Source organism: Camellia sinensis, unplaced genomic scaffold, assembly GCF_055761805.1.
Source record: "Camellia sinensis isolate YWXY unplaced genomic scaffold, ASM5576180v1 Unanchor3, whole genome shotgun sequence".
In the NCBI taxonomy this organism is placed as follows: Eukaryota; Viridiplantae; Streptophyta; class Magnoliopsida; order Ericales; family Theaceae; genus Camellia; species Camellia sinensis.
The window spans coordinates 6,579,679-6,651,767 of record NW_028129178.1 but is presented as its reverse complement, the minus strand read 5'-3'; the positions used below and the strand labels follow the sequence as shown (position 1 = coordinate 6,651,767).

General features: G+C 35.8%; 2 long non-coding RNA genes and 1 pseudogene across 3 annotated transcripts; all 3 read left to right on the top strand.

The window, feature by feature from the left end:
* Positions 1-22,467: 22,467 nt before the first annotated feature.
* Positions 22,468-26,240, top strand: LOC114295834 (uncharacterized). 2 transcript variants are annotated; one of them, XR_014358546.1, is made up of 5 exons: positions 22,468-22,856; positions 22,997-23,120; positions 23,995-24,147; positions 24,220-25,325; positions 26,132-26,240. It is a non-coding gene; the product is annotated as an uncharacterized LOC114295834 (long non-coding RNA). The 2 variants fall into 2 exon arrangements; XR_014358545.1 differs by lacking the exon at positions 22,468-22,856 and having other exon boundaries at positions 22,884-23,120.
* Positions 26,241-26,296: 56 nt separating this feature from the next.
* Positions 26,297-29,767, top strand: LOC114309153 (RINT1-like protein MAG2; annotated as a pseudogene).
* Positions 29,768-44,023: 14,256 nt separating this feature from the next.
* LOC114285079 (uncharacterized) lies at positions 44,024-47,749 on the top strand. Its single transcript, XR_003637148.2, has 3 exons — positions 44,024-44,148; positions 44,314-44,380; positions 47,515-47,749. It is a non-coding gene; the product is annotated as an uncharacterized LOC114285079 (long non-coding RNA).
* The last annotated feature ends 24,340 nt before the right edge of the window (positions 47,750-72,089 follow it).

Here is a 72,089-nt window from a genome sequence, read left to right as displayed (position 1 = left end):
TCACATCACATATAGACTCTATCCCTATTAAAACTCAGCTCTTTTTTTAGACTTCTCAACCTTTATTCATTTTAAAATTTCTACAGCAAACTTAACATGGTTGAAAAGCCATCCATGAAACTAAACATCATCAACAATAAACAATTCAAGCGGGCCCCATTTCCCATAATAATATACAATATATGCTCAGAAGACAACCCTCTTGTACCACAAAACAATCAAGTGCACAACCAGTTATAAAGGAGCAAGGATCTCTCCTTGAATCCTCTCCTAGGGTCTCTATTTGATGGGCCATCGGACTTGCTTTTGGCTTCAATTTTAATAATTCGAATAGTTCATATTTTAAGATTTGTCATGTATATCATACATGTAAAAAATCAAGTCAATCGAATATCAAAAATCACGTGAACTAAAAGTTTTATTAAACAATAAAACTGTTTATTAAATTTCTTTTAATAAATAATTTTTAATTCTTTCGATATCCGATCAACTTAATTTTTTATAGATATAATATACATACCAAATTTTAAAATGTGAACGATTCGAATCATTAAAATTGAGCCTAAAAATGAACCCAATGACCTACCAAATAGGAAGCTAAGGAGAGGATCCAAAAAAAAAGATCCTTGCTCGTAAACAAGACCTTAACCTATGTGCCTACCCTCTTAGCACTATCAAATAGGAACAACAACTATATATAAATATAGTTTAAAGTACAAACCAGCACACAATATTGAAAACAACCCATTGTTCTTCAAAAGATTTCAAAAAAAAAAAAACGAACCTAAGTGGACGGGATTTGCTGAACTCACGTGTCCCAACTAAGCTTTTCCATAACATGCTATCCAGTCCATTTGGCCCACGTGCCACCCTCAAACATTCATAACCACCATAGTAGCCATGAAAGAGAGCTCGCACCAGAAACACAAATGGATTGAAATAAGATTCTCCTTTATTTACGAACATCAGCAGTAAGAACAACTTGCTTAGAATTCATACTCGTGGCAGAAGAATCCAATCATTTACCAACCTAAGCTTCTATAATGAGCTTGACAACCCAAAACAGTATCCATGGAATCAAAAATACAGACATCTTTTTTTTTTTTTTTTTTGGTAGAAGTCAAGAATGAAGGCTGTATATTTGGGTTAGAGATTTTGGAGACATTCAGCTGAGCTATCCCCTTATAGGGTGGCTATACTAATAGCTCTCCATTTATTTTTGATAGTTGGTTGTTAGCAAGTAGCTCTCCCGTTTGTGTATAAATGGGAAGAGCTGTGAGCTGAGATTTTAATGAGAGTGATCAAGAGTGTGAAAAAAATAGAGAGTTATCAGAATTGTATGATTTGTGAGTTGAGTTGAGAGAGTGAGACTCCTCCTTCTCTGTTTTGCATTTGTTTTTTTTATCATAGTGACACTTTCTCTCTTTCTCTCGTGGACGTAGGCATTAGGCTGAACCACACAAATTTTTGTGTCACATTTGTGTGTGTGATTGCTTGTTGATCATTTTCTGGGTGTGTTTTAATTCTAACAAGTGGTATCAGAGCCAAGGTGAGTGAGTTTCAGAAAAACAGTTTGTTTTTCTTCGAAACTGAAATTTTTGAGTTGCTCGAAATCACGCTTTGAGTACACCAAAAGGACCATCTCGACGAGAGCATTCCAGACCCAAAACAATTAATCCAAGAAGATTATCCACACTCTCTCACGCGTGTTGACGAATACTCGTCGGAGGATCGCCAAAAAGTTTAGTCTGACGAGGAAGTTGAAGTTGAAGATGACCCTTCTGTTCTTTATGTAATAAATATTTATTTGTGAAAATATAAAACACAAGTCCTATGTTGGCAGAGTGGGTAAAGCCTTAGTGTTGGAGGTCAAGGGTTTAAAACTCCTTGGCCACAAATCTTTTTTTTTTCTAGAAAATCCATTGTTGACCGAGCCGCTGACCAAGTCGCGCCGCCAACCAAGCCAAGCCGCTGATGTCAACCTAATGCCAGTTGAACTGTGGGAATTATCCAATGCTTATTAGGCATACGAAATTCACTAATCTAAACCGTTCAACCTGTTTTGGCTTGATCTGAGGCATTTTGAGTCCTTTTTTGACAATCCAATAATGGTTTCCAACTATTTGAAATATTCTAGACGCATCCATATGGTCAAATTTTGCAAATCAAATTTCAAAAATTTGTAATTTTTATTTTGGCAATTTGAAGTGCTTTTTTGGCTAATTTAACCAGTTCGGACTCAATGGCGAAGTCTGATTTTTCAAACAAAGATCATTTTTTGTAAAGACAATTATTGATGGAGAAATCAACATCAACTTTGAGATCTATGATCAAGCTAAATGCTTCTAACTATGCAATTTGGAAGCCCATAATGGAGGATGACCTGTACTGCCGAGATTTGTTTGACTTCATTGAGCTTAATAGAGTTAAACCTGCTACAGAGAAGGATGAAAACTGGAAGCAAAAGAACCGAAAGACCATTGGTCAGATCAGACAATGGATTGATCATAGTATCTTCCACCATGTCGCCCAAGAGACTGATACCTATGCTCTTTGGACAAAATTAGAAGGCATATACCAGTCGAAGACTGCTCGGAATAAAGCCCTTCTAATGAGAAGGCTTGTAAATTTGAAGCTAAAAGACGACGTCTCTGTTGCCGAACACACCAGTGAGTTCCAAAATCTGGTGAACCAACTAGCACCTGTTAAAATAGACTTGGATGATGAGATGCAAGCCCTATTGCTGCTCAGCTCCTTGCCAGATAATTATGAGACGTTGGTGGTGTCCGTCAACAACTCTGCACCTAAAGGAAGACTGACCACGAACATGGTCACTGATGCTTTATTTTGTGAAGATGCAAGAAAAAAAGTCATGGGTGGAGATCAGTGCCATGCCCTCGTCACAAAAAATAATGGTAGAAGTAGAAGCAGGGGGAAAAAAAAAAGCAGATGACGCAGCAGAGGAAGATCTCAAGACAGAGGGAAGTCCAGAGAAGGTATGAATCGGCCAAGATTCAAGTGTTACCAATGTGGCTAGAAGGGTTACATAAAGAAACATTGCTATGCCATGAAGGGAGAACAAAAACAAGGCAATATATAGCCAAAGACCGAAGATGGGAATACTGTAGTTACTGTCTCAGAGGATATTGCATTATTCTCTGTTGAAAAATAAGAATGCCTCTATATATTAGGCAACAATACCGAGTGGGTGGTAGATACAGTAGCTTCCTACTACGCTACACCCCGAAAAGAGTTCTTTGGTATGTACCAAACTGGAGATTTTGGTACAGTGAAGATGGGTAACTACAGTTTTTCGAAGATTGTGGGAATCGGTGATGTTTGCATCCAAACCAAAGTTGGGTGCACGATGGTGTTGAAAGATGTCAGGTATGTTCCCGATTTACACCTAAATCTTATTTCAATGATAGCCTTAGATCGACAACGCTATGAGTACTACTTCGACAAAGGCATGTGGAAATTGAAGAAGGGATCTCTAGTGGTAACTAGAGGACAAACAACTGGTACATTGTACAATACTCATGTGAATGTAATTTCAGATATCCTCAACGTATCAGAAAATGAAGCATCACCAAATTTGTGGCACAAAAGGTTGGGTCACATGCGAGAAAATGCTGCAGATTTTGGCAAAGAAGTCTCTTATTCCCTTTGCTAAATATGCAAAATTAAACCCTTATGACAACTGCTTATTTGGGAAGCATCGTAGAGTCGCTTTCCACTCATCATCTAGAAAACCATCAGAGTTGTTGAGCAGAGTATAGTCTGATGTATGTGGTCCCATAGAAGTGGAATCTTTGGGTGGCAGAAAATACTTCCTGACATTTATTGATGATGCATCACAAAATATATGGTTTTATGTCCTAAAGACCAAAGCTGAGGTGTTCCAGCATTTTTAGGCATTTCATGCTATGGTGGAAGGGGAGACCGGAAAGAAACTGAAGTATCTCCAAATAGATAATGAAGGCGAGTACACATCAAATAAGTTTGAAGCCTACTATGCTACTCGCGACATCCGATATGAGAAGACTGTTCCTAGAACCCCACAACACAATGGTGTAGCCGACAGAATGAACCAGACCATTGCGAAAAATGTCAGATGTATGCTCAAAATGGAAAAGCTGTCAAAGTCATTTTGGGGAGAAGCCATTCGCGTTGCTTGCTATTTGATCAACAGATCTTCATCAGTTCCACTGAATTTTGAGATTCCTTAAAAGGTATGGTCTGGAAGAGAGATTTCTTACTCTCACTTGAGAGTGTTTGGGCGCAAAGCATTTGCACATGTATCCAAGAAGCATAGGCAGAAGCTGGATGATAAAACCACTTCATACATTTTTATTGGTTATAGAGATGAAGAATTTAGATACAGATTGTGGGATTTGAAAAACAAGAAGGTCATTCGAAGCTAAGATGTGATGTTTCAAGAAGGCCAAACCTTAGAAGACTTTGGGCAACCAGTCAAACCCAAAGTTGATGAAGTTTCAGAAATTCTTCCAAATCCTACACCATCACAGCATGCCACTGATGAAGAAGAGGTACCGCAGTATACAGCCAATGATATAGAGTTACAAGATGGATTTCCAGAAGAAGAAGATCCAGAAGAAGAGGGTGTTAAGCAGGGGGAGCCACAACTCCCTCCATCGGAGACTGTTGGTCCACAGTTACGAAGATCAACAAGAGAGCCTAAGCCGTCATCAAGATACCCTACTTTTGAGTATATTTTGCTTACTAATGAGGGGGAGCTAGAAAGTTTTCAAGAAGCTCAGAATCATAAGGAGAAGTGTAGTTGGTAGCAAGCTATGTAAAAAGAGATGCAATCCTTGTAAAAAAATCTGACTTATGATTTGGTAAAACTTCTCCAGGGTTGAACAACACTGAAAAACAAATGTGTGTTCAAGTTGAAGAAAGATGGCAATGGAAAGCTAGTCAAGTATAAGGCTCAATTGGTTGTCAAAGGTTTTGGGTAGAAGAAATGTATTGATTTTGATGAAATCTTCTTGCCAGTTGTGAAAATGACATCCATTCGAGTAGTTTTGAGACAGTTTGAATTTGAAACTTGAACAAATAGATGTAAAGATGACATTTCTCCATGGTATTTTGGAGGAAGAAATTTACATGGAGCAACTAGAAGGTTTTGAAGTAAAAGGGAAAGAAAACCTAGTCTGCAGATTGAAAAAGAGTCTCTACGGCCTCAAACATGCATTGAGACGGGGTTACAAGAAGTTTGACTCATTCATGGTAGGTCATGAGTACAAGAGAACTACTGCAAACTAGTGTGTATATGTCAGGAAATTTCCCGGTGAAAACTTCATCATACTCCTGCTCTATGTTGATGACATGCTGATTGTTGGACAGGATACTGCAGCAATCAGATGACTAAAAAATGAGTTATCATAGTTCTTTGACATGAAAGACCTAAGCCCTGCCCAGCAAATTTCGGGTATGAAAATTATACGTGGTAGAAAAGCCAAGAAATTGTGGTTGTTACAGGAGAAGTATGTTGAACGGGTGCTTGAAAAGTTCAACATGAAAGATGCCAAGCCAGTCAGTACTCTGCTGGCTAATCATTTCAAGCTGAGCAAAAGTTCTTGTCCCTCATCTACAAAAGAAAAAAAAGAGACGAAGGCAATTCCCTACTCTTCTATTGTAGGGAGTTTAATGTGTGCAATGATATCTACCCGACCAGATATTGCTCATGCTATTGAAGTTGTGATCATATTTCTTTCCAATCCAAGGAAAGAGCATTGAGAAGCAGTCAAGTGGATTCTGAGGTACCTTAAGGGTATATCTAAAATGTGTATGTACTTTAGAGGAGCAAAACCAATCTTGGAAGGTTATACAGATTCAGATATGGCAGGTGATCTTGATGGTAAAAAATCTACATCACGATTTCTGTTTACTTTTGCAAAGAGAGCTATGTCTTGGCAGTCCAAGTTGCAGAAGTGTGTTGTTTTATCCACAACCGAGGTAGAGTACATTGCCACAACAGAAGTTGGGAAAGAGATGTTGTGGTTGATGCGATTTCTCCAAGAACTTGGACTAGAGCAGGAAAAGTTCACGGTACATTGTGATAGCCAGAGAGCCATAGACCTGAGCAAGAATTCCATGTACCATTCTTGTACGAAGCACATTGATGTTTGATATCATTGGATATGCAAAGCGATAGAGAAGCAGTTATTGGAACTGGTCAAAATCCACACAGATAAGAATCCAGTTGACATGCTTACAAAGGTGGTCTTGAAAGACAAACTCGAAGTATGCAAAGACATTGCTAGGATGGACTTCCAGTAAGGGCCTACTCTCCATGGGTGTAAAGGGGGAGAATTGTTGAATCCACACCATGTGAAGTCGTTTTTTATTTTTTGTGGAAGTCAAGAATAGAGGCTGCAAATTTGGGCTAGAGATTTTGGAGACATTCAACCGAGCTATCCTCTTGTAGGGTGGCTATATAGATAACTCTCCATTTATTTTTGGTAGTTGGTTGTTGGCAAACAGCTCTCCCGTTTGTGTATAAATGGGAAGAGTTGTGAGCTGAGATTGTAATGAGATAGATCAAGAGTGTGAAGAAAAGACAGAGTTGTTAGAAGTGTATGATCTATGAGTTGAGTTAAGAGAGTGAGATTCCTCCTTCTCTGTTTTGTATTTGTTTTTTATCATAGTGAAGCTTTCACTCTTTCTCCCATGGACGTAGGCATTAGGCCGAAACACGTAAATATTTATGTCTCATTTGTGTGCATGATTACTTGTTAATCATTTCCTAGGTGCGCTTTAATCCTAACACGAAGCACAACCAATCTGAAGAAAAAAAAAAAAAAAAAAAAACACTGGCAAACAACTACACCCCAGAATCACCGCCGACAAAACAAAACCTCCTCCGCCTGAACGCATTAAACATGTTTGAAACCTTGCGAACTGAAGCACATAGATTCTACCAGTGAGTACCAACCAGAACCTAACCTAGTCCATCGGCCGGTCTACCAGCTAGACGTTCCGTCAGTCATCTACGCAAGAAGACCGACATGATCTCCCATTATCATCACTGTTGATCAACAGCATGTCCACCAAGTAATCAAAACCACTGAGACCCAAAAAAATTCTAAGACCAGTAGAACTTTAACACGCTCTCTCTTAATTGGTTCCAAACTTCACAAATACATGGTTTTAGAAGATGAACCAAAAAAGAACAAACTCTTATGCTCAATCTCCCTCAAGGATGAGAAATAGGAGCTACCAAATCACCATTACTACTTAGGGGAAGCTTTTTCTCTCTAGAATCTAGAGAGAGAGGCTGTACGTTTTTCTCTTTGCTTAGTATTTTACTATAATTATGGGATAGCTTGATCAAATTAAAATAAGATTTTCTTAAACCATGGTGCTTATATAGGGATTTCAATGAAATTAGACATATAAGTGAGAGGAAAGGCTGCTTTAAAAGAGATATGGGATTGACATAGTTAACTGAGTTCATTGAAAATTGTGAAGTGAATGATTTACCGTTATTGGGAAGGAAATTTACATGGTGTAACTCAGTAGAAGGAGAGAAATGGAATAAAATTGATAGGGTATTGGTAGACCCAAGATGGATGGAGGTGTTCAATCTAAAACTTCAGGGTTTGCCTAGGCTCATCTCAGATCATAGTCCACTACTATTGATGGAGGATGAACGGGATTAGGGCCCTAAAGCCATTTAGATTTCTAAATGCTTCTACATCCAAATTTTCTCTCCTTTGTAGACAAAACATAGAAGGAGTCTGTGGTAGATGGTTAGGCTGGGTTTATACTATATAGGAAACTGAAAGCTTTAAAACTAGTACTTAGAAAATTGAATAATGGGGTATATGGAAATGTGTCAAATAAGTTGAAAGCAACAGAGGAGGAGGTGCATAACTTTGATCTTGAGGCTGAGATTAGAGAGCTTGATCAGAATGTGAAAACAAGAAGAAAACCAGTTAGAGAAGAGGTATGGAGGCTAAATAGGATGGTTAAATGGATGTGCCTACAGAAATCAAGGCTTAATTGGGCTTTGAAAGGTGGTAGGAATACCAAATTCTTCCATGTGATGACCAGGAGTAGAAAAAGTAGGAATGAATTAACATCTATTTCAATTGGTGATTCAGTAATTGAAGAACTTTGTCAAGTGAAGAAGGAGGTACATGACTACTTCAAGAAGCAGTATATAGAGGACTGGATAGTTAAGCCCAAGCTAGGAGACCTATTCAATTAGTTCAAAGTAGTCCTCATTTTGAAATGTTAGAAGCAGAGTTTTCAGAGGCAGAGATCAAGGCAGCTATGAAAGATTGTGACGACAACAAGGCACCAGGGCCTGATGGGTTCAACATACTTTGCTTCCACTAATTCTGGAAGGTGATAATGGGTGACGTGATTAATTTCATGAAGAGAATGGTAGATTAGTGATGGGATTAAACAGCTCTCTTATCACTCTTGTCCCTAAAAAGGAGAACCTAGTGGGACTAGCAGATTATAGGCCCATTAGCCTTGTTGGATCAGTGTATCAGATCCTATCAAAGGTACCGTCAAGAAGGTTAAAAGAAGTGCTACCTTGCATCATAAGTGAAACTCAATTAGCTTTTGTAAAGAGGGGAGAGTATAGCGATCCCGATTTTTCCTTCCTTTGTATACTGTATTCTGGACTTGGTTTCGTGGACTTGTTTTTGTATCATTATCACTTCTAGCCTTTCCTCTTTGTATTTGAATCTTGGGTTGTGATGGGCAGGTTTGAAACAGGTTGGTTGCACTTTGAAACCAAAAGGTGATGTCCAGATTTTGGCCTTCACGCTCGAACGGAAGTTTTAACGCTCGAGCGGGCTCTTCGTTGTTGCTTATCCGCTCGAGCGGGAGTTTTGACGCTCGAGCGTGTTTTTCCATCTCCCAGTACTTTGCTCTGCAGTCCCTCCGCTCGAGCGGAGAGTTTGGCGCTCGAGCGGGTACCATCGCCTGCAAAACTTCTGGAAGTGTGCAATCGACGCTCGAGCGGCTCTTTTCACGCTCAAGCGTGAGTCTGTGCCTGACGCTCGAGCGGGGATTTTCACGCTCGAGCGGGGAGTCGACTACATCAGTCCGAGATTTCACTTTTTGGATCACTTTTTGACCTACTTTTCTTTCTTAACTTTTAGAAAACCGCCCCTTGAGAGTCTCTCTCTCTTTCTCTCTCTCTAAACCTGCCTTCTCTCTAAAAATTGATCTACCTAGGGTGAGTATCTAACCTTGGTCCTTTATTAAAAAGATAGAGTGAGTCAAGGGCTTTCATTCAATCTGAACGTTTGGTAGTTTGGAGCACTTTGGAATTTGGGTATTCATCTTCGTCTTCTCCATTCGGGTTATTTTCTTCGAGGTAGGGATTTCCTACTCCATCCTATAAGTTTTGTTCTAAGTTTTGGTATTTTGATATGTTGGGAGTACTTTGGTAATTTTGGGAAAAACCCTAGTTGTATTAATAAATTAATTTGTATAATTAATTTAAGAAAATTGGGGAAATTGGTTAAATGCATGAAATTGAGGAATTCATTGATTAAATGGTGTAGTTGGATAATTAAAATCACTCGCCTATTGAATTGTTGATATATTTATTTCCAGTCTAGAAATAACTATTTTGGGCTATCGGTGGAGGATAGTCGTGTTTGTTGTAGACATTGTATGTGGATTAGGGAAAATTGAAACTAATCAATTTGTTTAAGTCATAAATTTAGACTATTGAATTAATACAGAAAATACATGTATTGATTGAGCATTGCATATGCATATTGTTTGGGAGGAGATAGGGGATGTACTCCACGGTTTAGGGGAAGATAGGGGATGGACCTCTAAACTGGATTTTTATTTGGGAGGAGATAGGGGATGGACTCCATTAGCATCACTATTATGTGTGCTTATTATATTGAAGTGTTTTTACATGTTATTGATACAGCACTAAAATGTGTATCAAATGAGAAGTACGAAGTGTTTTGATATGAGCCTGAGTCTCATCTGTGTTGTTGATATTGGAAGTAATGTGAATGTGATATATAGTTCACTGTTGTAAGTTTGGCCAGGTTCTGAGCCATATTGATAATAATGGGAATTGAAACATGTCATAGACATTAGTGTCATGAGACAGTATCAAGTTATAATTGATTATCTTGGTTAACCATCTATTGAATGCTATAGCTTTATCCAATACTTATATTTGGTTTAGTATTTTTCTACTGGGCTGTGGCTCACCCTTTATGGGAACATCATTTTCAGGTTCAGGTGATAAGCTACCTCCAAGGACTTAGCTTGGAAGGAATTGGAGTTGAAGACTCTGTTTAGTTTAGTTGTTATTTATTTATTTGATATTACATGTAAACATTCAAGCCTAGGGCTTTGTTTGTATTTGAGTTAGAACTCATATTCTGTGTCCAAGTGTTGGCTTGGAAAGATGTTAGCCCGTAGGGCATTTAATTTGATGTTACATGTAACGCTTTTATTTAGTAATACTCTGATGAATGAATTGTTTTCTTTAAATATTGCATGTCAATGATATATATATAATGGGTTAATTTTGAGGGCGTGACAGAGAGAGAGAGATAAATATTCTTGATGGTGTACTCATTCCTAATTATGATGGATGGAAGAAACCTAAGAAGAAGGTAGTGATAATTAAACTTGACTTTGAGAAAGTTTGTGACTCTGTGAACTGGGAATTTTTATACTCGATGCTTTTGAATTTTGGTTTTAGTACAAGATGGACTGAATGGATTATGGAATGTGTCACAACAATTAGAATATCAGTCCTTGTTAATTTCCCAACTGATGAGTTTAACCCACAAAGAGGCCTTAGACAAGGTGGCCCATTGTCTCCCTTCATATTTAACTTGATGGCTGAGTTTGAATTTGTTATTAACAAGGGCATAAAAAATAGGAATTATAAAAGGTGTGAAAATAAGTGTTGGTGGTGTGGTGTTGTCTCATTTACAATTTGTAGATGATTCTTTACTTTCGTGTAAAGTTGAAGAAGAGGAAGTTAGAAGCTTGAAAAGGATCTTAAGGTGTTTTGAGGTCATGTTCGGTTTGAGAATAAATTACCATAAAAGTCAGGTCTATGGAGTGGCTATTTCTGATGCCTCTCTAGCCACATATGCATCTATACTGAACTGTAAATCAAAAGGCTACCCTTGCAATATCTAAGGTTGCCTTTAGGGGCTAATCCTAGTAAAAAAGCAATATGGAAACCAATGTTGGACAAAGTTGGAAGCAGACTAGCTAGTTGGAAGAGAAAGCTTTTATCCTATACTGGTAGGCTCACTTTGATAAAGTCTTTCATTGCATCATTGCCTATGTATTATCTATCTTTATTTAAAATGCCTGAAGGGGTAGCTAGAGCGATTAAGAGGTTGCAGGCCTCATTTCTTTGAGATGGGTTTGAAATAAGGAGAAAAGTTCACATGGTCAAGTGGGAGGAATTGACAAAAAGTTTAGAACAAAGGGTCCGGGGTAGAGAAGAGTGAAAGTTGTTAGTGCTTGCCTACTAATCAAATAGTGGTTGAGGTTTAGCTATGTAAAAGATACATTGTGGAGAAAGGTTATCTGTAACAAGTATAAAGTGGACTTCAGAGATTGGTAACACTCTCCTAGCACTAGTAATAGTATATCTAGTGTATGGAAATGAATAATTACCATTGATGGGTCAAATAGTACCCTCTTGGAGTTTTATTTGAACAACTTTTAGATAAAGGTTGGAGATGAAAGTACAGTAAGATTCTAGGTAAACAAATGGTGTCATAATACTTGTCTAAAAGAGGAATTCCTTGGCTTATATTGTTTGATTTTGGATAAGGGGGAATCACTAAGAGCAATGTATGAGAGAAAGGAAACTATAGGGAATTTAGTGTCTTTTAAGAAGAAGGCTGTATGATTGGAAAGATAATGAGGTTATATGACTTAGGAACTTCCTTGTAGCAGATCAAACTAATAGACCAGTGTGGAAAGTGACAACATCAGGGGTGTTCTCAGTGTGCTCTGCATATAAAGGTATTTTAGCTCTAGTTGGCCCTCAGCTAAAAACAAGCAAATTAGTGTGGATTACTTACTTGCCTCCAAAAGTCCAGTTTTTTAGATGGCTACCATGGAGAAGTAGAATTAAGGCATTAGTCTTCCTCCAAAGAATAGGTGTACTCCAAAGTAATGTATCAACATTATGTGTGTTCTGTAAATCTGAGAATGAAACGGTGAATCATGTGATGGTGTCTTGTCCGTTTGCTTAGAATGTATGGTCTGAAATGCTAAATTGGTGGGATATTCAAGGGGCTTTACCTAGATCTATTGAAGGTATACTCTTATGGTGTGATGGAGAATGTTTCAGTAGTAAGGAGAGAAAGATATGGAGAGGAGTACCTCTGGTTGTGTTGTGGTCTCTTTGGAAGTTTAGAAATGATTATGTGTTCAATGCATCTATCCCAAATTTGGCTGAGTTGTGTGAAGTGATAAAGGTGAGAATTGCATTTTGGATGAAACCAAGTTACTCAAATCATCATTTCTTAGTGCAAGATTTTCTACTTAATGTAAGGCAAGTGAGATGTTGCATTGAGGTAGAAGGGTGTAAGGTTTAGACATGATGCATTAAAGAATCAAAGATTTTCACCTTCTCTGTATTTTTGTTTTTTGTTCAGCTTGGTTTTTCTTTTTCTAGTTAGATTCTCTCCAGCAGTAGGTGATGCTAGCAGATGATTGGGCTTGTTAGTTGGTACCAACTTAGTTGGGATCGACTACTGTAGTTTTGATGCATTTTGCGCCCTCGGTCTTTATTGACATACGTCTTTGTACTTGTATTGCTTGATTAGCATCAATAAAGGTTTCTTTGGCTGTTTCAAAAATAAATAAATAAATAAATAAGAAAAGGTTGAAAGGACTATTCGGGCTAATGGAGCCACTATGAGTCTCATTTTAATAAATCAAATTGTTTATTTTATAGAATTATTTGTATAGATCATTTATAATTAAAAAAAAAATTAAGCCAGTTCGGTAATCATAACATTTTTACGTTATTATGTTTCTGTGTAAACGAATATATGGCCTTTTTTTGAAAAATACAATTGTCTTTTTTTACCAAATTAGGTCTATTTTGGAGGCCCAAGATTTCACTTGCAAGAAAGACTTTTCTGTCAATGAAATAACTTGAGACACCGAGGATGGTGGTTCAGTAGTTCTTTGCTCTCTCTCCACGCAAGTTGTCCGGGTTATAGACTACCACCTTTGTTGTGGAATAGGTGTGAAGCCCATTGCTACTTCGACGAGGGTCACTTCTTTTAGATTGGATTAAATGTGGTTGTCAACTGGCCTTTCCAGGGTCAGGACTTGTGGCAGTTGTGATGCCCCTATGAAGCTTCCTTTGTTTTCCAATTTGAAAAAATAAAAATAAAAAAAATTAAATAACTTACAAGAGCAAGTCATATTAGTTGCTTTAATTAGATAAATTGCAAATACACCTTCTGAATTTTGTTTAAAATACGAATTGTTTTATGTAATTCAAGAAATTACTTCCCGTGCCTTGAAATTTCAAACTTTATAGCTAATGGCCTCTTTTATCAATAAATCATTAAATCAATTAAACAGTATTTAATAATGTTAGAAATATATTTTAATTAATAATTCATGTAATTTTATTATTGTATAAAAGAGTATTTAGGAATTTTAATTTTTTAGTTAATTTTATTAAATAAAAAATTCATACAAAGAATATTTGTAATTTTTTAAATCACAGAAATCAATGTGTATTTCATGTATATCTCAATGGGTGTATTTTTAATTTACCCTTGTTAATACATGTTACAACCTAGTAATTATGCAGATCATCAAGGGCATTGGTGGAAATTACCCTCCTAATCATTTATGTGTCCATAACAAAGTTGGTCAAAGCCTAAACACAACTTAAAACTCCACCACTCTCTCTCTCTCTCTCTCTCTCTGTGTTGTGGCCACTGCTTGGATCACCAATAAATGGCAGCTACCACATCTACCAGTTGCACCAGCTACATCAATCTCAGAACCAATCCGATCGAAGCCAGGGTCCGGATCTCACCGAGCCATGGCTCACCCGGGTGTGGAAAGCTTGACGGGGTGGCCATGTGGCTCATCAATGGCGTTGCAAGCGTATTTTTCGTGTCGTTGGAACGGTGCTCATGCATTCGAATTGCCACTCAGGATGACGGTGATGATGCCAACGACTTGCCGCTGATCTTCAACGATGGAAACCACTACCGGCATGGTGGCAGCTCCGGCAGCCGGAGAAGAACCGGGAAAGGAAAGAAAGGAGGAGGAACTTCCATGGAGATGGAAGGCTAGAATATCAAGTTGACTTTGAAAGTTTATGCCTTTCTTTGTTGGTAAGTTGTATTATGGGGTATTTTGGAGTTTTGAAGTACGTTGCTTTACGCTTTGGATGGAAAATGGTTACATTTTTTTTTGGGTAATGACAGGGAACACCAAATTTTTTACTAAATAAATGATCAAATATCTCATATGGGTATGGGGTTCGCAATTTTATGGACCCCATTATTTGGTAGAAAATTTGGGACCTCTAACATTTTTCTTTTTTTTTTGGCAGAAAAAAGAACTTCATTCCATTGCATAAATGATATTAAATTAAAGGCATGTTTGATTGGATGGATTAGAGAATGAGATTGAGATTATTAATCCGTGGACCCAATTATTCTATATTTGTTTTAATATTTTGATTTAAGATTATTAATCCAATAGATAATTAATCCAATAAATTTGTAACATTATCAGTAATGGGATAGGGGTGGGATTATTAATCCAATAGATAATTTATTCTATTAATTCAATTGGATAGTGAATATCACACTAATTTAATAGAATTTTTAATAACTGACTATTAGTCTTGTGAATCAAATATGGCCTAAAAGCATTAACAAGTCTGCTAAACACTAAATAGTATAAAAAGGCCAATAATAAAAATCTCTAGCAGACACTTAGCAGCACAAAAGATTAGAAGGACAAAGAGATGGAAAAACTACTCAAACCTGCAAAATGGTTACATTTGAATATGAATTATGTTTACCAGATTTAAACATGTTATGAATATGCAAAATATAATAAATTTTCCTAACTTTAGAAATGCATTTCTCTATATATATGGCCTTACAGTGGCAAACAATCCAAATAGTAATTAACTCAGAAGTTAACTAAAAGTGACAAATTTAGTCATGATAAATGCCTTATGAAGAGTAGATTATGAATTTGTATCATATGAAACGTTTGGCGCTGCTCGAGAGCTTGTGGTCATGTAATTATCTTACATGTGTAAGACTGGAGACTATATATTGTTGGAAATGGTAAAAAAATTCTAGGTAAAATCAGAATTTTTTTTCAAGTTTGGTCTATTTTTTAGGTGGATCCCAAGCGTCGATTTACTCGGGTCAAAGTGGTAACGCGTTCTATGCCGCGTTGTGATTCACATGGTATATTTGGTTGCTCAAAACCATTACCGAGTGAATGGGAAATTGAAGCCAAATTGTGCTCCATGAAAATGGAGTTTTGGTGAAAATTCCTTAAGGTTGTAAAATGGCTTGTCCCACATTGATTTGGTGGGAAGTTTTGAAAGGGTTTATAAGGCTTGGGTTTGGTACTTGGGGTGTGTCCCAAGGGGTACCTAAGTATTTTAGAGGGAGAGGTTATGGGCAAAATAGGCTAGACTCATTAGACCCAAAAATCACCACGCGTGCCGCCGTTCGGTCGGGCTGGGTCTGGGCTTGGGCGCGGGTGTGTGGTTGGGCTTGTTCGGCCCAATACTAATCTTTTTGGGCAAAAAACATTTGAATTTATTTTTATTTTTTGATAAAATAAAATCCATAATTCAAATTAACCGGAAATAATCTGGTTCGGTTTTTCCTGTACATCCAAACAGGGCCCTTCCGTTTTTTGAACCCAACAGCTCTAAATCTGTTTGAATTTCAAACCAAACAGTACCTAAACAGTTTTTTATCTGTTTAATTCAAATTGAACAGGTACAGTACCTGTTTAATTCAAAATGTAAAGCTACCAATCCATCTATAAATAGACTAAGCCCCCCCCCCCATTTGGAAAAATATTCCAATTTTCGTACTCCATCTTCTGCTATAAATTTATTCTTCATTTTGCATTAAGTTCTTGTTACAGAGAGTATAAACACTTAGTGTGTTCGACGAACGAATAAATTGTAGTGCTGCTTTTATTCGTTGATAGATCATTTTATCCTGGGAGATAGACGTCCAGATTCTGAAAGCACCGTGGAGAGGACGAATCTGTCTTAAGGACACAGTGTTAAACACTGGACTTGATCAGATAGTTATTCAAAAGAAATTTACCAAGTAAGTTGTTTAATTTTTATTCTGTTTTTTTTGTTGTTTATTTAATCAGATTTTAATTTTGTTTTTGTAACAAAATAAAATCTGTTTTTATTTATTTATTTATTTTTATTTCGAATTTGATTTTTGTAATCAAACAAATTCTCTCATTTTCTTTATTTCTTTATATTCTTGTTGTTGTTTTGTACACAACAGAATTTAATCTATTTAAATACAGTGAAAATTGTCCAACATATATACTAGGGATTAGTGGAGGAGCAATCCTGACAGTCCTTGTTATCAATTTTGTTTAAAAAAATAAATAATTAAAATAGTTCTTAGGTTGAATGTGGGCTGAAGATGAGTTGTCTACCTTATACAATAAGATGATTTTTTTTCCCCCCGTTTCTTATGCTGTGATGAGTTGTTTAATTAGTTTGTTCATAGCATTTTGAATAATTTGCATGATTGATCAGAGGGATACTGGCAACTAAAAAATTTGATCAATTATATCAATTTAATTGATATTATAGATTCAAAGGTTTAGTTTACTAAAGCCACCGGTGCCTAACTTGTAACTGCTCTTGGTATATATATATAACTCATCACAGGTTGGAATTGGGCCAACATGGTACGTGATTGTTTGGTCCTCATTTATAAATTACTAGGGATAACCCGTGCCTGAAGGCACTGTGAACAATTTTTGTTTGATACGTGCTACAAAATTCAATTTTAACAAATTAATTTAAAATGACAATATCACTTCAATTTAAAATTTCACATAAAACAGGAACAAAAAATATAAAGAAAATTGAAATAAATAACTAATAAATTTCAAATTTTTTATTTTCTAATGAATTTATCATGATTGTAGGCGTCCCACCTCATTCACATAATTGGGATGATGTCTTCAAAAGTTCCCACCTCATTCTCTAACATATTTTCAAAATCAGCCCTATTTAAGAAATAATTCAAATCAATCAAATAAAACATCAAATCAATAGGAATACTTCAAATCCAGCAAACTTTTTCACCGTTTTAACTAACTACATATAAATAAATGAAATAAAACTAACCCAAGTTACTTTAAAGACTAACCTTATTGTTAATACCAGAATATCATAGATGATACAACAAATTCAAGCTAATTTCACAACCAACTGTGTTGGAAAGTCAGAGGTCTTGAAAAGAAAAATGAATTTAGAAACAAACCATGAAAATTCATAACCATGATAGGAGGGAGGGGGAACTAAAGTATATAAAAATTAAGAGGCAATAATACTATAACATCCTCCTTCAATCCACTAATAAATTATTCTTGCACAATAGACACTAAATTTTCACAAAAATCCATGTCAAGCATATGTGACTTCCACCAAAATATGCAAAGATACTAAATTTAGTGAATTTTCAAGGGCACTTTACTATCCACACTCAATAACCATCCATAAGGTTCAATCTTTTACATTGATAAGACACTTTACAAAAATATTAGAAATTCAATGAAGTACATATTAGTAGGAAGCTTTACAAAAGTGGTTAACATCAATGATATACTTTACAAAATATTTGTCAACTTTACAAAATGTAAGCCGTATAATGTCTTCAAACTTGTTCTTTTACAAAAAGTACTTGGCCGTCTCTAAAGCGCTTTGACACCTTCAAACTTGTTCTCCATCACATTCTGAAATGTCTATGTATCAACTTATGTGTACTTTTTCCAATGAAGAGTATGCACAACAATCTAATATTTAAAAAGCAATAACATTAGCCTATTGAAACAATACGAAAAATAAATATTGAAACAATATGGACCAAGGATACCTTATTACAATTCCATCGGAGCAATGTTGTCTTATTTATCCTCTTGAGCTCTAGCTTTTTCAACCCAATCCTACAAAAGTTTGACTTGATCATAATTTAAACACAATTCTAATTAAAATACACTTTCAATTTATTTCCTTCTTTTATCATTTGTGATCTTTTTTAAACTTTAGTTACTTCCCTCTTCTATTTGCAAAATTTTATATATCTTTGTGAAAGATCCTTTATAATTTTTTAAGGATGCATAATTTAGTTTGAACATCATTAAAAGCACCATGTCCATCTTCACAAACTTTACAATAAAAAAGAAATTACACAGAGATTATGCATCCTCCAAAATATCACATTCCCCCCATGATTTTCTTTATACATGTTCCAAAACAAACTTGAAAACAACCATACCATTTGTGTATTTTTTATTCCTTTTCTTGAGTAGTTTTCCTTTCCTTTTCCTTTAAACTTCTCATTTTCCTTCACCTTTACCTTTGCCTTTGCCTTTGCCTTTGCCTTTGCCTTTAAGAAAATAAGCAAAAATTATTAAGAAAAAAAATATGAGGAGCAAATAAATTTGCTTAGTGGGCTTACCCCATGAACACAGAGGACATTAAAGTCCCGTTCATTATGGATCACAACACTGACATTTCTGTTTTGAAGAAATTAAACCTGTGTATGTATAGAAATGCATTTGAAAGGTCAAAGAAAAATTATAATAAGGAATGAAGATTAAATAAAAAAATGAGTATAGAGATCTAATATTACTGTTTCCTCTAACATATCATCCACCTGTAAAAAATAATACAAAAACATTTGATTATGAGAAAAAATATAAATAATAAGTGAGAAATTAAGCCTCAATTCATAAACTATAAAATAAACATACATAATCAAAAATATGAATGTTGTCTATGATATGAATTAAAATGAACTCCAAGGTTGTTGAAGAGGTTGAAACACCAAAGACTTGTAGTAAAGAAATAACTCATTTAATAGTGCTATAAATAGATTGGGTTTAAATACTAATGGGTTGTACAATGACTATTTGATTACTTAATTGTGCCATAATTTAAGTACAATGGGCTATTTCTTTCTCACTATAATTCTAATTTTTAACAATCAAATAAAAACAAAAGATCACAGAACATTATTTTGCAAAATAACCCAAATCATTTATCAGAACACTAATTATATTTGAAACACTTCAATCTCATTGATACTTTATTTGATTCATTGGAAAGAGGTAAACGATGATTCCCATTGCAATGAATTTTTCATTATTCTTTTAGTCAACCAAATATGAGAAGTGCAAGGAATCTTTGCACTTTATTACAGTGAACCAAAGACTACCTTAGAGTTTCATGTGACATTTTATTCCAGAAGATTAAAACATAGGGGAAAGGAAAGCAGGGGAAGAAAGTCAATCAAACTGCCAAATAAATAGTATGGAAGTAAAACAACCTTTTTGCTTCTCCTAATCAATCATCAATTGAAGGCACTGCAAGTCCAAATTCTAAGCTAATCTAAATATGAAAAATTCCTTTGAATCTAGTGATGTTGTACATACAGTTGGTTGTTGGATGAGTTTTGGTCCAAAGTCTGCCGCTTTTGGCACTAATTTTTTTGGCTAGGCACATCTTGTAGGAGAGAGGTTACATTGTAAGAAGAAAACGTTACATATGAAAAAGCTATATCCAATTGCAAGAATAAAATATAGGAGATGTAGAAAGAAGCAAATCTATTTAGGACTAAGTTCCAAGTTAGAGTTAAAGAACCAAAATTTATTTTTGAAGTGTTTTTTTTTTTTTTAATTTTTTGTTTTCAGGTAAGAAAGGTACTTTAGATTGTAATTAACTCTATCATCAAGGCATTGCTTGAACATAAGTTGTCTAAATTGGCAATTAACTGAACTCTACAAAGAGTTAAACCCATCCAAGCGTGGCTAAATAACCAAAAAAATCAAACTCTAAACAACCAATAAATAATTTATTCAAATCAAACTCAACCACCCCAACCTCACAATTCTAGAAGCTATGAAATTTTTCTCTATTTTTTTTCAATAATCAGACACCCAGAAAAGTCACACACAAAAAAAAAAAAAAGTAATGATAGGAAAAATCCAAAAACCAGCAAATTTGGCTATCCAAGCCTATAAACAACAATTCCATTGGGTTTAAGGTTTTTAACTGTCTGTTGTGTCTGTCATTTTGTTGGTTTGTCAAATTCTCTAATAGTTTTGAACTTGTGCGGATTTAAGCAAAAATTCAAAAGTTTGAATTAAATTTGGATGAGTATGAACAAAGATACCGAACACATATAAATAATTAGCTATTGAATGATGTTAAAATAATCTAGATTGTTAGATTATATTGAATATACATTATATATAAAAGTAACCCAACACAAAATCTTATTTTTTTCGTTTCTGACTCTGAAATTGTAAAGACATTTATAGCTGTTTTTCAATCAACTTTCCTAGCTATGTAATGACAATCAGGAACGGACCTACTGTGAGACCATCAGGGGCCATGCTCCCTGCTATGTTGGAAAGTCCTATATATATTACACTACTTTCACAGTTAAATTTCACCATAAATTTCACCAAGAAAAGGATAACCCAACGTCTAAAATAGTTTTTTTTTTTTTTTTTTTTTGTATAAAACATGTATTAAGAATCTTAATCATTAATTTATTCAGGCTGGCAAGATGATAATTAATTATTAATCAAAGCTAATTAATTAAAAAAATAATCATGTTGGGATGCCATGGTTTGGGGCATGTGAAAAAACTCCGGCAGCTTTTGCTGTTAGTGGCCTAATCAGCATGCCAATGAAATTCCTCTATTTTTTAAATGATTTAGGAAAATGTTCACCATAAATTGTTTTTTATCTGATTTATGTCTAATCAATTAATTAATTAATTTCATGCATCCTCAACATTTAATTAATCATAGGAAACAGGAATATATTAGAAAAATTGTATGCTACCAACACACATAAGCCAATCTGCTTTGAATAATTTTAGGTATCATTAAAATTTAGGAAAATTTACCCCCCCCAAAAAAAAACATAAATTGGTTGACCAGAAATTATCACCAAAAATAGGGTGCAAAATAAAATGGACTTAATTCTGTAAACAGTTCTTGCAAACAATCACAATGCAACAAAATCAAACCAAAAATAGTATGCTAATGTTTCAATCCCAAAACAGAAACTCACTTCATCAGCCATTGACACATCCAAATTTTCTAGGCAACACCGATAATCAATCCCAAATATATATGCGTATATATATAGCAAGTTATTGAAATTGAAATACTCATCATGCTTTAGAAGCACAGCCAATCAAATAATTGTAAACGTTGGCAGCTACCAGAAAAATCTGTTTAGATACAACACCCTCCACCAGATGAAACAATTTTCTTTCTAAAAAGCACGCTATCCAATTGAAAAAAAATCGCAAGTCTTACTCATAAAGCTCTTCAACTATCAGGTACTACCCAGTTTAACCAAGGGAATGTAAGAACTAAGCATTGAAACAAATTTATATAAACCCTCTAGAATTATTTTTGCAATCCAAAAACCATCAAAAAGATGAGAATCAACCGCTAAAGGAACAGAAGTTTAAACAATCAACTACACATAGATAAGGTATCACCCACTTACTCATAGAAATCTTACTCAATAATTTTCTGAAATCCTCATGGGTTTAGTTGATGAAACCCACAAATATGAAACCAAAATCGAAATATAACCCATTTCAAAATACAAAACCAAAATACAATTTTATAGAAATCAAAACCAAAATACAATTGATAAAACCCATCAATGAAACAGAAATATATAAACCCATCAACTCCTTGGATGGAATTTTATGAAATCCATCAAATTTTCAGCCCATCACATTTCAGAAATAGAAATAGAAATAGAAGAGTGAAAGGGCAAAGGAGAATAAGAAAAGGAGAATAAGTTAGAAATAGAAATAGAAGAGTGAAAGGGCAAAGGAGAATAGGAATGTCACCTGTGAAGAGATTGCAGAACCGAAATCGAGAGAGAAATTGAAGCTAAAACCAATGAGGAAAATGGAGAGTTGCTGGAAAATGGAGAGTTGCTGGAGCTAAAACCAGAGAGAGATATGTGAAAAGACACATTTGGGGGGGAAAAGCAAAAACAAAGAAATTATCTTGACCCTTAGATACTTGCCAAGGATAATCTCAACCCTTGATTCAAAATGTATCTCTCATATATTTTAAGACATTTTCAAAAAGTGTCTTGCCTTATTATATAGATGTTTTCCCCACTACAGGAAAAATGAGTTTTGGCGACGTTTATTTAACGGCGTTTTATAAAACGTCACATTTTATAACATTTAACGACGTTTCTTAAACGTCGCTGTTTTAAAAAATAAAAACGGCACCGTTTCACGCGTTTAAAAGCGCCTTCGATTGTCCTCTCTCTCTCCCTTAAATGGGCAACCCTGTGAATCCCTAATCTCTCTCACTCGCTCAGTTCGTAGCCCTAATCTCTTACTCACAGTCTCTCGTTCGCTCTCTCTATTTCTCTAAACCCTCTCAATGGATCGATTCATCTCTCACTGATTCAGCTCAGAATGATACAATCTCGCTGATTAATCTTGGCAGTTTCGATTTTGATTTTGATTTCGAAGTTCTCTCTCGATTTCGATTTCAAGATTTCTGTCTCGGTGATTCTCTCTCTCAATTTGAAAGTCTATTTTGAATCTGAGAATAATTGTTAAAGCCCTTTGTAAACCCTCATTTGGAATCCTCATGCCTTCAAATCTCGTCTCTCTCAACCTTCTCTAAACCGTTATCATTCTCACAGATTCATCTTTGAGATTCAGAGCGAATTCGATTTCGAAGCTCCATTGCCACCACCGTCTGCCCCGGCTCGATTTCTCAGATTTTGATTTCGAAGGTCCACTCCCACCACCATCTGCACCAGCGAGGTATCAATTTCTCTGTCTCTCTCAAGCTCTTCCTTCTCGTCTCTCTCGATCTGGTTATTGAAATTGAAATTCTAAACAAGAAACTACAAGTTGATTTGTGGCTGAACACATCATTTTCTTCTTTTCTTTACTCTCTGCTTCGTTGAACTAGATTTAAAGTCTTTGCTTCAAGTCCGTATGTGTGTGTGTGTGTGTGTGTGAGTGAGTGAGAGAGAGAGAGAGAGAGAGAGGATGAGGATGAGGATGAGGATGAGGAGGAGGAGAAGGAGTTGATTTGTGTCTGAAGGCATCCTTTCCTGATCTGTTATGTTGAAAAAGTTGAAAGATCTCTGAATATATACAGTTAAGGTCCTTCAATGCTTAAGTTTTCATTTTTTCATTATATAATATGTACATATATATATATATTTGGGTTGAAGTATTTATATCATGGGATCGATAAAGACCTTTGGGTTCATTGATCAGGTTTCTGGTTCTTCTTCTTTTTTTTTGAAATTTATTCAGAAAACAAATTCTGAAAACCAAACCAATTTTGTTTTGTTTCCACCTCCCCCTCTGTATGCCAAGTGTTTGTTGCTGCAGTAATTATGTATACTGATTGTCTAGACTGGAGTTTTATATGTTAGAACTGAATTTTACATTATATACTTGGTTCCAATCACAGTACACCAGTGCATGTTTAAGAGGTGCCTGCCCATGAATACTGTTGACTTTTGTCACACGATGGGCATGTTCCATTTTGAATGGAACACAGAGAATGACCAAAATAGAGTGATTCTAAGAGTGCCAAGCAACTTTTTATTCTTTTATTTTTTATGTACAATGTCACATTTGTTTCTTTTGGACTGATTATACATTTTGGTTTCCCCTCTAGAATGGAGTTGATCCTATGGATAGAAACATGGAAAAGCCAAAAACTTTGGATGATGTAACTGATAAAACCAAACCCTGGCAGTTGGCCGAAATTATAGATCCTGCTCAATGCCGGCAGGTTACCATGCCAGACAACATGGATGCAGTCAACAAGGTGTGTTCCTACTCATTTGTTGCTGCAAAATCTATCTATTGGATTATGCTCGACTGACACATCTACATCCAGGTTGCTTGACTACTCTATACAAATTCCGGTTTTGGTGTTTTGGCACTTGGGTCTAATGGGATTCAGAAGTTATGGAAGTGGACACGCAGTGAACAAAATCCAGGTGGAAAGGTAATAGCAAGTTGGGAGTAATTTCATTTGCATGTTTTCCTGTTTCTTTTCTTTTATTAGTCGATATTTGTGGAGGAGAATTCTGAACTTGGTGAGGGTCTAAAGGCCACTGCCAATGTTGTTCCACAGCAATGGCAACCAAACAGTGGTCTTGTTATGACTAATGATGTCACAGGTGTCAACCTTGAGGAAGCAGTGCCTTGCATAGCACTCTCAAAGAATGACTCTTATGTAATGTCAGCCTGTGGCGGCAACGAACAATCTGGTTTGGGTTTCTTTTTAGGCTTGATTGGTTCAAGGACAAAGTTGAAACAGTATAAATGCTGAATTTGTTTCAACACCATGTCAAATCTGTGCACATGTTTAGCAAATATCCTTCTGTGTTATCCTTTTAATCACATTGCAGTTTGGTACTGTTATGCCATATTAGAAAGAAATTTGTTTCAACACTGTGTTCACTTTAGTTTGTTTTTTTTATGCATATGTCATTGTCGATGGATTGGTTGGTTTGTAGCTTGGTCATCAAGATGAGAACAGTGAGATATATAAAAGCATAATGCTAAACTGTGTCAAGTATTTAAATAAATCTTTTTCTGTTGATCCTCATTATTTTTATTACTATTATTATTGTTGTTATTATTAATTTTACTACCATGGTGCGCTACATTTGTATCTTTGAAATTATCTATTGATAGAAGAATTAGAGATTTTGTTCTTGGCTTCTCAAAATTATCTATTGATTGTAACTATGAATCTTTTAATTTTCTATTGTCAAATTTTATAAATTTGACCTTTAATAGAATTGTTCCCTTAGAAGATGAATTTAAGATCCTACATATTGTTATAAATTAATTTCTCTCTCTCTCTCTCTCACGTGTGCGCGCATGCCGTGGTGTGGCAATGAAGGGAGACATCCTCGAAGATCCAGCAAATGAGCCAAACAAAGATATGTACATGATGACTATTGAGCCAGAAGATGCACCCAACCAACCTGAGTAAGTTTGCTTGTTTGATGTGCATTTCAATTCCTTTAATTTAGTCAAATCTTGATTTATGCATTTGCTTCTTTGTTTTTTTCCCCCCATTATATTGTGCTTTTCAATATTTTGATGTCATGCTGATAAGTGTATATAGCAATAGGGGCGATGCATTGAGCGAGTCCTGTTGATGAGCCTTAAGCTTTCTCCACCCCTTTGTGTGTTTTGTTGTGTGGTTATGCACTCATGCTCCTTTTACATGTTTGGGGATGTGCTTTTCTTATAGTACTCGTGGTTGTTAATGTTATTGCCCAACAAAGAAAGTATTTGTATCAAATTGCAGCTTAAAGAAGCTATATACATCTCTTAAAATTATACCAGGAATTATGCCTGATAAGTATTGAAAATATGTGTCAAATATGGGAAACAATGGCAGTATAATTAGAGAGAGAATCAACAAGAAGAAAAATGAATGGTTTTGCCAATATAAAATGTAAGTTGCAGTCCTCAGGCATCAGTTGAGCTTGGAAGGATTTCTGTGTCTGTGCTCATCTTAGGTGCACCTTACCCTACCATACCTATGAAGAATAATCATCAAAGTAGCTTGCACTTGCAAAATAGGCATAACAGCAGCTGAGTAAAATCCAAATTAGAAAATTTTATGGTGTAAATAGACCTTGTGTTGTGGGAGATTAGCCCAAATGCATATAACTTGCAATTACACAAACTTCCTTTTAGAAAACTTTATGATTTGTTTTCTTGATGTATTCTTGCGGACGAATCACATATACCAAGCTAAGTCGGAGTATTGTTTATTTCTCAAGATCAAACATTAGATCATCTCTGTCTGGACTATCCTATATTCTGCTGGATTTTGTTTTAGAAGGTGCCTCTCGACTGGTCTTTAACCGGCCCAGAACATATTGGTAAGTTGTAGCCTCCTTATTAATCTAGTCCATCTTTGTTTCATCTACGATAAGAAAACGAAAATGACTAAAAAAACAACAGTGTTTTCAAACTTTTCATCTAAGGTACATACATCTTCCTTTATTCTTCTTGGAGGTTTGCAGGTGATTTCAGTGTCTGGTCCACCATCAAGATATGCTGAGAAGTGGCTAGAAGATCAGCATTATTCATCTTTTTGCCAGGTTAAATGTACTTGAATATTCACTTCCATGTTAGTGAATCAAATGTGACTTTATTCTCTTTTTTTCTTTTTTGTATCATAGGTTATATGCGTCTGACATTTATAGCAGTTCTCCAGTTTTTCAATATTTGAGGTTTATTTGATTCCTTCTTTAGACAAGTAGGAAAATCTATGCAATATCAAAGGGTGCTCAAAATTAATAGTTTAATTACTTAACATGTCCAAGCACATTGTATTGCGGAGGTAGTGTAAGAAACACATACACTTCTAAAAAAGTATGTGTCTATGTTGGAGAATGACACTTGGACATGCTCTATGCCAATGACACTCCTCATGCTCTAAGCCTCCTACACATTTCAGACATGCCCCGATATGTGTTGGACATGCATTCAAACATGTTCTATTATTTGAAAAAAAAAAAAAAGAATTGAGCACACTTCATGAAGAAAAATAAAAGTGGAACAACAGATGATGTACAATAACATGTTCATGAAGTGTTGCCAACATGTCTAGCAAAAAATTAATAATTAAAAAAATTGACACGCCACATGGCAAAAAATTATAGACTGAATAATGGTTAAGGGAAGGGAAAAACTTGTGAAGATGAGAAGATGATAAGTATGAAACATCCATTCAAAACCTATTGCAAGTCCAAAATTAACGTAGTCACACATACTGTTGAAGAGGTATTCATGATTTTAAGGCTTGGTATCTAGGCAGCATGCATTTACAAGGGTTCTTACGTTCTTAGGCAGAGGAAATGCCCTTTTAGTGGAATTCTGCATATATGAAAAACAATTACGACTTTCAGAACTAGCATTTAAAAACAGTAGAATAGTTTGAAAAAGTTGAGATCAAGTACCCATGAATGTTATATGCCTTTGGATCTCATTCCATCAATACTATCAGTATAAGTAAACAGAAGACAATTCTATAGCTTATCTCATTGCATCAATACTAATTTACCGTGCTTTGCATGCCATATTCTATTTGTCAGTTTAGTTCTTTTTGTTCTTTCAATATTTAGCTTTCAATTGATGACTTAGCTCTCACAATGTTGGGGTTTATGAATAACAGGGCAGCAGCACCTGCAGCTAAGAACACAGGTATTCATAAGTAAATACTCGGTGTAATTGACTTACAATATTCACATTGTGTGATTAATGTGTCCTGTTGTGTGGTAATAATGAAAAAGTGAAGTTGATAATACTCTTATTGTGTGATTAATGTGTCCTATTGCTTTTATTGTTGCCCTTTGTAATAATCAATGAGACTTTTCATTATGATTTTAGAAATATTTTAAATCTCTAGCTTTAGATTCCTAAATTAATCTCAAGTGATATATCATAAGTCATGTGACTTCAAAGTTTCATTAAAGTATACTTATCTAATGGATATTTACCGTTTCGTTAAAGTATTTATCTAATGAATATTTACCATGTCATTGGGAGTTTAAAATTGAAGGTCCAAAATGAGTGCCCTTTAGACACTTTAGACTGATTGGAATAAAACAGAAACCTAAGGAAGCATTCTTCCACACAGAATTCAGAAGTGAGTGCCCTTTAGACTGATTGGAATAAACAATGGTCTCTTTTTTTCCTTTCTAATTTCGTAGTCTCTGCAGGATGTGCATTTGCTTGCTATTAAATCACTCAAACTAACTGAAGATGTTCTAGCTTCAGTTACAAAAACACGTCCTCAGTGGGCACGTCTACTTTCAGCTGTTGATCACAGAGTAGATCGAGCATTAGCCATTTTAAGGCCCCAGGCAATTGCAGATTACAGGGCCCTTCTTACTTCACTTGGATGGCCACCACCTTTGTCCATGTTGAATTCCTCAGATTCAGATGCAAGGAAACCAGCTGAAGTGCAAAATCCTCTTTTTACAATGCAAGGGGACCTCAAGCATCAGTACTGTGAAAATTTTGTCGCATTATGCAGCCTGCAGGAATTGCAGAGACAAAGAAAATCTCGGCAACTAGCGGGGCATAATAGGGAAGTTGCCCTGCACCAGCCACTTTGGTCTATTGAGGAGCTGGTGAACCCTTTAGCAATTGCATCCCAACGCCATTTCTCAAAGTGGGTTGATAAGCCAGAATTCATGTTTGCTCTTGTATATAAGATTACTCGGGATTATGTAGACTCCATGGATGAGTTATTGCAACCCCTAGTTGATGAAGCAATGCTATCAGGTTACAGTTGCAGAGAAGAATGGATTTCAGTAATGGTGTCCTCCCTATCAACATACTTAGCAAAGGAGATATTTCCTATATATGTTGGTCAGCTTGAAGAAGAGAGTGTCACCAGTGTTCGCTCCCAGGTTAGAATATCCTGGCTTCATCTTGTTGACTTGATGATTAGCTTTGATAAAAGAGTACAATCTCTGGTAGCACAGACTGGGAATCTTGCCTTCCTTCCAAGAAGATGGAAAGAAAATTTCTTCTCTATCTGTATTTTGTGATCGACCTGATTGGCTTGATTTGTGGGCAGAGATAGAGATTACTGACATGTTTGATCAGCTAAAACCTGAGATGGAGAATGAGAGAAACTGGTCAACCAAAATTCAGGGAGGAGTTGTCTCTGGTCCAGAAGATTATAAATCTCCTGCAATTTCCAGTGCTTTTCTTCGGCGCTTATCATCTGTGGTTGATCGTTCTCGATCAGTGCCAACCATTTATTTAAGGTCAAGGTTTTTATCCGATTGTCTGGTGTACCTCTTGTACGCAAATTTTTGGATTGTTTATTTCTCAGATGCCAAGAAGCCGAGGGCCTGACAGCCCTGACTGATGATGATGCTTTAATCAAAGTTACAAAATCCATTAATGCCGGTCACTATTTTGAGTCCGTTTTGAAGGAATGGTGTGAAGATGTCTTCTTTCTTGAGATGGGATTGAAACATAGTGATGAATTGGCCATACCAGTCAGTGAGAGAGGTTCTATTGGAGAGGCAAATGAAGCTGGGACTGGTATTTTTGACGAGGAAATTGAGAAGCTGGGAGAGTTCAGAACAGAATGGGTTGAGAAGTTATCTACTGTTGTTTTGAGAGGATTTGATGCTCGCTGTCGAGATTATATGAAGAACAAGAAGCAATGGCAAGAAAAGGGTGAAGTAGGTTGGGCAGTATCTAAACAGTTCATTGCAGCGCTTGATTATCTGCAAGGAAAAATGTCGGTTTTGGATTTAACTTTTGTGGCTTTGTATATAAGGTAGTAATTTTTTGATTGAGAATTGTGAATTCAATTTTTGAATATATTATTTTGTGGAAAAATTAATGCTATATTAAATTGAATGGGAAAGTGAATTAATACTATATTTGTTATTTGAATGGGAGTTATTATTTCATATTAGTGTTATTTAGTTTTATTATTGGTGTTCTTTTAGTTCAATCACATAAAATTAGTACAATTTCAAAACCAAAAAAAGAAAAGAAAGATAAGACGGCGTTTTTCAAATGCCACTATAACGGTTGGAATTTTTAAAATTAAAAAAACCTATGAAGGCGTTTTAAAAACGTCGCTAAAATCATACTGACGTCACAGTATTGTTAGGGCAGGGCATTTGGCGGCGTTTTTAAAAACGCCGCCTATACTAATACAGCGACGTTTTCAAAACGCCATAAAGTTATAGCGACGGCCGCGTCATCGGCGTTTGGTATTAAACGTCACAAAAAGAATTGACGACGTTTTTGGTACCTATAGCGGCGTTTTTTAAACGCCGCTAAAAGCCTAATTTCCAGCAGTGCCCATGACGTACCACAATCTTTTCAAATGAGTGAATTAATTAAAGAGCAAAAAAATGATGATCTTTACCAAAAATAATATTGTATGCCTATGGAAATATGGTTTAATGGGATCTGTGTACTAAAACAAAAGGTTTTAGAGACAAAAAAAATAAAAATAAAAAATAATTATGAATGAAATCATTTTTTAGAAACAAAATATTTTAGTTGTCAAAAGTGTCATGTTTTATTTTTAGCAACAAAATTAGATATTTAGTGATGAATTACTAATCGTTGGGGACCAAAATTTGTCTCAAATAGTAAACTCTTTTGGTACAAAATTGTTTTATCTATAAAAGTACATTTATTAGCAATATTTTCAAAATTTTATCACTAAAGATAATTTTTTTGACTTTTAGAGACGGCTATTTAGTAACGACCCTCTTGATAACAAAAATCGGTCTCCCAATATTTTGCATAACAAATTTTCACTTTTGCTGTAAAAAAAAAAACTTGATCGCTAAAACCCTTATATATTGTAGAAGTTATTTGGTTTATATACCATAGTTCTAAGTTGTTTAGGTCTTCAAGTTCCCTCAAGAACTTGTTTTCAAATATGCCTTTGCATCTTGATTTAGAAATAGAAAGTGACGGTTATATTTGAAAATTATGAGTCATAATAGTTAGTGTTTTTGTTTGACATAAAAAGATCCAACGAATATTCTGTTTTAGAATTTTATACGTAAAATATGTTTTTATTGTATTCATAGTTCTAAAAATCGGCCGATACGCTACGTATCGGCTGATATTTATCGGAAGAATAGGGCACGACGACGGATACAAGTCGGTATACCGCTGAGATTGAAAATCGCAAGAGAATCGGCCAAGTCTCAGTACGTATCGGTCTGTTACCGTTACACAAGCCGCGATGGGCCTATAATCACCGGTTCGGACCAGTACGGGAAAGAAAAAGCTGAAATGCCTGTGAAATAATTTTTAAAATTTCACCGCTGCGACACCCGATTCCCGATACGTACCGATCGACACTACCGATACCGATATTCCGCGATCGATATCGTTACGTTACCCGATACCATGACTTAGAACCATGATTGTATTGCTCTTTCTAATAATGTAATGAGTTCATGGTTTTAAATAAGAGTAATGGATACTTTAACAGTATAGTATCGACTTATATATCAGATAAAAAATCCAAAATCCGGTTATGTATTTGATAATACAATACATAACAGTTAACACTTAAAAACCCTGCTATGACAGGAACTTAAATTGTATTTCTTGGCAACTCTCCTAGAAATATAGTTGGTTTTGCTCTATATATGCGTATATCAGATTTGGTTTTGCAAGAGCAGTTAGAAGAAGATCAAGACAGAATTCATGGTGATTGACACGCCCTCACCATACAATATCATCTTGGGAAGGCCATGGCTGCATATAATGGGGGCAGTTCCCTCAATGTTGCATCAACTATTACGGTTCCCAACAGAACATGGGATTGAAGAAGTCAGAGGAGATCAACTACAGGCAAAAAGTTGTTCCATGGCAGCAATGAAGTCTACTTGCAGCATTCAAGAGCCAAAAGAAGCAGAGATTGAAGACGAGGATATAGAGGTCCTAGAAGATGTCGGCAAGGAGCCAACCGAAAAAAGTGAAGAGACACTAAAGAAAATCCTTGTCCAGGAGGGCGACGAAGAACGCTTCTTTCTTCTCGGTTCAGGCTTAGCTGAAGAAGAGGAAAGAGAACTAGAAGATTTTTTGAGAGCTAACATTGAGGTGTTCGCCTGGGCACCTTACGAGATGTCTGGCATTGACCCTGAGGTCACTTGCCACAGACTGAATGTCGACAGGTCGGCAAAACCTGTGATTCAAAGAGCCAGAAGACCGACGTTGATGCACGTCGAAGTAGTAGAAGAAGAAGTAGATAGACTTCTGGAGGCCAGGGCCATCCGAGAAGTTCACTACCCAACTTGGCTATCCAACACAGTAGTGGTGAAAAAGAAGAACGACAAATGGAGGGTTTGTGTAGACTTTACCAGCCTCAACAAAGCCTGCCCTAAAGACAGCTTTCCTCTGCCTAAGATTGACCAGCTTGTAGACGCTACTTCAGGGCATGGAAGGATGAGTTTTCTGGATGCATACAGGGGGTACCACCAGATTGCCATGTACCCTCCAGACGAGGAGAAAACTGCGTTCATCACCCCTAAAGGCCTGTACTGTTACAAGGTAATACCTTTTGGGCTGAAAAACGCAGGAGCAACTTACCAAAGTTTAGTAACAAAGATGTTCAAGCACCTGATTGGCAAAACGGTAGAAGTCTACATCGATGACATGGTCGTGAAGACCAAGAAATCTAAGGGTCATCTTGCCGACCTAAAAGAGGTCTTTGATATACTTAAAACATATCGGCTCCGACTCAACGCATCAAAGTGCGCATTTGGCGTTGGATCAGGTAAGTTTTTAGGGTATCTGGTAATGAGAAAGGGCATTGAGGCCAGCCCAGACCAAATCAAGGCCATCCTAGAGCTGCAGAGCCCGACGTCGGCAAAACAGGTTCAGATGCTTACTGGAAGGGCCGCAGCCCTAAATAGGTTCATCAGCAGAAGCTCAGATAAATGCAGACCCTTTTTCAACTTGGTGAAAAAAGCCACAGACTTTCTGTGGACAGAAGAATGCGAAACCGCTTTAACCGACCTAAAGAAGTACTTGACCACAACTCCGGTTCTTTCCAATCCAGAACTAGGGGAAGAACTGTTTTTGTACTTGGCAGTTTCAGAACACACAGTAAGTGCAATATTAATCCGAGAAGAAAAAGGGGAGCAAAAAGCTGTTTATTATGTTAGTAAAACCTTGGCCGATGCAGAAACAAGGTATCTACCATTGGAGAAATTAATGCTAGCCTTAGTAATGGCTTCAAAGAAGTTGAACCATTACTTTCAGGCGCACAAGATTGTGGTCCTAACAGAGCACCCACTGAAGTCCTTGTTGCAACAAGGAGACTTAACAGGAAGGATAGCAAGATGGGCAGTAGCCCTAGGCCAGTATGACCTGGAGTTTAGGCCAAGAACAGCAATTAAAGGCCAAGTTTTGGCCGACTTCGTGGCAGAATTCACACCCAAAACCATTGAACATCGGGCTCCGTTGAGCCAGGATGTGCATTGTCCCAGCAAGCAAAAGGAATCCTAGCCTAGGGCAAAAGAACAAAGGAAGGAAAAACTCAGACCCTGCAGCATCTACATCGGCGATTCATTCAGACTGTTCGTCGATGGAAGTTCGAACCGACAAGGAGCAGGGGCAGGAGTACTGCTGATATCTCCAGATGGAGAAATAATAGAACAATCCATCCGTTTAGGGTTCAAGGCCTCAAACAATGAAGCGGAATACGAAGCATTAATTGCAGGGCTAAAACTGGCAGCAGCAGCAGAAGCAGATGAGGTAATAGTTTTTTGTGATTCACAACTTATTGTTAACCAGTCCACAGGTGAATTTACAGCCAGGGACGAAAGGATGTCGGCATATGCAAAAAAGGTCATCAGATTGGCAGCCCTATTTCAGAACTGCCGACTACTCCAAGTTAGCCGAGATGACAACACCCACGCCGACGCATTGGCTAACCTAGCAAGTTCAATGCAAACTGGAAAAACAAGGACAATTATGATCGACTATATGTCGGGCCCGAGCGTAGAGCCAGAGAACACAGAGCAGCAAGCAATGTGTGTGGACATGGGGCCAAGCTGGATGGATGCAATTGTTGCATTCCTGAAAGAAGGAAAGTTGCCAGAAAATCGTAAGGAAGCACACAAAGTCATATTGAAATCTGCAAGATTCTGTCTGACAGAAGATGGACATCTTTACAGAAGATCCTTCACTAGACCCCTTTTAAGGTGCGTACACCCTTTGCAGGTTGAAGATTTCCTATATGAAGTTCATGAAGGAATTTGCGGAAGCCACGCTGGGGGCAGATTATTAGCCCACAGGGCCATTACCCAGGGGTATTGGTGGCCCTACATGCAAAAGGATGCTGAAACCTACGTGAAAAAGTGTGAACAATGCCAAAGGTTTGCACCTTTAATACATCAGCCAGCTGCTGACCTGAACCCAATATCCAGCCCTTGGCCGTTTGCTCAATGGGGCATGGATCCAGTTGGAAAACTTCCCCAGGCAACTGGGTAGAGAAAATACTTGCTGGTGGCAACAGATTACTTTATAAAGTGGATAGAGGCAGAACCTCTTGCCAAAATCCGAGATGTGGACGTCAAGAATTTTATATGGAGAAACATCATCACCAGATTTGGGATTCCAAGAGCAATAGTTGCCGACAACGGAACACAGTTTGACAGCAAACTCATCAAGAACTTTTGTGCGAAATTCAAGATCAAAAATTACTTTTCAACACCAAGTTTTCCCCAAAGTAATGGGCAAGCAGAAGCATCCAACAAAGTAATTTTGGATGGAATAAAGAAGAGGCTGCAGGCAGCAAAAGGAAAGTGGGTAGACGAGTTACCCAACGTGCTTTGGGCATATCGGACTACGCCGAGAAGATCAATAGGGGAATCCCCCTTTGCCATGGCTTATGGCACAGAAGCTGTCATCCCATTGGAGATCGGCATCCCAGGGATCAGGACCCAGGGAGTAGAGAATGGCACCAACGACATACTCTTAGCCCGAGAGCTGGATTTTTTGGAAGAACGAAGAGAGAAAGCTGCAATTCAACTCGCAGTATACCAGCAACAGCTTGCCAGAGCTTACAACAAGAAGGTCAATTCAAGAGATTTTCAAGTCGGCGACCTAGCCCTGAGAAAAGTCATCGGCAACAAGAAAGATCCCAGAGAGGGCAAGCTTGGCCCAAACTGGGAAGGACCCTACAGAGTTACTTCGGTATTAGGCAATGGAGCTTATCGGCTTGAAGATAACGAGGGCAAAGCATTGCCAAGACCTTGGAACACTTGTAATTTGAAATTCTTCTATCATTAGATGTGCAGAATTTTTGGCCGATGTCATCAATAAAATCGTTTCCCTTTTTCTTTAAAACACACACGATTGATAAAGTTACATATTGGTGTTTTTTGAAACATGAATAATGAGAACCCAAGAAGAACTCAGGTTCACAGTGGGGGCAAAGAAAAGACAGAGATTATTCCTTAATTCACTTGTTGAAATTTGTAGCAATTTACAAGTTGGAATTAAGCTGATTCCTTATCTTCACTTGTTGAAATTTGTAGCGATTTACAAGTTGAAGTTAAGCTGAGATTATTCCTTAATTCACTTGTTGAAATTTGTAACAATTTACAAGTTGGAATTAAGCTGATTCCTTATCTTCACTTGTTGAAATTTGTAGCAATTTACAAGTTGAAGTTAAGCCGAGATTATTCCTTAATTCACTTGTTGAAATTTGTAGCAATTTACAAGTTGGAGTTAAGCTGATTCCTTATCTTCACTTGTTGAAATTTGTAGCAATTTACAAGTTGAAGTTAAGCCGAGGTTACTGTTTATCTTCATTTGTTGAAATTTGTAGCAATTTACAAGTTGAAGTTAAACCGAGATTATTCCTTAATTCACTTGTTGAAATTTGTAGCAATTTACAAGTTGGAATTAAGCTGATTCTTTATCTTCACTTGTTGAAATTTGTAGCAATTTACAAGTCGAAGTGAATCCGAGGTTATAGTTTGCAACTTATAGCAATCTACAGGTTGATCCAACCAAAGAAAATGCTTAACACTTGTTGAAATTTGTAGCAATTTACAAGATAATGTTAAGCCGACATGTGATCATCTGTTGAAATTTACAACAATTTACAGGTTGAGGTAAAAGCTAAGTATATTGTTTAAACACTTGTTGAAATTTGTAGCAATTTATAAGTAGGTTAGACCGAGATCACTGTTTAAATACTTGTTGAAACTTGAGAAGAAGCTTGCAAAGTTAAACATTGAATAGTATATGTTAAACACTTGTTGGAATTTATGAAGAGTTTGCAGGTCTGTATCTTGCCGAAGTAAAACGTTATTGTACCCGAGGTATGTAACCTCGAGAAGATTGCACAAAGGAGGCAAAATGGGAAGGCATGCAAAAGATTCCAAGTATAGAATCGTATAGACGCAATCAAGAGAAATTAAAGATTAAAGCGTTCAGACGAAAACAGTTACAGTTGTATACAAAGAAGGCACTACGGCCAACCAGAAATAAAGTTGTATTCAACAGAAGCAGAAGATACATCAGCTAAATAGAAGAGCTTACATTGTTTCAAAACCAGAAGTACCGAAAAGCTTATATTATCCAAAAAACAAAAAGAGCACGGAAGACATCCAAAGTTATGATTCTTCAGTTTCAGGAGCGATTTGGGTCTGGACCTCAGCAGATTCCTGGGGAACTACTTCGGCAGCCTTCTCTGCAGCCAGCTCGGCATCAATCTCTGCAAGCGTTTTGTCAAGACTTCTTTCAGCTAAGAGAAGGTCGGATGATAATTGCCCTGTAACAGCTTCCCTGAGCGCCTCCCCAACCTCATCACCCTCTTCATCCAAAGTTAAGTCCATGACTTGCTCAGTTGGAGGAGGGGACTTGGCCTCAGCAGCATCCTTGGATTTCCTCACCAAGGCCTCATCATCATTGTTATCCTCATCCTCGGCTTCAGACTCAGACTCAGATTCTTCTTCGGCCTGACTTGGAGGTGGAAGAGGAGGAAATGGGAGAAGAATAGCATCGGCATTGTGGAAAGGCGAGTCAACAGGGAGATCAAGTTTTTTTATCAGGGACATCCAACTAAGGGAAAATCCCCTGTTGCATGCTTGCCTGACTTGAAGCTTGTAATCCTCAGTGACGTCGGCCATGCCCTAAGCATATGCCTTCTCATCAGCCTCTTTGATTTCAGCTTCCTTTGTGGCCAAGGCTTCCTGAAGTTCCTTCTCGGCCTGGGCCGCTCTCGCCTCGGCCTCTTTCTTTTGGGATTCAGCAACTGTCTTGATGGCCTCAGCAGATTCGGCCTTTTCCTCGGCTAAGGTTTGGGCTTTGGTGGCAGCCTCAGCCTGGTCCTCCAGCTTTTTCATTTTTGAAAGAAGAGTTTTGTTCTCCTTTTTGAGGGCAGAAACCTCCCTCCTCAAGTCGACCAGCTTCTCTCGATTCTAGAAAGATTGCATTGAAAATGAGTGGGCATGCTGGATGGCCTAAAAAAAAAAAAAAATAGAAGTGTTAGAAAATATTTTTAAGTACAAAATAGAATGGAAGAAAAAGTACCGAGCAGGAACACTTACTTGAATAGAGTGTTGGAGCATTAGGGCATAGTTCTCATATTCATTATACCCAGCATTCTACTCCAAATCACCAGGAAGGAGCAGCGTCGTAGTAAGGGCAACGCCGACATTTATGTCATCGGCGCTTTCATTGGTCATTATGGGCCTATCTTCTAGAGTAATCTGGGGAGCCCAAGGAACATCAGATTTTTTGGACCCCGAGGTCGTCGCAGACGATGACCTCGGCTTCTTGGGTTGAGTAGATTGTGATGGCTGGGATTCTACACACCTCTTCCCAACGGAAGGTTGAGACTTGCTGCTTTTAGCCAGCTTGGAGATGGGTAGAGCATCCTCAGCCTCAACCTCGGTAGCCTTGGCCTTAGGCTGGGCCTTCTTAGTTCTTTTTGGCTTCGGAGGGGGCAAAGGTTGGGTCGGAACAGCATCGACGTCGGTTGGAAGGTCGGCTAGGAGATCTTGGGCAACAGGCTTCAGGCGACCCATCTCAGCAGTTTTTACGAGTCTTCGTCGACGTTTTCTTTCTGGAATTGGGATTAGGTATGGGCCAGAAGTTGATGGTTGGTCGGCTGGATCAGAGGTTGACCCTTGGTCAGCCCGAGATGTTGATGCTGTTTGTAGAGTGGTAGCAGAGGGAGGAGATAGGCTCTTCTTCTTTCTCTTTGGGACGTCGGGCAGTGTGGATTTGTATGTGGGAATAAAATTCAGTAACAGGGGAGCCTTGTGCTTGTGGATTGGAAGATTTAGAAGCTTCTTTAAATCTTTTCCAGGGAAGAAGGATTGGCGAAAATTGTTTGGTGGCTGATGAAGATCTGCAGGACAAACAAACAAGACATTAGAAACAGAAAGTTTTGAAAACTTGGAAAAGAAATAACTAAGTATTGGCGCTGGGCTCTTACCCTTGCCCTCTTTAACTGTTCGAGGAAGAGGGTAGAGGTGAACATCTTCGTCTGGACCAAATTCCCAATTTCCCGATGCAATGACAAAGTCATCCCCGGCTCCCTTGTTGGAGTCCGGGAGGTCGGCTACAATTTTGAATTCAGTAGACCTCGGCTTTAGGTAGTAGACGTAACCTTTTTCCTTCAGGTTAAGGGGGCACATGGTATAACAATATTGTACATCGGCAAGAGTGATCCTAACATTCTCCTGCCTAGCTAGGGCTATGATACCATTGATCACTCGATAAGAGTTTATGGCAAGTTGCATAGGGTTCAACTTGTAAAAATGAAGAATTTCGCGAAAAAGAATGTTAAGTGGGAGCCGGAGTCCGCACTCAGTAAAGCTACTATAGGAAAGGGCATTGAATCATCTGTGGGCATGATAGAGTCACTATCTTCAGCTAGCCTCAGATGGACATCGGCAGGAATAGAAAACTCCCGCCTAAAGTACTCGAGTTTGGTTGGGGTATCTACCCTATGTCTCCACATACCCATAACGTCGGCCTAAAAACAGAGGGCTAGGTTTCAGAAAGAAAGGTGTTCTTAAAGGGTTATCCGGACCTCGGCAAAACCCTAGGTATATGCTGGTAAGGATTATTTCAGTTTTCCCTAAATTAAAGTTTCTACAAACAAATCCCAAGCCTAAGAACTATGAAGATGAAGATCAAAGGCACAGATCTGGAAAGGAAAACAGAAAACAAGAAACAAAGAATGACGTTTTAGAAACGAAGAACAGAGGTATGGTTCTCAAAAGCGAAAGAAATACAGAAGTAAAAGGTCAAGAACAGTGGCAAGAAAAGTATTAAAACAGTACAATTGTTCAAGAAATGAGTAAAATCATGGAAAAGACGCATCCAGATGAATAGTTCAGCAAATCAAAGGTTTGAACAGCGCAATAATGGCAGTAAGTAAACAAAAGCACATAAAAGAAATTGGGAATAAGAGGAACAGAGGCTTACCAGAACAAATGAAGCCGGAATGAAAGTCGCCGAGGTAAGGCAACGGTTGCAAACAAGACGGAGCAACGAAAGCTTCGCTGGAATGGAAGAATGAAGGCAGTTGCAGAGCTTGGAGCTAGAGCAATGGCGGGTTTGAAAAAGTTTAGAGAGAGAGAGAGCTAGAAAATCGAATGCAAAAGTAAAGAAATGAAGATGGAGAGAAAAGTTTTGTAAAAAACTTGAAACGGCAGCAAAAAGCAGGGCATTTATTACGTCTGGAGCAACGCACACGTCAGACAGCGCAGATGGGTGAAATACAGTTTTCAGGCGCATCATAGACACGGGCCAATGAGGATAAAGCACGTAAGGGGAACGGTTGAGAAAAGGTGCATGACAGCTCATGCGCGTGGAGGAGTTCGTTTGAGTTCTTGTTCTTTGATGAAGGCATGTCGGCCTAAAATGAATGATCTCGGCCGAAGAGTTCACACGCCGAGGTACTGAAAGAAAATACAAATATAGGTTCCATCACCTCAGAATGCCGAGGTAATAGAACCTAGGGGGCAGTTGTGGGGATGTATTTTTTGAATACCAACACGTGGCATGGTGATGCCGATGTGTCAGCCGAGATGCCACGTGTCCTGGAAGTTATGTCGAGGTTACCTAGGCAAGACCGAGGTGATCTCCGAAGATATCGGAATCCGAGATAAGCAGATAAATGGATAAGGGGCAAGAGTCCTAGAGAGAAGAGAAGACTTTGCTAAGATAAGGATAAAGCTCTTAGGGAGTTTATCTTTATCTCTTGAGGAATCCAAAGTAAGCACTGAATTGGAGTCCATAGAAGTCAGGCTTCTAGTAGGACTTGGATTGAGTAAACTATAAAAGAGAGGCACCCCCGTGGGTCTAAGGTACGCAGTTTTATACTCAAGCTTGTGAGTTTAGCACTTGATTATCTTTGAGAGATATACTGGCTTGATCGTCGGAGTGCCCCCGGGTGGAGGAGCCACCGCCGGAGCCTTTTCTTTCTGTTGCAGGTTCCTCGAAGCCATCTATTCTGCCGGTGCTCTCCAGCTGATTACTAAGCGGGCAGTGTGGTCAGAAAATTACCCACACACAGACTAAGGGTAAGATAGTGGGTAAGATGTTTTTTTTACTATGTGCAAGCTGGGTTTGAGTCATACTTGGTGCATGATATAACTTTTCCATCCCTTATACTCTATTTACAGATTGAAATATATATATATATATATATATGAAAAATGTCTCGTAACTCATATTTTGTGGCTCAAAAGTGGCTCAAATGGCCAAAACGACGTCGTTTTGGCCATTTTTATATTGTTCTGTACTCAAAACGACATCGTTTTGGCCATTTGAGCCACTTTTGAGCTCAAATATATAGCTGGAGCAATGCACTTGATTGAACTAATAGTGTACATATTACCTCAGCTTTAAATAAATATATCAACGTGGTTATATATCGATTAATTCGGAAAAATTAATGAAACATCTATCTCTAACTTTGGTAGTAGGAGAGGTCTAATATATTTTTTCTTATTAGTTAAGGTTCCTCAATAATATTATTTAAGAAATTTCAACTCGTCACAAAATTTCTTTGTGATGAGCTAAAATTTCTCTATTAAATTTATTTTTGTAAATAAAGAAATTTCTCAGTGAATAATTGAAAATTTCTCTTTTTGTGAAAATGTTAAAAATCCCAATTGCTATAAAAATATTTCATATCATTTATCTAATAAAATTCTAAGATCCAAGATCTTAAACTAAAAGTCCCTTAATTAATATATCTATAAATATCAATATAATTTTAATACCATAAATATTTAAAACTATGCAAATGTTACTCAAAATGTTTATTTGAAAATGTAGATAAGGGTATGCATGCACTAAAAGCACTTGGTTGTTAAAAACCTTAATACTGTTTATTAATTTCCAATGTGTTTGAGATGCTGTCAATTATCACAGTGCAACCACTAACCAGCCTATGTTGCTAACTAGCCTATGTTTGAATCAACCAATGAGTTTGATTCAAAAAACTAACTAGCCTATGTTGCTTTAGAGTATCTTCAACGGTGAACTTCCTTTTTCATCAAATCTGAGAAAAAAAATGATGATTTTCTCAATTTGATATGAGGCGCTCCAACGATGAGCATCAAAGCAGAATTGAGGGAAGTTGTCGACCGGTAAGAGCAATTTTTTTTTTTTTACCTGTTTGAACCTTTTTTGACTGGTTTGAACCTACCTATTTGAAAGGAAACCGGTCGACCGGTTGGTCAAACGGCTGGGCAACCGATTGGTTGACCGATTCAGCTCTTTCAACGGTCAGGAACAGTAATTTGGTAAAATTAGTACTTTATTCTCAGTTTGATGATTTTTTTATTGAATTCTCATTTTGATATTAATTTGGTGAAACGGTTGGAGCATTAAAAAGTATTTTTTTCACCAAAATTTGAATCTGATGCCAAATTTAATTTACCGTTGGAGATGGTCTACTTTTGTTTCCATCTTTTCTCCGAAAGGACAGTCAGCAGTAGGGAATCCTAAGATGGACAAACCCCAATTACAAATCAGTAATGGAAAAAAGATTTGTTGTGCTACACTAGTGTAGCTTTAAAAATAAAAACTAAAAGATAAAAAGGAGTCTTTTTCATCTTCTGATTACATGCCTGGTGATTTTATAAATTTTTTCCTCTATTTTTAACCATTCATCCAGTGATTTTTTAAACTCATTTGTTGTTAATATATTATTTTATGTCTAATTTTAGACATAAATTAGTTTTAAAAATACATTTAGAAAATTTTTGAAAGACCAAAATGGAAAAAAAAAATTAAGGATGAAATTAAAAAATGATCAAACATAAGAAAAAGAAAAAAAACAAAGTGTAATTTACCTAAAATATTACATCAATGATACCCAACTATAATATTCAAATATGAACATAATTGGAAAACGCATGATCAGTCACAAATCTGACCCAATTAATCTACTTTTGTGTTACTTAAGCATCAAACATGATTGACATATAACCCTGTGGAACATTGCCGAAAATGGGCCCCTCTCTCTCTCTCTCCCTTATACTACAGATTCAGTTTTGAGTAATGTTAGGATTAAGAATTCAGATAGGAAAATATGTTAATTTCCCTTTTCACTTCTATAGTTTAATTTAAATTTTATTTTATTTTTTATAATTTTAAATTAATCTAATTTATTCCTTTCACTTTAAGTGTAGTTTTAGGAATTGTTTGGGTTGATCTAAATAAGTGTATTTTTTGACTTTTTTATGAAATATGAGTTGGGTTTGAAGTGATGTGATAGAGAGGTGATGTGACTTAAATAGAATAGTGACTTTTTGACTTTTTTAAGTTATGATAAATATAGCCTTCATTTGATTCTTCTATCCAAATTGAAAGTTAAAATTGATAATTTTAGGACATTTTTTAATTTTCTAAGGTACACAAGACGACAAAATTAATAAAAATTTAGAAAAAATGACTAAATTAAAATTAGGCTTAAAGTGTATAGACTAAATTGTTCAAAATGAAATAATAGGGATTAAAGTGAAAATTTGAGTTCGTTAGGGATAAATTTTTTAGCCCAATTTTTTAGCTATTTTAGCTTGGCTTAAAAATTTATGTTTAGGATAAATTTTTAGCTTTTTTTTATTTGGATGTGAAGATTGTGAGAGAAAAGTAAAATAATTATGATTTGAATGTGATATTTTATCTTATTTTACTTTTTTAACCAATTTTGTCTTTTTATAGGTTAAATTAGCCTGTACCCCAAACAACTCCTGTAACTCTTACCATATAAAAATTGAATTTAAGCCATACATCATTTTTCTGATTTTTTTTCTATATTTGAATTATGAATTCTTAGCATTCTTGTTCAATTTTGCACTATGGGGATGATTGTTCCCACTAGGGTTGTGCACAAAACCGTCAAAATCGCACCGAATTGCATCGAACCGAGCCAAACTGCATCTTTCTTTGGTTCATTTGTGCATACAAGATTCAGTGGATGGTCTTCTCAATTGGTGGATGGATGGAAAATTCAAGAACCTTGAAAGGAAAATTTGGAGAGCTATCCCCCTCATTGTTCTTTAGTTTCTTTGGAAGCATAGGAATGAATGTATATTCACTGAGGCCCAACCCAATTTCTCTGGGCTAAGTGAACCCATCAAAATCAGAGCAGCATTTTGGCTCAAAGCATCAATAAAGGATTTTTACTACTCAATTGATGATCTAGTTTGCAAGTGGAGATAAATCAGGAGCTGTTTTTGAATCTGCAATTGGACTTTGTTTCTTTGTTTTTGTTTCCCTTTCTTCTTCTCTTTTCTTTAGTTGGTTCCTTATCAACAATGGGGTGTGCTTGCATTTGTTTGAGCTTCTTTGTCTGGTGCCAATTTTATTGGGCTTAGTTTGAGAGTTCTTTTGTTCTATGCTCTCCCATCCCCTCCTCTTTATTGATTATATCTCTATTGCTTTTTGTTATAATCAATAAAGTTTTTTTTTGCCAATCAAAAAAAAGGATTGGCGGGTTGGGTGTCCAGAACATGTAAGTTGGTGCGGGTGGCGGTTGGAGGAATGCAACCTGCCCAATCTAACCAACCCGACCTGCCTACTTTTCTTTTAATAAAAAAATTGTATTATATATGCGTATACACACAAAATAGCACAGGCTCCAACATTTACTTACACCCCTCATCTCGTCTAGCCTCTATTGCTGTTCACCTGGCTTCTCACATATCCGTGGTTGTACTCTTGCTAGTTGTCGTCATTGGCCTTCCTGGCGCTGCTTTTCTGCTCGCCACTGCTGTTTTTTCCGGATTTGGTACATGGCTCTCTCTATGCTCTCTCTCTCTAGTTTATGTTTTCTCTTTTCTCTTTGTCTCTCTGGTTTATGTTTTGCCTTTGCTCTTTCTTTGGTTTATGTTTTCCCTTTGCTCTCTCTCTCTCTCCAACGATTGAAGCTCTATCTTCTATATCTCATGCTCAGTCTGGCAGCGGCGACTTCAACTTCTCAATTCTCACTCTTAGTCCGACGGTGAAGCTCCAGATTTCAGGTAACTACTCTGTTTTAGGGGTGGGCAACAGTTTATCCGAACCGCTCAAACTGCCCAACTCGCCCAACTCGCATATAAATGGGCGGTTTCACAAACACAATGCGGGCGGATGCGGTTTGAAATATGACACATTTGCGGGTTGCGGGCAGGTCGCGGTTTAAACCCACAACCCGCAAAAACCGCCCGCACTTTAATTATTATTATTATTATTATTTTTTATATACCAACTTTGTAACTTTTACAGGAACACCATTATATTCTCTATGACACTAGGATTCTTATTTTTAAGTATTTCTCAACTTTCTTAATGCCATAGAATTATCAAGTCCTAAACTTGGTTTCTTATATGATTTTCATTGATGATTCATCCACTTTTTCCTAATAAAATTTTCCTTCTGGTGATCGATGGAACTTCTAGTTTGATTATTGATTACTGAACTAGCAATTCTAATTGAGTACAACCTTTAATGCATTGATATACATTTTTTTCATGGAAAAAATGCTAGTGTAGGGCCTCTTTGTTTTGGGTCCTTTTATTTAATGCATTGATATTCGATTTTTATTTGTAAACTCATTAGAAAATTGTTATCACAAATATATAAAATGAATCTGATACCTAAATTCTATGGGGGAAAAAAACTCAAAAATTAATTTTTAAAGAAAAAAGTATAAATCGCAAACCGCCCGCAACCGCCCGCACATTTACAAACCCTATCTGCACAAACTGCAAACCGCACTGTGGGCGGTTGTGGGTTGACTTTTTCTCAAACCGCATAGATGCGGGCGGGTCAAAACCGAACCGCAAACCGCACAAAACCGATCCACGAACACCCCTACGCTCTTTTACAGTCTACTGTTCATATGGGTCTTGCTCTATTTACTACTTTTTCCCCCCTGCTTTGACAGTTTTTTATCTATTTGTGTGATCTTGATTCTTGAGACAACATATTAACATAATATTTTAATGCTATTAAATTACTAAAAAAATATCGCTGATGGTCAAAAGAATAGATTTTTTTCATTTATGTTGCCTTCACTGTTCCATGAAACCTTCTGATTAAAGAATAAGTTCGTAGTGTTGTTGAATTGTAAAATAATAAAAATACAAAACAAAATTATGTTTAGAGAGAAATAGAATTGTAAAATACTACTTATTTTATGTTGATAAGAATTGTATTTAGATATTAGATTTGTGGAAAAAGAAAAGGAAATGTATAAAAGCAGTAATTTTTTTTTTTTTTTTTTTCTAAACAAGGATAAAAGCAGTATGAGTAAGGGTTTTTCCTTACTAGATTTGTTGAATATAAAATTTGTTTGAAGATATATGTAGTGATATATATAGAACATCGGAGAAACAATCCATTTAACTTATTCCATTTTGACTATTTTACTTACATTAGATTTTTTTTACTCTTTGATTCAAGTTTTATAATTTGAATTATGTTTTGTTTTTTATAAACCACCAATCCACTCGAACCGCCAAGTTGAAACTGCCTTTATTTGCCAACTGAACCACCAGTTTTTGATAAGAAAAATGACAATTTCTAATAACAATTTTGTTAATTCGCCACCCGCCATGTGGTTTCTATTTTATCCATAAACCGCACCGAACCACACCACGCGCACCCTTAGTTCCCACAATCAGATATAGTAGTCAAGGACAAAACTAGATTGAATTATGAATTCTTAGCATTGCTATTCAATTTTGGACTATGTGGACGATTGTTCCCACAATCAGTCATAGTAGTCAAGGACAAAACTAGAATTCTCAAACAAAAAAAAAAAGAAAAAAAAAAAGAAAGGACGAAAAAGAGACAAGCATATAATTGATGAGTTAAATCAGTTTAATGTCATGTATTGAACCACATTGGATTTTAATATGATATTTGATTCAATTTAGTAAAATTAAGATTTGATTAAATTAAGCCCCAATTGGAATAGTCTAGAACATTGAGGGTGTATATGTATGTGATGTGCTAGAGCTCAAAGATTGTGTGCACATGTGTATTGTGATGAGCCATGAGGGGAGTGTATGTATTATTTGGTTGAGGACTTCATTAAGTCGGGGGGGGGGGGGGATTCATTTCATATGTTTTTGCTCAGGAAAGTTTGAGAGAGAGAGAGAGAGAGAGAGAGAGAGAAAAAAAACTCAACTTTAGAAAGAGAAACTCAAATTGGTGCTGGAAATTTAAGTGAAGCTCAAGGTTTTTGAGGAAGAACAAAAAGAATTAGAATGAATTCAACTAAACTTTCTGAAATTAAAGCTTAAGGTTGATCCGCCGAGGAGTATCGTCTGATCAAACACTGTGAGTAATGTTTTTGTAAAGATGTTTTCATATAAATGATTTCGAAAATGGCTATGCTATACAATGATATATGAAATATATGTTTTGTTTACGAAATGTTCGATATGATAAGTATTTTCTGAAATGATAAGATATGCTACAAACATCAGTCATATTTATGATATGATAATTTTTCCAAACTAGTATTTCCTAAAATGATTAGATATGCTCTGAAACTCCGATTGTTTATAATATGACAAGTTTTCTAGAAAAGATGTTTTGCTAAGAATGAATGAAATTCCTTTTTGATTAACTAATGTGACATCCGAAAATATATGTTTTGATAACACTTCCGTTCTGTCTTCGACTCATCAAAGGCATTCTACATATGTTATTGATTCATTATAAAAGTTCTATATGATGTCAATCTTTGATGATCATTTTATATGGCTTTGATCATGTATGATTATTCTGTATGATTCCGTACCTTCATGGACGTTCTATATGATATCAACCCATTATAGACGTTCTGTATGATTTCGTCCAAATGTGGACGTTCGGTGTGAGCTCAACCAATGTAGATGTTCTATATGCTTTCGTTCCATTGTGGACATTTTGTATGATTTCGATCCATTGAGATCATTCTATCAAGTTCTAAGAATGCTATCGAATGTACTATGTAATGTGTTTAACTAAGAAAGATTCGATGAACTTTATGTATTGTCTATGTATATCTGAAAAATGCTTTGATCATGTTGTTTTTATAAATCTGGAACTCATTCATTAACCCTTTACATTGATGTTACTCATTGGGCTTCTAGTTCACTACATTCTCCTATATATATGTAGGTGAGCATCAGGATGATCAGCTATAGTGTTTGCTTTGGAGTCCGCTGATTTGTCAAGCCAACCGAAGAAGTGCCTCCGTGTTGAGGCTTTAGCTTTTGTTTTGATCAAGTTTAAAGCTTTATCAAGCCATATATGTATGATCTTAGGATGTATGAGATAAATGTTTATATATTTTTTATATGTATGTGATGAAATGTTTTATTTATTTTTGTTCATGTCATTTATGCACTGCTCAATGGACAATATTATTTATGTTATTACTTCTGTTTCATGCCCCGATATTAAATAAATATCTTTTGTTTTGGTTAAGAGGCCGTAGGTAATATATGATTACTCCACTCTAACCTCTAGGGGCGGGTTGAGGTTGTGACCCGAATTATCCTCCGAAGATGTCAATTCTCCCTCACAAACAGTCAAAGAATTTGAGTTAGAATGGCATTGATCAAGTACCCTCCTAACAAGACTCTTGAGAAATTCATAAGCACAAATCTCATCATAAAAGTTTAACACATACCCAGTCACTTCCCATGAGTCCAAGGTATTCAAATCTAGTTAGCTCTGATACCAAGTTGTAACACCCCAATATTTCTATACCATGATATAGATTACCAATCTGTTACTATTACTCGATTCCATAACATTAATGTGAACAAGAAATAAAAGACAACAATCTTATAGGCCACAACTCCTCTAATTTTCATAAATTCTTCTTCAAGTTCCTTACATTAATTTACAATAAACGAAATTATAAAATATACATCAAATTGCCATAAGGGCTTACATCTTGCAAAGCTAAGGGCCTTGATCGCAACAATATATAATCTTATCTCGGCAAGTAAGCTCGATAGTTGTAAACAAAGTAACATCAAAATGAGCTTCAATGCTCCATCTAGAACTCCATATGCTTCTCAACGCATTAAAGGCACATCTTCATCGCCTAGAATTTTGGATATCTAGCCCATAAAAAAAGAGTGAGCAATTACGCTTAGTAAGAAATAAACTTAACACAATATACAAATGTTCAGTATGATTATGTTTGTACAATGCCATGTTATGCATAAGACTCTTGGCTACGTTTGAAAATCAATACTTAATGTATAACTTAAAACCCATGTTTAACCCAAACTCTTGAACCTTTATCATACCTAGGAAATTCTCATTTACATTTTTAATAAGACTTCCAATACATAACTCAAAACAATCCCACATTTACCAACCACCGAGTATGGAAGGGCAATTGCACACCTATCACATTTCCAAAAACCATTTCCACATTTACCGCATCATGCACAGAAGGGTAATTGGACACCCATTACAATTTGAAAATATCTTCACATTTACTGGCCACCAAGCACGAAGAGACAATTGGACACCCAACAACCTATTCAACGGTATTCCCCACATTTACTGACGTTAAGCACAGAAGGTTAATTGGGCACCTTAACAATATACCAATAGCAATCCCACATTTTCCAGCCTCCAAGCACAGAAGGACAATTGGGCACCTCAGCACACCCATCGCAGTTCCAAAACACACACACACACACCTTTAAATCACCCGACACTTTGTCCAAAACCATGAAATTGCAACAAGTAAAAACTAATGAAATATTCTATTTTCCACGACTCCAAGTCTTTTTATTACCAAAAATAATTATGTGCAATATATTAACTTTACACCCTTCCAACGTTCCCAAGTTTCCACGTGTTTAACTTTCATGAATCTCCAATAATATCAACAAAAATAAAAAATTCATCTCACTCACATATATTCAAGGAAAATCAATTGAAATTTCAACATAAAATACCAATTAGTTCAAACCCTCTTTTAAATTAAAAATTTCAAATCTAAAGTTTCAAGAAAATTGGAGGTTTTCCTCATTTCTTCCTCAAATCCTCAAATCATCAAATATTATTCATCAATATGTCTAAACATTCAAAACATTTCAAAAATTTGAGTAAAACCCCTATCTTTGTACATTAACATCTTTTAAATCAAAGTTTTCTAGCTCATATCAACCCATAACTCCAAAATGTTACAAAATCACGCCAAACCATAAATATATAGGGTTAAGAGAATCCTCTGCCCCAAAGATAAGAGCTAACAAAAAAGAACTAAGCAAGAACTTTGATGAAATCGCAATCCAATTAGTCAACAGGTTGATCTTCACTATCTTTTCGCTTTTCTTACACGATCTAAGGCGGATCTTTAGTGGAAATAGGTGAAATCAAAAGTTTAGAGCTAGGGTTTTTTTGAACAAGAGAAGAGAGAGAGAGAGAGGGAGAAAAGAAAAAGTGAGAAATAAAGGAGCAAAAAGTGATTTTAAGTTGGTTGAATACGTGTAGACCGCTCAAGCAGTGAACTCAAACTCTCAGCATTTCAGTCTGCAGAGCAAACTACTGGATGCACCCCCTCACTTCTCGAGTAGTAAATCAACCACTCAAGCGATCTCCTAGGACATAACTAGACACATATGCTCAGCTCGTAAGGCACTCCTAACATATCAACCTTATTATGTTTATAGTGTAAATAAGAAAATACCCCACATTTGGATTCAAAAGAAAAGTATAAAAAAAAAAATCAAAATCCAATTAAATCAAAAACTGGTTCCCCCAGGTTTAATACAAAAATAATTTTCTGACTGAAATTTCTAAGTTTGGTGTTGAATTAAAGTGGTTAACATCTCGTAAAAAATTCCCATAAAATCAAATTAGAGTATTTAATATATATATATATATATATATAAGGAACAATTACTGCCAAAAATTATCTTTTAAATCGTAAGTTTTGAAAAATCTAATTTTTACACTTAGAAAATTTTCGGGCTAGGTCCAATCTCTGACAAAAAACATTTTCAGTACAGCCATCTTTATATGAACAAGAATAAGGATTGAATCTCGATCCGAGTTGTTACAAGGAGGAAGAAAATAAAATAAAAATGAAATTATGTATATCATTGCTCTTCTAAATTGGATCCAGATCAAATATGAACTATTCTTAATCAAATGTTGATCAAATATGAACTATTGACAAGTCTAAATTATAGCATCAACCGAAGTAATATCACACAAAATATAATTTTTATATAAAATGATATAGTTATTGTTAAAGTTGTTAGGATCTTCTACCTGATAAGGTTCAGGTTTTCTTGTTTTTAGGATTGTAGTGCTTTGAAGTCCTGCATAATAATCCCTAGTCTTAAGGGGCAAGTTATTTTCTGTTTAGATTTAGTCATGCACCACGATTCTAGGGCTGTAAAGTCATAGGTTGTTATTTCCCTTCCTGCTTTGATGTAAGGCTATTTAATAGCCATGTTGGTTCTTTAATTCTATAAGAAGTTCTCTCTGCATCTGAGAGTAATTGTGCGTTTGTTTCTGCAAAGTTCTTTGTCATTGTGCTTGGTTTTAACATGTGGTATCAGAGCTCTATCACGGGGCCTGACCAACAGCTTGTACCACAGCCATCACCGTGAAAGAACAACATGACAAGTAAAAGCAACTTTGTGTAGCCTACTATCCCACGATTCGATGGGCACTGTGATCACTGGAGTATGCGTATGGAGAATTTTCTGTGTTCAAAGGAGTATTGGAGTTTGGTGGAAACTGGGATCTCTGCAGCAGTGGAAATGAACGAATCTCACTAAGGGATAGAAGAAGGTGATTGAGGATCAAAAGTTGAAGGACCTGGAGACTAAAAACTATCTGTTCCAGGCCATTGATCGATCCATTTTGGAGACAATATTGAAAAAAGACACAGCAAAGGACATCTGGGACTCTTTGAAGTAGAAGTACCAAGGGACAGCACGAGTTAAACGTGCTCAACTCCAAGCTCTTCGCAAAGAGTTTGAAGTGTAGCACATGAAAGCTGGGGAATCGGTGAACGACTATTTTGGAAGAACCCTCATCACAGCCAATAAGATGAGAATTCATGGCGAAAGGATGGAGGATGTGGTGATCATCGAGAAGATCTTGAGATCCACGACTCCAAAGTACGACTATGTTGTATGCTCGATCAAGGAATCAAATGATTTGGATACTTTATCCATAGATGAGCTTCAAAACTGTCTTTTGGTGCGTGAACAACGGATCAGCCATCACACTGTGGATGAACAAGCCCTTCTGATCACTCACGGACTTCAACTAAGAGGAAGAGGTGGTGGTAGAGGTTCTTACCGAGGAAGAGGAAGAGGTAGGGGCAGGTTTGATAAATCTACCCTAGAGTGTTATCACTGTCATGAGTTGGGTCATTTTCAATGGGAATGCCCCCAAAGAGCAAGAGATACAGAGGTCAACTTTGTCGAGACCAGTGAAGAGATGCTTTTAATGGCGTATGTGGATGGCAACGAGGCTGGAAGAGATCACTTATGGTTTCTTGACTCTAGGTGTAGCAATCACATGTGTGGGAAAAGAGAGTTATTCTCACAATTTGATAACAATTTCAGAGAAAAAGTGAAGCTGGGCAATGATATGAGTCTCACTGTGCAAGGGAAGGGCAACATTCGAATGGAGATAAATGGGATCGTGCAGGTGATTACTGAAGTTTTCTTTGTGCCGGAGTTGAAGAACAATTTACTAAGCATTGGTCAATTGCAAGAGAAAGGTCTTGCAGTGCTCATGCAACATAGAAAGTGTGAGATTTATCATCTTGAAAAAGGTTTAATCGTGGACACCGAGATGGCATGCAACAAAATGTTTGATGTGCTTGGTCACTGTCCTCCAAAAGAGGAAAAATGCTTCTCCTCTATAACCACAGATCAAACTCAACTCTTGCATTGCAGTTATGGTCATCTTAGTTGGAATGGTCTCTAGGTGATCCAACAAAAGAATATGGTAGATGGTTTGCCTCAGTTGAAGGTTCCTTTGAAGATCTATGAAGACTGCTTGATAGGAAAACAACATCACAATCCTTTTCCAAAGGAAAGCACATGGAAGGCATCTGGAATTCTTCAGTTAATGCATGCGGAGATATATGGGCCAATAAAACCAATCTCAAACAGCAAAAAAATGTATCTCATTACTTTTATGGATGACTTTAGCAAAAAAACTTGGGTTTATTTCTTAGTTGAAAAGTCAGAAACATTTGCTACCTTTAAATCCTACAAAGCTAGAGTTGAAAAAGAAACCGGTGCATTCATAAAGAGTTTTCGAACTGATCATGGGGGTGAGTTTGCATCACAAGAGTTTACTCACTTCTATGATGAGAATGGCATTCAAAGGCAATTAACAGCAGCTTACACACCTCAACGGAATGGGGCCGCAGAGAGAAAGAATCGCGCTATCATGAATATGGTGCGCAACATGCTGTCAGAGAAGCAAATCCCAAAGAATTTTTGGCCTAAAGTAGTGAATTGGACAGTGCATGTCTTGAACAGAAGCCCGACACTTGCCGTGAGAAGCAAGACGCCAGAAGAAGCCTGTAGTGGGTTTAAGCCTTCATGTACCTGATAGCAAAAGAGTAAAGCTCGATGCCAAAAGTCTAAAATGCATATTACTTGGGGTAAGTGAAGCATCCAAGGCTTACAGGTTATTTGATCCAATTTCTCAAAAAATAATCGTGAGTCGAGATGTGGTTTTTTAAGAAGACCAAAGGTGGAACTGGGATGATAGTCACAAGGAAACTATTTTGGCTGATTTGGAATGGGAGAAAGATGAAGATACAGGGACAAATGAAAGCCTTGGGGAGGAAACTAAAACAAACATCACTCCTTTTCATGAACTTGAAAACTTAAGATCCGTTCCAAGTGACTCACTTGAAAGGGGAGAGTCTTCAAGTGATGGAAATCCTTTTCATGGAGGACGAGTTTGAAGACCACCAGGGTGGATGCAAGATTATGTAAGTGGGCAGGGCTTCTCTGATGAAGAAAATGTCGATGTGGCTCATCTAGCCTTATTCTCTGAACATGATCCCTTGACATATGAGGATGCAATGAAGAGTAACAAATGGAGACAAACCATGGATGCTGAAATCGAAGCTATTGTGAAAAATGATACATGGGAACTTACCGAGCTGCCATCTAGAGTAAAGACAATTGGAGTAAAATGGGTTTTTAAAACGAAACTCAATGAACATGGGGAAGTGGACAAATACAAGGCTCGACTCGTTGTGAAAGGGTACAGTCAACAGTATGGAGTGGATTATGCTGAGGTGTTTGCACCAGTAGCTCGTTTGGATACCATTCGAGTGGTTATCTCACTTGCTGCCCAGAAAAGCTGGATGATCTACCAACTAGATGTCAAATCTGCATTTCTGCATGGAAAGATAGATGAAGAAGTGTTCGTGAATCAACCACCAGGATATGAACAAAAGGGACAAGAACATAAGGTATGTCAACTGAAGAAGGCTTTGTATGGACTCAAACAAGCTCCTCGAGCTTGGTACAGTCGAATAGAGACCTATTTTGTTCAAGAAGGCTTTGAGAAGTGCCCTTATAAGCACACTTTGTTCTTAAAAACAGCAAATGATGGTAAAGTTTTGATTGTGTGCCTTTATGTTGATGATCTTATATTCACTGGTAATGATAAGATTATGTTTGAACACTTTAAGAAATCCATGATGATGGAATTTGAGATGATTGATCTTGGTAAAATGAGGTATTTTCTTGGAATAGAAAATAGAAGTATGCTCAGGAGGTTTTGGAGAGATTCAACATGGCCCAGTGCATAATCCAATGGTTCCTGGCTTTAAACTCACTAGGGATGAAAATGGAGTAAGGATCAATGGGACATATTACAAACAGATCGTGAGAAGCCTTATGTACTTGACTGCCACTCGTCCTGATTTGATGTTTGTAGTAAGTTTAATTAGCAGATATGTGAAATGACCCATTGAGACTCATTTGCAAGCAGCGAAAAGAGTGTTAAGGTATGTGAAAGGTACAGTCAGTTTTGGATTATTCTACAAGAAAGGAGGAACTAAGGAACTTGTTGGCTACACAGATAGCGATTACACTAGTGATCAAAATGATAGGAAGAGCACCTCTGGCTATGTTTTTATTTTGAGTTCAGGTGTAGTGTCTTGGTCTTCTAAGAAACAGCTAGTAGTCACTCTTTCAACTACTGAAGCAGAGTTCATCGCTGCTGCATCTAGTGCTTGCCAAGCTGTGTGGCTAAGGAGGATTTTGGAGCAGTTTAATCATGGTCAATACAAACCAACAGTGGTTCACTGCGATAACATCTCAGCTATTAAACTGTCAAAGAATCCAGTCATGCATGGTCGTAGCAAACACATTGATGTGCGCTTTCATTTTCTTTGAAATCTCATCAAAGATGAAGTTGTTGAATTGGTGCAGTGTTCTACTCCAGAGCAAATTGCAGATATTTTGACAAAGCCACTAAAGCTCAAGGTGTTCGTAAAGATGCGTGGTCTTATGGGCGTCTGCGAAAATCCAGGGATAAACTGAATATTGATAGCATTCAGTTTAAGGGAGGATGTTAAAGTTGTTAGGATCTTCTACTTGATAAGGTTCAGGTTTCCTTGTTTTTAGGATTGCAGTGCTTTGAAGCCTTGCATAATAATCCCTAGTCTTAAGGGGCAAGTTATTTTCTATTCATGCACCACGATTCTAGGGTTGTAAAGTCGTGGGTTGTTATTTCCCTTTCTACTTTGATGTAAGACTATTTAATAGCCATGTTGGTTCTTTAATTCTATAAGAAGTTCTCTCTGCATCTGAGAGTAATTGTGCTTTTGTTTTTGTAAAGTTCTTTGTCATTGTGCTTGGTTTTAACAGTTATCCTCTAATCTCCGGACAACAGACTCACAATATTGAAAATGATAGTGCTAAATATCTGTATTAAAATTCATCTTACATACTACTTATTAATAGTTCTCCAAGAAAGAAAAAGTTGCACAATTATATGATTAGTAATAGGAAATTGATATCTTACCAAACTTAATTTTATATTTTTTGTATTAGACACAAGGAGATGGTTCCACATAGATCCGATTATTTAAGTATCTAATAGTGAAAGAAATTCATAAGAAATTAGTTTATGTATAATATTAATTCTACTAAATAATATTATCTACTTGATAAGAATTTTGATCATGAATGACTTTCAGTAATGCCTGCCGCCACTTGGGATTAAGGGCAATGCTCGTCGCCACGTGGGATTAAGGTGCATGGAGAAGGGATGGGGAGGGAGGCTTTTGGCTCTTTGTGATCGAAAGCTGACTCAGAGCCGCCGCTGCCGCTACCGTCACCGCCGCCGCCACAAGTTGTCAACTTGCTACCATCCAAAGGCCTTGATACAAGGGGTTTGGTTGTAAGTAAAATGAATAACAACATTAGGATCATCATCTGAGCAACCTTCAACTTCATGACAATATCCAAGCACAAGTTCATTGTTCAATCAATGAAGAAATGGATGATGGTTTGAAAGGCTTATATATGTTATGGTATATATGATTGATATCAAATTCTAAGACCTGAGTAAACAATCACGCACATAAAAAATCTAAAACGAAGAAGCAAAAAAATAGAAAAATCAAACTTATCAAATCTCAAGCTACGGCCACAGAGTCACTAAGGTTTTATTGACATCAATATAAAAGAGTCTCTTACATTCAATCTCATAAATTCTCTTTCCACAATGATCTATATCTCACCCTCACTATGGTATATCTCTAAGATCACAAAACTAATGGATAAATGAAAACATACAACTTCATGTCTGTATTTAGGTTATTTATAGCTAACTAGGAAGTGTTAAGGGGTAGATGATCACCTTCATGGCAAAGGTGACGAAATTACTTTGAAGAACGCCTCAAGATATCCAAGCAAATTTCAACAATAATTTTATAAGGAAACTTTTAAAATTTGTTAGTGTTAAAAAAATATGTTTTTAAAACGTGTATATATATACAAGTGTTTTGAAATATGTGAAAATTATATTAAAATTATAAATCTTTTGATATTTTATATTTGTTATTGACAGCCTGAGCATTGTCATTAGCAGAACCCATTTTATAATCTCAACGAGTTAGCTGAATGCTAAAAATTTAGGACAAATTACCAACACTCCCCTTGAGATTTGACTAAAATACGGATTTCTCTCTGAAATTTGAGAAATTACATCCCGCCCCCTGAAGTTTATATTTGCATAACTGATTAAGGTCGAAATGTACATCATTGAGGCCGTTAATTTGAATCTCTTAACTTCACTTGCTGGTCAAACTGTGTACTTTATGTGTGTTGAATGTCAATCAGGTTGTACATCGTCGGAGCATAAAATGGGCAAAAAGACATAATTTGGACAGAGTTGACTTTTCCTGCACGTGTGTTAACTTTCCCGCACGTGCGTTGACTTTTTTGCACGTGCGTTGACTTTTTCTGGGAAAGTCAAACCGACGTTTTAAACCTGTTTGGAAGTGAGTAGAAGTATAAAAAGAAAAGGAAAAGGCTTTTCTAGGGTTCTGAACTTGTTTTGACCTAAAAAGAGAGGCTAGGGTTTGGAAGGGAAGAGAAACAAAAAGCTTCAAGAATGTCTCACATGGTGGTTTCTTCTCCATCTATCTCCTTCCACTCCTCCATGAGTGGCTAGTCTCATTTTCTAGGGTTTTGATGAAACCCTAGCCATGTAATTATTTAGTTTTCTTTTTGATTTTTAATTATGTAAAAGTTTGAACATTTGTATGGTGATTTAGAAGTTTCTTATATATATTTTTCATTATCTCTTCAAATATTTGACTTTCTGTGATTGTTGAATGTTATCCATACATGAGTTTTCTATTCTTTCACATTCAAGGTATGAGACGAACCATGCTACGAGAAACGAGTCGTATCACTACCTTAGTTTAGAGTGAACGATTCGTATTACTTGAGATGGTTCGTGCTCGTACATTGAATGTGATGATCTTCTTGTTAAATGCTTTGAGCTTGTAGTTGCGAAGCATTAATCCGTTCAAAGCATAGCATAATTGATTTCAATTGGAAACCCTAATTACGTGGCTAGTGGTGGACTCTTTGCCCTAGTTTTTCCCCTAATTCAGTAAACCCAATTTCATTTATTATTGATAATTTAATTCCTTAGTTTAATTTATTTGTTATTAATTTAGGCTATGAACAATCAATCTTTTTATCAAAATTAATTTAGGAATTTAACAATTAAATTAGTTTAATTTCACAATTGTCCCTGTGGATCGATACCTAAACTTGCCATTATTCTGAAAGAATTTAGTGTAGTTTACTATTTAATTTTGGTGTGTTCAACGACCCATCAAAAACAAATTGTCCCCTTATTTGTTATGTAAATATAACCCTCAAGGAGCAATTTGTAATTTCTCAAACCTCAAGAGAAAATTTGTATTTTATTCAAACCTCAAGGGAGACGTTGGTAATTTATCCAAAAATTTAATTTAAGATTCAAGTTTTCCAATTCAAGTATCTCAAAGAGCCACAAAAAAATTTGCCCCATTGTTCGGCTAAGTTGTGCAAAATATATGTTGGTTAAAATTTAAAAATAAAATAAAAAGCAAAAGAAGTAAGACCCGTTTTATAATAATCATATTTTTATATTATATTTAGGGGGTGTTTGGGAAGCCGTGGGTGAGGCTATTTTAGCCTTAAATGAGAAAATAGCCAAAAAGCAACGGCTGCCATTGATTTTCAAAAAATAAAAAAATAAAGTCAAAAAGCAACGGATGCTGCAGCAACGCAGCCTACACTGCCACCAATAGTGTAGGCTGCAGATAAGTTAAATTACTATATTACCCCTACACAACAATTTTGGAAAAAATAAAGTCAGGGGCAAATTTGTCATTTCAATTTAAACATCATTTCAAACATATTTTTCAATACAACAATCAACCCAAAAATTTAACCCAACTTTCCAAATACACAAACTAAAATAACCTATTAAAATAACTAAAAAATTAAAAAACTTACTAAAATAACCATTTTCCAAACGAGACCTTAATTTACCAGGTTAATTGTCACTATTTATGTCAGTCTTCAACGTAGTGACAATAACTCATGTAAAACAACAATGTGATATAAATATATAAAAAGATACCATTCATCTTGTTTGGTTATATTTGTTTTTTCACTTAAAAAAGTATGACTTTAAAAAAAATTACTAAATACAAAAAATATATAAAGAATACAAAAATTTAATATATTTTCATATTTTATTATATTCAATAAATTTTTTAAAGATTTTGATACAAATTTTATACTTTTTAAATATATTAAGATTAAGTAAGTCTAAAAAGTTTTAAAAAATTAAAAAAAAAATTGATTAAACTATTTTTAAAAATCACTAAAAATACAAAAATACGAATTAAAAATTCAGAAAAGTGTTTTTAAAAATTTCAAACCAAACAGAGTGATTAATTTTTTGTCATCATTTTATATTACTATCTATATGTATATTCATTTCTGATTATTTATTTATATATTTAGTTAATTATTAACAATTAATAAAAATAAATAATATCATCTTATGTAATTCAGTAAATTTATATTAACAAATAGAAATAAGCATACCGTGTGAGCTACGATATGATGACTATTTCCGGGCAATGTCTTGGCAGTCATATTTGTATATTAAATTTAAGTTTAATTTTTTTATTTATATTTTGTATGATTAATTGTAAAAAAAATAATAATAATAAAATAATAATAAAAAAAAGCCATAAGTTTCACAGGTATTTAATTTTTATTGTTCTATTAGGGTATCTCCAACGATGCATCAATTTTTTTACTAAATTTGAATAAAAATTTGAGTAAAAGCTCCTTCGATATAACTCATTTAGCTCCAGCGCTTTGAAAGAATAAAAATTATTAATTAATTAATGTAGATAATTATTTGTAAAACTTGAACTTACTCAGAAACCTACTAAAAGCTTTGCACATAAGTTTGAAAGAAAAAGTTACTAATTAATTAATGTAGATAATTATCTGTAAAAATTGATCTTACCCAGAAACATACTAAAAGCTGTGCAACTAATCTCATTATCTCAGGTTTTACATGGTTTAATGCTAACTTTATTAATGAAGCGTTTGGCTATTCTAATTAGGACTAAAAAAGTACAAAAGACAAAATAAGTTAAATAAATCAATAAGATAAAATGTCACATTCAAACTATAATCATTTTACTTTTTCTCTTACAAAAGTCAAAAATGGCAAAAACAATTTATCAAACGAACTTTTTAATCCCAAATTAAAAAAGTCTCAACTCTAAAAAGGTAACTAAAACTAAAAAAGAATTTGTCAAACAACGACTAAGTATACATATTTATTTTTTTAATTTTTGTAGAATATTAACAAGTTAATCATTAAACTAAAATGAAGATCAAAGTGTTGTCTATAAACTCGAATATGAGATCTCTCACCAGCACTTAACTACTTTTTTAAGACCACTTACAAGCTGGTTTTTGAACTTTTATCTTCATATTAACCTGAAGACATCTCGAATTGCCGAATTATTTTTTAAAGTACTAAAATATTTAAATAATTTTTTTATAAGATTATATAAATAAGTTATCCAATGAGATTAGATTTGAATAAATTATTAGACATATAATAGAATTATTAATAGTATTCAGAATAAGTTTTACCACGATGGGATAAATAAATTAACAGTAATACTACAAATTTAGATTTTGTGGTTTAGATTTATTTTACACATGAATCTCACAGTATATAAATTCAATCTTAACCACACAATCTCTTTTGGGATAATTAAGGTAGGATTCGTAACATTTTTCATATATTAAATAGAAAGAGTGAGCAGTGTAGTAACGTCAAACTTTTGTTATAATGGGATGAAAATATAAACTTTTGTCTTTTCTATTAAAATTTGTGAAGGAAATAATTTAAAGAAGTTTAATCTCACTGTAGGAAATTTGACTTTTAGACGCATTTAAAAAACGCCGCTATAGGCCTCCAAAACACCGCTAATATCTTTTGTGACGCTTAGCACCAAACGTTGAAGTCTCGTCCGTCGTTGTAGCTTTATGACACCTTAGAAACGTTGTTATATTGTTATAGGCGCCGTTTGCTAAATGTTGTACATAACAGTAAAATGACGTCACGATAATATATAACGACGTTTTCAAAACGCCGTCATAGCTTTTTTTTTATTGTAAAATCTAACCGTTGGCAATATAGTGGCGTTTTGAGAAACGCCGTTATATCTTCTTTTTTTTTCGAATTGTGCTAATTTTATGTGGTTAAACTAAAACATGTAATAAAACTGAAAAATAGCACTAATATGAAACAATAACTCCCATTCAAATAGCAAATGCAGCATTAATTCACTTTCACATTTAATTTAATATTCAATCACCATTAACCACAAAATAATATATCCACAAATCATGTTTTAACATTAACCACAAAATAACATATCCATAAATCATGTTTTAGCAATAGAAGCTCATATAGCATAAAAGCTGTAGTTTTCACTGGTCTGAATGCCTGCATCAGAACATGGAAATCAAAATAAGAAAACTCAAAATCTAGTTAGTGAATGAGAAACAATTTAGGTTCAAACTTTAGATAAATCAGTTGAAATCAAAATGGTCAAGAAGAAGTCAAGTTACTTAAACTTCAAGAGTGTTTTTTTTAAGGGCATTGATAAACAAAGCATAAAATAGTCTTAAATTCTTAACTATACTTTCTTTTATAAAGAATGAACAACAATTGGAAGCTTATTAACAAGGGAAAATGATTAGCCATTCACAAGAACGAAAACAAAGTATAATTATTTATCTATATAAAGTTAATATATCCACAGAATGCATCACAAAGCAACGGAGAATCAAAACAAAACAAAAAAAAAAATCAATCCAAAGTAATAACATAATGCAAATACTAAAAACATAACCATGATGATGAAGATGTAGCAAAAAAGAATGTCCTACAATTATAATCTCTAACATTGTAAACGACAAAGCAGAGTGTGAAATAAGTGTTTCTTTACCATGCAAGAGTGCAAAAAAGCTTTATAGCGACCCCGGTCTTTTCCCATTTAATTATTGTATCCGGACTGTTCCGTAGATTCTGTCCTTGTATAATGGTTGTTGCTGTTATTCCTTATTTTCTCATTTGGAATTATAGGATGTGTTGGGCAGGTTTGTTTCAGGTTGGTTGGGTTTAGAAACCAAGAGTTGCTGTCCAGGTTTTTGGTTCTTCGCTCGAGCGAGGAGTTTCTCGCTCGAGCGAGAGGTAGTGTTTGATTTGGACCTGTAGCTGTGCATTCTTGGCTCGAGCGAGCTTTTCTTCGCTCGAGCGAGTTAGTTCATCCTTCGCTCGAGCTATAGTTCCTTCGCTCGAGCGTGTGTCTGGGTTCAGACCTGAGGGTTTGAGTTCTTCGCTCGATCGAGCTTTCTTTCGCTCGAGCGAGCTTTTGAGTTGTTGGCTCGAGCAAGGCCTCCTTGGCTCGAGCGTAGTTTCTCTGTGTCTGGTCGCTCGAGCGACCAAGTCTTCGCTCGAGCGAGCCTGTCCAGTTTAAATACACAACAGCGGGATTTGATCAGTCTTTTTCATATTCATTTGATTCAAAACCCCAGGTTCGACCTCTCTCTCTCCCTACTCACCTTCTCTCTTAGGTTTGATCTGTTTAGAGAGTGTTTCAACCCTAGTTGCTTTATTAAAAAGATAGAGGGAGTCGAGGGCTTCCATTTAATCTGAACTTTTGGCAATTTGGAGCACTTTTGTATTTGGGCATTCATCTCCATCTTCTCCATTCGGGTTACTCTCTTCGAGGTAGGGATTTCCTACTCCATTTTATAGGTTTTGTCCTAAGTTTTGGTATTTTAACATGTTGGGGATACTTTGGTAAATTTTGGGAAAAACCCTAGTTGTATTATTGAATTTATTTGTATAAGTAATTCATGGAATTGGGAAAAGAGGGTTAAATTCATGGAATTCATTGATTAAATGGCGTAATTGGATAATTGGTATCATTTGTCTATGGAATTGTTGACATAGTTATTTTCAGTTTAGAAATAACTGTTTTGGGCTATCGGTGGAGGATAGTCGTGATTGTTGTAGATATTGCATGTGGATTAGGAATAACTGAAACTAATCACATTGGTTAAGTCATTAGTTTTGACTATGGCATTGATACAGAAAATACGTGTAATGATTGAGCATTGCATTTGCATACATTGTTTTGTGTGTGGGAGGAGATAGGGGATGTACTCCACGGTTTAGGGGAAGATAGGGGATGGACCTCTAAACCGGATTTTTGTGTTTGGGAGGAGATAGGGGATGGACTCCATTAGCATCACTTTTATGTGTGCTTATTTATAGAAGTGTTTTATTGATACAACACTAAAATGTGTATCAATCTGGAAGTATGAAGTGTTTGATTTGAGCTTGAGTCTCATTTGTTGTTAATATTGGAAGATTGTGAATATGATATAGGTGATTTCACTGTTATAAGTTTGGCCAGGTTCTGAGCCATGTTGATAAAACTGGAAAGTAAAATGTATCTTTGGCAATAATGTCATGAGTCTGTAAAATGTTGTAATTGATTATTTTGGTTAACCATCTGTTAAATGCTACTGCTTTATTCATTGCTTATATGTGGTTTAGTATATTTCTACTGGGCTGTGGCTCACCCTTTATGGGAACATCATTTTCAGGTTCAGGTGATAAACTACCTCCAAGGATTTAGCTTGGGAGGGTTTGGCTTCTGGATTGAAGAAGACTACTTTTAGATAACTGTCTTAAATTATAAGTACATGTAAACATTCAAGCCTAGGGCTTTTATTGTATTGAGTTAGAACTCATATTTTTGGTATCCAAGTGTTGGCTTGGAAAGATGTAAGCCTGTAGGGCATTTTATTCGATGATATATGTTATGCTTTATTTTGTAATACTCTGATGAATGAATTAATAGATTATCTTCTTTAAATAATGAATGTCAATGATATATATAATGGGTTAATTTTTAGGGCGTTACAAGCTTCCTATTGTTAGTTCTTCTTTTTCTTATTCTTCTTCTTCTCTTTTTTTGAAAGTTGAACATACATTTAATAAGAGCAAGTATTTTAATTAATAAGGTCATGTCTTGTCAAAAGACTTTGATTAAATGATTGCTCACCTCTTAGGATGAAAATATATAAGATTGTTGTTGATGTGGCATTGGCCTAATAGTAGAATGACTACTAAGTGAATCCATAACTTATCATTCAATAAAAGACTTAAGTTGTACAGTAGCTCTAGGAAATTTAAAGTAATAACTAGTAGAAATAGTTGAAATACGTATTGCCTATGTAATGGGTTTAAGGGTGCAACAGTTGGTACAATGGGCACGCCTGCAGCTTGCAATTGAGATTCCAAAACCTCAATTCGTGACTGAAAATCTGTGCGTATAGCCTGAATTTGGTTCTCCATTACATCATTCATTTTCGACTCTAACTGCATTTGATGCCGTTGAAGTTGCTCTTCAACCTGTTCTTGAACTCAAGTTTGGAATATACGATTCTACTCTTGTGACTACCTATATCAACCTCCAAAAACATCAATGAGGGACAGTCCCAATCCAAACGTCCTCCAAGTCCATAACTCGAGTTTTGAATTCAATAATTAGCCTCCAATATGAATCATTTTAAAAGTCTAACAAAGTAGTATCACATACCATAACCACATCAACTAAATCACCATTTGACATCCTATCTTTTATGTATACAGCCATCTACACCTGTGGTCGACTAGCAAGAACCCCACTGTTCTTTTTTTGTCTCCTATAAATAAAAGATAGATAAAACAAATAAATATATTTTCCCTTGCATAACAAACAAAGACAGATTTATGTTTCCCTTGCATAACAAACAAAGACAGATATATTGCATAACGGCAAAGTTATTCACCTTCTAGCTGAGAAACAAAGACAGTAAATGTTTCCCTTACAAAACAAACAAAGACAGATATATTGCATAACGACAGAGTTATTCACCTTCTAGTTGAGAAAATAGATAGATTTTCTTCCACTCAAAAAGTAAACGATGAACTGAAGTACAATTACAAGGACAAATAAATGTGTACAAAACATGAAAAGAATAGTATTAGGATTTCGGACTAAAATCATAATAGAGGAGGCTGAAGCACTGATTTTTTTCACTAGCACGTTCTAAATTAATAGTCTTTATAGACAAATATAGAATAGTGACACCATTTGACATAAACTATAATGCCTTGCTTCAAAATGCAGTAGCAAAGGCAACAAGTAAGACGACTATGGCCTAGAAAAAAGAAGAACACATATCTGATAAAGCATATCAGACTATTTGTTTCTGGCTGACTATTTTAAGAAAGTGATACTTAAGAAAGTACCATATAGTCATTTGTCAGCAAATTCTACAAATGGTTGTTATCCTTTTTCCCCATCTCAACTATTTTAAGAAAGTGATACTTATGCTGCTATAGAATAGTGTAATAACCATGACCTGTGATTAACCTATAACCTATGATTAAGAATGCCTAATAAGTAGTTAGAAGAAATTCTGAATCAATAACATGTGAATTGCATTATTTGAGTTTATATTTGTCTGTTGTAGGAATATTTGTCTATGTTTTTGTTTCGGTATGAGAATTGAAGACCTTATCAACATCCGATCACGAAATTGACTAAGTTTATGTGTTATTTAGAATTTTTAAAATTTTATGGTAGGTTTAATTGAAATTTGATTCGGAATAAAATAATTAGAATAAATTGATTACCACTAATTTAAGTTAACATTAACTAATCAAAGTTTATTAACCTAAGTTAATGAGCCTATATAATGCTCCATTACATGTTATTACACTTGCGCTCAACATCTTTGAGCCATCAAAAATGTGAGAAGAGGAAAGAGGGAGAGAAATTGAGATCAAAGCTTGGAAAATAGGGAGTTGAAGAAACTTGAAGACAGATTTGAGGAATTAAGCAAGGATATTACTACATTTCAAGAATTGAGAATCTTAGGTAAGAATTCAACTCACATTTTGTCACTTTAAGCTCATTTACATGTTAATTCAAAGGAAATTAGAATGTAATGCATGAATTAAGCTTAAAAATAGAAAAAAAGAGCATTCCATACATGCATGTGCATTTCATGGAGTTTTGATGTTGTTTTCAAAAGAATTCTCTCATGGATATGATAATTCTAACTTGGTTTTGGGAGTTCATCATGATTTATATCATTTGACTTCATTCGATCATATTTTGGAGGCTTAGAAGTCAATCCATTTCATGCATGTTTTGTTCTCAAGTCTCAAGGTGGTTTTGGTTCAATTGGCATGCTTTTGGGCTTTGATTTTATGAAATGATTTTGAATTCACAATGTTTTACAAGTTTACATATGTTTCTTCAAGCTTTTGTCCCAAAAGAACATGTTTTGCAGCTTTGAATTTGAGTTTTGGACATAGAACATCAATCTGGAAATTCCAAAATTCTGCATCATCGCTCAAGCAACCAAAGCTGCGCTCAAGTGACCACCATTTGTTTTGTATCTCAGCTCAAGCGAGAAGAAGTTGGCTCGAGTGTAAAATTCATACCCCCAAAAGTTTTACGAAATTTTACAGACCGCTCAATCGGCTAAAGTTGCGCTTGATCGAAGACCCTATTTACTCAATCTTGCCATCGAGCGACGGTCAAGCGGACATCGAGCATAAAAATCATGCAACCAGTACTTTTGCAAACTTTACAGATCGCTCGAGCGACAAAAGGTGCGCTCAAGCATACTGCCCTATTTTTGAAAATTTGACTAAGTTTTTCAAAGCACATTTTAGTATCCTCATTGTATCTTAGGCATTCTTAAGCCCAAATTAAGACATAATAATGAGGATAAGGATTAGAAACACACCAAGAAAGAAAAGAAATGAGTTAAGTGTTTTGCGAGCATGTGTTTCAGCGTGTATCTGTTATCTGTTTGTGTAGGTCACGCACCGTGAGCTATTTGATCTGTTTGCTCTGTCTGTCTGCTTTTGGAGACAACTATAAGTAATAACTTAGTGAAGCTATGTTCAACTTTATTTATTTTTTGTATGATGAAATAAGATCTATTTTCTAAAATGTTATATGCTGTATAATGAATGATTGTCCAATTTTTGACATGTATTCGTGACATCCTTAGCATCATGTAATATATGTTAGATGTTACCCGGTATCGGAGGTTCCATCATGGAACTTATTATATCTGTTATCTGTTACCCGTACCGGAGGCTCCATTAAGGAGCTCAGCATATTTGTTATCTGCTACCCGGATCCGGAGGTTCCTTTATGGAACTCGTTACTTATAACCACCATCTGTTTTGCATCTGTTCTGTATCTGTTCTATTAACACTAATGGATGTACCACGTATGATTAAGCATCAACTCTGATTTCTATACACGATTTGAACAAGAATATGAATATGAATCTGCTTCTGTTTCTGAAATAAATACGAATTTGCATTCTGAATCTAATATGGGACATCATTTATTTAAATCCCTTTACTCTGTTATTATTCACTGGCCTCCCGTTCACTGTATTATTTATGTATGTAGGTGACCAGGCGCACGACCAGGCTCAATGATGATTGCCTGGAATTTTGTTTTATGTCGGCCAACCATAATGCCTCCCGAGGAGGTTCCCAAAATGTTTAACGGTCAAGTTTTGTGGATTATGTATAAGTTTTCTACTTTCTTTACTTGGTTTGGAACAAGTTTTTGTAAAACCGTTCCTCGGGCTAAGTCCCAACTTGACTATGTGTACATGTGATGGTGACATAAGACTTTGTTAATATGATGTCACGAATGTGTGTAAATAAAGTTTTAAATTCCTATCCCATGTATGTCTGCACAGCTCAATGGACTATGTATGTTTTATATATCTGCTTCTGTAGCTCCTTACTATGTGTTAATCTGTTCAGAAGCCTTTGGTAATCCTAGTATTACTGGCCGGTTACGACGCTAAACCTATAGGGGCGGGTTTGGATCGTGACAAATAGTTCTAAATTGAGGTTCTAATTTGAATGATCATAGAGATAATTTTCCAGCATCATGTGTAAAGCTATTTTATATATTTGAAACTTGAACCAAATTCCAATACATACTAATTATACCTCCACTCGGACTACTAATAAAGGCTTTCGGCTTATTCTATGATGTAATGTCTTCTTCTTCCAAATTTTTCTATTCTTCTTACTTGATTTCTATTAAAAATGAAATTCATTAAGATATTATCAAAAATTATCATTTATAAACATTTTTTACATAAATAAAATAGTACCGATGCACTCTGAGCGCCCCAATAGTAGACCAAGGTTCGCCACTGATCCTCATGTACTTTGTCCGGTCGATGAACCAACCTATCTGCATCATTCTTAAAGGGTTTGTATCCCAATTTTTTTCACTTGACTTTTCTAGTCTCTCCATTTCTTCACAAGTAAAGCCACTATTGTTCTCTTCCTGGATTCATTTGCATCCGTATGAGCCAAAGATTATCGCATCATATCAAGTACTTTAAACATAATAAATTTATTTATCTTTTGGGTAACTGAAATTATTCAATTTGTGATTCTCAACAGGTTGGATCAAGATCAACACTGCCAATTACATCCATAAAGCTAGAAAGAACAACCTAATGAGCATTCAAGTCATGGAGCTACTTCTTCTCCTAGGCTTCAATACTCTAATGCCATGAATACATTTTATGATATTAGAAATAGACTAAAACCCAAGTTCCCAATGATCTTTTAGTCCACAAAACAACCCTTGCCATGATTAAATCAATGAGTTCTTCCATATCCTCTTTCCTAGACTTGTAAATGCATTACATAGCTAAAATCTTCAATAGATGAAGGTCAAAACCCAAAACACTTTCAATTCAGAATGACCAACCAACTAAAGACTTCAATAAATAACAAAAACATGACTTTTTTTTTTAATTTTCTGCTTGTTTAATAGAAACATGACTTGTTTCTGTTATATAAACAAAAATAAATAGATATTTTAATTTTCTGCTTCTTTTTTTATATGACTTGTTTTTTAATATTTTTTTTCTTATTTGGTTATTTTTCATAACAATTGAAAATGAATATTAGGGTGAAAATGCAGAACATAAGAGCACAAACCAGAGCTTGAAATTAATTAGTGTAACCCTAACACAAACTTGCAAAGGAACAAATAAGAAGATCGATATACATATACAAATACATGTATATATATATATATATATATAGAGAGAGAGAGAATACAAAACTGAGATTGTAGACAATGGTGCTCACTTTAGTAGGCTAATGTCCATGCTGTCCTCGTCGATGCAGATGGTGATGGCGGTGGAGCTTCGAAATCGAGGGGGAGAGAGAGAGAGAGAGAGAGAGAGAGAGAGAGAGAGGGAGAGAGAACTTCAAAATCGAAATCACTCTATGATAAATCACTGAGATGAAGATGAATCATTGAGCTGAAGATGAAGATGAATCGATCCTCTGTGCTGAAGGGTTTGGAGAGAGAGAGAACGTTTCCAAATAAGGGTTTCAAAATAAGGATTTGAAGGTGTTTTTAAATGACTTCTATTCTTAAAACGGGATCGTTTTAATTATTAAAAAAAATACGATGTTTATAAAACGCCGTTAAAACCATCCTTTCCTATATTGTCTCCCTAGCATTACAATTTCTTATTTAATCTCTTGTACTAGTAAGACATTAATTCAAAAAAAAAAATTATATTGTGCTAAACAAGCATCAAATTAAAAAAGAAAAAATTACACTACTTTTAAAAAATAATTATTAACACAAACAAAATTTATACATTTAATAATTAAATTATGTGACATTTATCATTAATCTGAATTTTTTTTTAATGTTATTCCCTCATTAAAAAACATGTGGGCCTATATGTTTCCGTATTTTTTAACCAAATGTGAGGTGTGATGGATATGTTCCCCAATTAAACGGGAGGTTGGGTCTGGTTAGGGCGGTGCAAAATACTGTTCAATCCGTTAAAATCATACTGATCAACATTGATGCGCACCGTTTTATCCACTAACCATAGATTAAATTTTAAAATTTATAATCCGCTTTCAAAATGGCTCCACTCTGCTATAATTAATACACGTATTTTTTAGTATTTAGCGGAATATCAAAGTAAAAAATGAGTGTGAGAGAGAGATTTAAGATGTGAAATTTGTTACAAATTAGTAGTTATATATGAAAAATATTATGTAAAATTAGTTTGTGTTATATGTATGAAAAATATTGTCCAAATTAGTATTATACATTATGCAAATGTTTGATAATTGATTAGAATATTCTTCAATCCGCCCAAAACCGCCCAAACTGTGATTTGCCAATCTGTTATTCGATTTATAATTTTAGTCTCAATTCGCCAAAACTACACCTCATACACCCTTTGGTCTGGTTGTCCCCTTTCATTGCTGGACAAGAAATGAAGAAAAAAAAAAAATTTAAAAAATAAATTAATGTTCAAATTTGATATTTGTGTTCACCTATTATGCTAAACTGGTCAGATCCAAAACTCACATATGCATATTTTGATATAATCTGATTAGAAATTGTATCTAATTTGATCCAATTGTTCTCACAGAAGTTGGAAGAGTAATCCGGATCCAATCTGTCTCAAATATCCACCCGATATGTTTCAGAAACCTGAAAATCTATCCTCACCCAATTCATTTTTTTCAAAAATTGCTCTAACATATTTCATCATGAAGATTAAAAAACTTTCAACACAATAAATTGGATCAAATTCGATATTGTTCAATCTAATTCAATTACATATCTTTAATGAATTCGGGTACATCAGATTATTCGATCATATTAAAGATTTTTCAAATTGAATTCAAATCAAATTTTAGATTATTGATAACTCTTCGCTCTTTCTATTATTGTACGAGCACAAAACAATCTTCACTCATATAATCCTGTTGATCAAGCTTGTGCTCCTCTAAACTTCTTCGTAACACCTAAAATCACAAACGTGAGTTGGCCAGCGAGTGTGTGCCAGAAACCTCTCTGATGCCTAAGTCAACAAGTAGACAAAGGAAGTAAAAGCTATATGAATTTGGGAGTAGTAATTGTCATACATGAGATTAGGGTTTGGTTTGAGCTTTTGTAAGTTTCGCACGGCACAATCCTAGTACGACTCTAACTCTCCTTTGTAGAGTTCTCCTAGGAATCACATTCCTAAAGGATAATGCTTATCCCTGAACACGCTCCCTACTGCAAGCCAAGTGAAATGGCATAACTCTTTGGACGGCTTCCCGCCGAGCAACCAAACTACTTTACTCTGTCAACCACTGACTTAGTCGTGCAACATGCAACGCTGTGCACGGCTTGCACGCATCATCATGCTAACATTGCACGGCTCTCCCCTAGCTCGGTCAAAGTTCATTCTGCAATTCCATTTGACCTCCTTCTATATAGCTCGGTCAAAACATTGACCGCCACTAGGAAGTTGCTAGGTCTAAGAACATGGACATTTACTAGTCCAATCAAACGTCTTTGACCAGTCTAGCCTCAGCTTGGCCCAATCCAAGCTGTCTGCAAAACATAGCTCGGCCCATAACGCCCAAGCCTTAAAGCCACTTCCATCTAGATCGGCCCAATTTGACTACACAAATTAGCCTCTCAATTTCCCCTTAACTCTATCTGCAACGCATGATTGGGATTACTCTTTATAGCCGAGCTATAATGCTCAACCCTACCGAGCTAACCAAAGTTGCTTAGTCGTAAAATCTGATCGATCTGAAGTGGTCTCATCAATCATACAACACGTTCACCAACCACTCTGACACGATGTCCTTTCTGGGACACATGGCTAGCCCCGATTGTGCCCATGCACTGTTACGGTCATCACGCATATCTCCCAAAATTTTGAATCATCCTACCTTTTTACCTTCTGTTATATACTCCATACACTCAAATGGACTCCTACTACTGTTCATCTTCTTCCATTTCACTAACCATAAAACCAAAGTTCCATCCCTTCATATTCCTGCATTTCTGCCTCAAATCGAAGCACATCCACTGCAACACTAAGCTTGCAATTGCAGGAAGACACTTTTCATATATTCTATGTCTCCGATAAAATGGTTGATTACATCTTTTAAGTAAAATGGCTTTAGATGTTCATGCTATTATTCTCATATCTTTTTAGTGCACAGTCACAATATTCATTGTGATTACCTCCACTTTATTTTGTTTTGTTTTTCTTGGCCAATTTTGTTGTTGCTTGTGTGATATTAAACAAACATGCAAATTATAATATATACTTTTTTGCCAAGTTGTGCAAAGAAGCAATTGGATGATGCTAAATACTGGCTTTATAATAAATGCGAGTTGTTTTCTTCCCTTCGTCTGTTATGGAGGGAAAAAATATGAGGCCAAGCCCAAACCTAATCACACTAGCCTAAAACAAAAAGAAGTAAGTCCAAGCCCATCCCTTAAAGCCCACGGAAGATAGTTGGCTGTAACTTGGCATCTAATCAAGGCGCATGGAGGACAAGCAACTATAAAAGATAGCATTCCAGAAGAAAGATCTCTAAAATAAAGGAGAGACGTTGGATTGGGTATCATCAAACATTAACAAATGTAAAACGGACAAGACTAAGGAATAAGTTGGGCCTAGTAGGAGAAGGGG